Source organism: Haliotis cracherodii, unplaced genomic scaffold (assembly GCF_022045235.1).
Source record: "Haliotis cracherodii isolate W230 unplaced genomic scaffold, xgHalCrac1.p SCAF_2, whole genome shotgun sequence".
Lineage (NCBI taxonomy): Eukaryota > Metazoa > Mollusca > Gastropoda > Lepetellida > Haliotidae > Haliotis > Haliotis cracherodii.
This window is the reverse complement of record NW_027266275.1, coordinates 14,533,835-14,605,923: the sequence shown is the minus strand read 5'-3', so window position 1 is coordinate 14,605,923 and position 72,089 is coordinate 14,533,835. Positions and strand designations below refer to the sequence as shown.

General features: G+C 40.2%; 2 protein-coding genes across 2 annotated transcripts; both read right to left on the bottom strand.

The window, feature by feature from the left end:
- Positions 1-11,788: 11,788 nt before the first annotated feature.
- On the bottom strand, positions 11,789-41,679 carry LOC139469051 (transmembrane protein 26-like). Its single transcript, XM_071251180.1, has 3 exons — positions 41,439-41,679; positions 13,742-13,868; positions 11,789-12,781 (listed from the first exon to the last, which is right to left on the bottom strand). Exons 1-3 carry the CDS (start codon positions 41,630-41,632, stop codon positions 11,846-11,848), a joined length of 1,257 nt encoding a protein of 418 aa, XP_071107281.1. The 5' UTR covers positions 41,633-41,679; the 3' UTR covers positions 11,789-11,845.
- Positions 41,680-56,210: 14,531 nt separating this feature from the next.
- Positions 56,211-69,221, bottom strand: LOC139468735 (high affinity choline transporter 1-like). Its single transcript, XM_071250861.1, has 9 exons — positions 68,884-69,221; positions 64,785-64,977; positions 63,427-63,534; positions 62,903-63,058; positions 61,931-62,079; positions 61,184-61,357; positions 59,177-59,306; positions 58,059-58,294; positions 56,211-57,310 (listed from the first exon to the last, which is right to left on the bottom strand). Exons 2-9 carry the CDS (start codon positions 64,957-64,959, stop codon positions 56,636-56,638), a joined length of 1,803 nt encoding a protein of 600 aa, XP_071106962.1. The 5' UTR covers positions 64,960-64,977; positions 68,884-69,221; the 3' UTR covers positions 56,211-56,635.
- Between the last annotated feature and the right edge of the window lie 2,868 nt (positions 69,222-72,089).

The following is a 72,089-nucleotide window of genomic DNA, read 5'->3' as shown; positions in this document are numbered from 1 at the left end:
CTACACTTAATGGAATCTTAAGATTTTTTCTTGGCTGATGATAGTAAATAACATTTTAAACCTGTGAGCAAAGCCTGAATGCTATGAGTCAAGATTTCTAATTTTAAGAGATTTTCTACTATATTATTATTCATATCACCTTGACCAGAAATGGGATAACACCTAAAAGCGTGACAAGTAATGGAATCTTAAGATTTTCTTTTGGCTACTGATGGTAAATCACATTTCAAACTTGTGAGCAGAATCTGAATACTATGGGTTAATATTTCTTATTTTAAGAGATTTTTTACTATTTAATTACTCATATCCCCTCGACCAGAAATGGGAAAACGCCTTTAAAATCTACAATTTATGGAATCTTAAGATTTCATCATGACTACTCATAGTAAATAACATTTCAAACTTGTGAGCAGAATCTGTATGCAATGGGTCAATATTTCGAATTTTAAGTGATTTTTGACTATATTATTATTCATATCACCTTGACCAGAAGTGGGATAATGCCTTTAAAATCTACAATTAATGGAATCTTAAGATTTCTTCTTCACTGATGATAGTATATACCATTTCAAACTTGTGAGCAGAATCCGAATGCTATTGGTCAATATTTCTAATTTTAAGAGATTGGTGACTATATTATGACTCACATCCCCTGAACTAGAAGTGGCATAAATGTAATTCTTTCAAGAATGAAAGGAATCTTGAGAGTTTTGTTTACTGAACATTGTCATTCACATTTCCAACCTTTGAGAAACATGTACTTTGACAATAAGCTTTGCATATGAAACTACATAGTTTAAAAATATAACCTTTGTCCCCTTCACAACTGTAATCGGCTAACTGATCATCATGGATGGACTGACTGCACAATGTATGACATTGTGATAGATCTGTACCTGCCTTGAAAAAAATAAAAAGTAAAGGTATAATGACTTACCTTGATGTTCTCGTCTTTCAAAGAAATATTATCTTAGAAACTTCAGGCACTTGGCCTTCAACAGCAAGGACCAGACGACCATTTTGATCAAATTGTGAAGGGAAGATTTAGATTCCATATGGTCTCTCCAGAAATATGAGGACATTTTGGTGGCAAAACGGTTATGAAAGCTTCAACGTATATATGTCAAAAAACTACCAAGAATGGCTCAATGAGTTTCCAAGTTATGTTAATGCTGACCAGGAAGAAGATTTTGTCATACCGGGTATTACATATGGTATTTTTTCCTTTAAAACAATGAGAAAAGGGTGGTGGGTGAATCAAAGGAACATTAAAGAATCTTTTTCAACAAGAGAAATCTTTTTCAACAATTTCTACTTTAATATTTCTATATGTAATTAGTTTCTTTTATTTTTTAAGTTAGACTTCTAATATGAAGCACAAACTCTCTCACATCCTGCATCTGCTATGCCTGGAAGCAGTTACATGTACCTCCACCATTAATAAAACAAATAGTTGCTTTTATAATCATGTACACAATGACTTTGGGACTTGAGAATACAAACAAAAATACACGCACATGAATATTCTTTTCACAGCCAGACTCTAAACAGAAATTTGCGCAGTTGTTGTGATTGAGCACAGTGTAACAAACAGAGCTGCTCGTTATAACAATTTGTAAAATACTGCTTCTTGCAACTACTTGAATATGTTTTTGTTTTGGAAGCTGCATCATAGGCTTGCTACAATATTATCAACGAGAAAGGTCAGTGTTAGTGATACTCATAGGTTATCTGTAACTTTGGACATACGCTCCAGACAAGTGGACATTAAAAAAAGTTAAAATATAACCTTGCCATATACAATCATATCCAAATTTCACAGATTTACAAATTATTTCACAAAATAATATTAAATCTTCTTTTGTGTTCATACCCATAGGGAATTCAAATAAATCCGAAAGGAAAATTATTATTTTCTGCTACAACATTAACTATATGAGCTAATCACCTTGCTTATATTTACACTGAGGTTCTCACACCCTTCATAGAGCCAGTTCCTCCTTGGAATTCAAGTATCAACAATCTTCTGAGCAGCAAGAGATCTGAACAGACAACTAGTCAGTAGTAATTAGGGAATCATCTGGTGACATGTTTATGGCAAGTGTGTAGTGTCAGTGCTAGCAGTAGCTCGCCTGTATTCAGTTGTTTGAGCCCTCAAAAGACCAATGAACCCCTCAGTATAAACTATCAGTTTCCACTTTCCCCAGTTTGGCTTTAGCAAGTCTAGAAATAGACAAATACACACTTCCATGGAAGGTGGTGATACATCAATCTATACAGATGTTCACAGGTCATAATCAACCTATGACATTTTATACACAATATCACCATAAAATCTACACTTAATGGAATGTTAAGATTTCTTCTTGGCTGACATTTCAAACTTGTGAGCTGAATCTGAATGCTATGGGTCACTATTTCTAATTTTAAGAGAAAATACTCGTGAAAATATCTCCTCCCCCCCCGTCACTCGGTGAGAGAAACATGATATTTCACTCGACACAAGAAATATCCTCTATTTATTACTCATATCCCCTCGACCAGAAATGGGATAACGTCTATAAAATCTACAATTAATGGAATCTTAAGATTTCTTCATGACTACTCATAGTAAAACACATTTCAAACTCGTGAGCAGAATCTGAATGCAATGGGTCAATATTTCAAATTCTAAGAGATTTTTGACTATATTATTATTCATATCAGCCTGACCAGAAAATCTTTAAAATCTACAGTTAAAGGAATCTGAAGCTTTTCTTTTGGCTGCGGATAGTAAATCACATTTCTAGCTTGTGAGCAGAATCTTAATGTAATGGGTTAATATATCGGTAAGAGATTTTTGACTATATTATTCCTCATCTCCCCTCGACCAGAAATGGAATAAAGTCTATAAACTCGACAAATAATGGAATCTTAAGATTTCTTCTTGGCTGATGATAGTAAATAACATTTTTAGCCTCCGAGCAAAGCCTGAACACTATGAGTCAAGATTTCTAATTTTAAGAAATTTTCTACTACCGGTATATTAATATTCATATCTCCTTGACCAGAAATGGGATAACACCTATAAAATCTACACTTAATGGAATCTTAAGATTTTTTCTTGGCTGATGATAGTAAATAACATTTTAAACCTGTGAGCAAAGCCTGAATGCTATGAGTCAAGATTTCTAATTTTAAGAGATTTTCTACTATATTATTATTCATATCACCTTGACCAGAAATGGGATAACACCTAAAAGCGTGACAAGTAATGGAATCTTAAGATTTTCTTTTGGCTACTGATGGTAAATCACATTTCAAACTTGTGAGCAGAATCTGAATACTATGGGTTAATATTTCTTATTTTAAGAGATTTTTTACTATTTAATTACTCATATCCCCTCGACCAGAAATGGGAAAACGCCTTTAAAATCTACAATTTATGGAATCTTAAGATTTCATCATGACTACTCATAGTAAATAACATTTCAAACTTGTGAGCAGAATCTGTATGCAATGGGTCAATATTTCGAATTTTAAGTGATTTTTGACTATATTATTATTCATATCACCTTGACCAGAAGTGGGATAATGCCTTTAAAATCTACAATTAATGGAATCTTAAGATTTCTTCTTCACTGATGATAGTATATAACATTTCAAACTTGTGAGCAGAATCCGAATGCTATTGGTCAATATTTCTAATTTTAAGAGATTGGTGACTATATTATGACTCACATCCCCTGAACTAGAAGTGGCATAAATGTAATTCTTTCAAGAATGAAAGGAATCTTGAGAGTTTTGTTTACTGAACATTGTCATTCACATTTCCAACCTTTGAGAAACATGTACTTTGACAATAAGCTTTGCATATGAAACTACATAGTTTAAAAATATAACCTTTGTCCCCTTCACAACTGTAATCGGCTAACTGATCATCATGGATGGACTGACTGCACAATGTATGACATTGTGATAGATCTGTACCTGCCTTGAAAAAAATAAAAAGTAAAGGTATAATGACTTACCTTGATGTTCTCGTCTTTCAAAGAAATATTATCTTAGAAACTTCAGGCACTTGGCCTTCAACAGCAAGGACCAGACGACCATTTTGATCAATTTGTGAAGGGAAGATTTAGATTCCATATGGTCTCTCCAGAAATATGAGGACATTTTGGTGGCAAAACGGTTATGAAAGCTTCAACGTATATATGTCAAAAAACTACCAAGAATGGCTCAATGAGTTTCCAAGTTATGTTAATGCTGACCAGGAAGAAGATTTTGTCATACCGGGTATTACATATGGTATTTTTTCCTTTAAAACAATGAGAAAAGGGTGGTGGGTGAATCAAAGGAACATTAAAGAATCTTTTTCAACAAGAGAAATCTTTTTCAACAATTTCTACTTTAATATTTCTATATGTAATTAGTTTCTTTTATTTTTTAAGTTAGACTTCTAATATGAAGCACAAACTCTCTCACATCCTGCATCTGCTATGCCTGGAAGCAGTTACATGTACCTCCACCATTAATAAAACAAATAGTTGCTTTTATAATCATGTACACAATGACTTTGGGACTTGAGAATACAAACAGAAATACACGCATCAGTTGCCAGAGGGCTGTGAGGTATCGGGGCTTAGAAATCCCTTGAATAGTACACATGTAATTCTACCCCGTTTAACTCTGACATGTTGAGTATTCATTGTTTGATTTTTAATGACACACTTAGTTATATTCAAAATAATTAATATTATTACATTAATGTACATACCCTCCCACATATATAGTGTGAACATCATCGCCTATTGTACAATATCATGAGCATATACTCCTAGACATTTTCCTCCTGTGTTACTGTGTATGAGAAGAAATATGTCCAACTCTTGAAAAATAGCATTACACAAACATCCTTGGAACTTGAATAATTACACTTGTATCCCCACCAATGAGTGGCATAACATCTTTAAAATACATAAATTAGAGAATAATTTTATGCTCATTTGGCGGAAAACACTGTGTTCAGAAGTGGCCAAGACAGCTATTTTACAGAAAATATACTCTGTTAATAAACGTCACCACCCCACGAAGGTTATGATATGATAGACAATCAAATAATACATTTGGGATTTATATCATGGTTAGAAATTAAACATGGCAATGGGCAGTAATTACAGATAATAAGCAACACGACCATTTTTATAGGAATCTTTTCATGAGCGATCTGCATAAAAAGAAGAATTGTATTCCGCTTTAGTTCCGCATTACCACTTCTATACGCTGCTATATTTCGCTGCAAATGTCGGATGTCGAGTCAGTAGCATTGCCATTGGCGAACTTTGCAGAACGGAGGAAAAATACAAAACACAAGAAGTGCAGATGATTTTGCTCTTATTAAATGTTTGTCAAATAAACGCATAGTTGCATGCCACAGATATAATTCTCTATGGTGTTAATCCCAGTTCTTGTCGCTACACACGTGATAGGCATGTTCTCAACTGCAGTGAATTACCCAGAGCGTGGCCATTTGAATAAGCTAAGCTCTTACCAACTGCATTTCTCATAATATTACATGCATTTACTAGGTTAAAATAATATCATTGTATGCTTTAGTTTTCTGCATGATCCTAGAATGAGATTTGAATAACTTTAACATTTCTTGATAATGACTATATCCATAACATGCATTATTCCAAAGTGTAAACCTGATGATGTCGTTGTTAGTATTGGATGCTGGTGTTGATGCCAGTGCTTTGATGTTGGGATGGATGTTGATGTTATCGTGCTGATTATGAAAATGGCAAAGCTTCTGCTGATGGTTTTGGAGGTGAGGTGAAATGGAGTTTAGCGTCACGTCCAAGATTATTCCACGTGTGTGTGTGTGTGTGTGTGTGTGTGTGTGTGTGTGTGTGTGTAACGGATACCATGCCACAGTTAAACGTGATTATTGAGTGAGTATGGTTTTACACCGCTTTTAGCAACATTCCAGCAATATCATGGGCTTCACACCGTGTATCCATGTCGGGAATCAAACGCTTCAACGTACCACTAGGCTACCCGACCGCCCCTTTAACATGAATTTCCCACTCTCACTATACTGCTTCCGAGCCGACTAGTCCTTGTTTAAGCCCATTAATGCCGGCGCCAGACAGGGTAACAAAAAGTTTTTAGCGTCTTTTGAAATGACGCGGCTGGGGATCGAACCCCCGACCTTCCAATCTCCGGGCAGACGCTCTACCACTATCACGGAGTCGGTCTCATTTGGTAAGATAGCGATAGTCTTTTGGTATGATTCTTTCGTCATTGATGACGTCATGTACTTCCGTGACAACTGAACTCGCCTCGTAAGAGGAAGGGCATACAGCTAACTTGAAGCAATTCTGACAAATATATTTCATGTATAATTTAGGTGGAATCCAGTGTCCCAGGCGAATGACATGCTTACTCAAATTTGGAAGAAACATTGATACTAATACAAACGCAATCATGCGCAGTCCAGACGAATTTCGGGATCTCATTCCATTTGACGAACCTTTTCATTCATCCCGAAATGGGTGTAGAGGACTGAAGTCACAGTTCACGAAGCGATAGAGTAATACATTACCTAGGTTAATAAAATAGATCATCCTTTGAACGATAGTGGGAGAATTCGATATCCACTGGCGGAAGGCGGTACCTGACAATCAAAGGGTTTCCCGATGGTTCGATATCAAAACATCGTCAGACATTGCATACAGACAACTCCCTCTTACAGGAACGCATCTTACAACTGCACAGATAGGGTAGGTGTAGAGTACCCTTATACATGACATACAGACAACCTCCCCTTACGGGTACGCATTTTACAGCTGGACAGATCGGGTAGGTGTCGAGTACCCTTATACATGACATACAGCCAACTCCCCCTTACAGGTACGCATTTTACAGCTGCACAGATCGGGTAGGTGTAAAGTATGCTAAACATGACATACAGTCACCTTTCCTTACGGGTAGGCATTTTACAGCTGCACCTATCGGGTCGGTGTACATCACGTACACATGACATACAATCAAGTTCTCCTTTCAGGTACGCATTTTCCATCTGTGCTGATCTAGTAGGTGTAAAGTAGCTTTATACATGTGTCATTTGAGAATATAACGAAGTTGGATATAACGAACAATGAATGACATTATTTATACGAATGAAGAACGTCGTTTAGACGAATTGATTTCGATGGTCCCTGTGTGTTCGTGACACCAGGAGCTGACAGATTAATACGTTTTAGGTTAGTTTATGACCGTTTATGATCTGAAGTAAATTATTGGATGGTTATTATTTTTTTTGCATAATTATTGTGATAAAGCCTTCCTCTAACATATGTTGATCCGACGAAACAAAACTGAAATCAAAACGGCAAAAACAACAATGTTTTCACAGAACTCGACTGGATTCGCCGTCACTGCACTGAAATGTAGATCCCGGTATTGCGAACCCAGCTTAAAAGCACTTGTACCAATTTCGAAGCCGTTTCGGAAATTCAAATGCCCCTGAAGGAGCTACCCCCGTCGGGAGTCTTTGGCTTCGCTCTATTTATTACTGTAGATTTCTAATACTGTCCCACTTCAATGACAACATCAACACCAATCCCACTTAAAAGAACTGAGACTGAAACGCGAATATATTTTTTAATACGTTTGTATACACATTTCTGTTCTCCTGGTTACAAACATGTTTTATTTTGTTATTAGCACTATTCCAGCAGCTTCACCGTAAGGTTACAACATTCAAGGCCCTGGTACAGTTTTCAAAAAGATTAATAGTAGACATGTGGAGGACAGTCCGAATTTGACAAAAGTGTCTGATGTGTTTTCAGGTGAACAATTGACCTGCCTTCGCATGGTTTTTGACAGGGTGTTTTTGCTGAGTGACTGAGTGAGTTGGGTTTAACGCCGCTTTTAACAGTATTCCAGTTATATCACAGCGTGGCAGCTTAATATGGGAGGAAAGCCCGAAGTGATGCAGGTCTCAGACGTTTACTACTTCGGTGAAACCCACGAGCACTGGTATGGTGATGACAAAACTAGAAGCATAATCGGGGCGAACCGGAATTCGAACCCACAATCATAGGTTTCTGGTGTGCTCAAGGGACGCAGCTCTGCACACCGAATCGCGGCGCCTTGTCGACTGGGCCACCCGTGCCCCCTGTTTGTTGTGGGACAGGATATCATCACTAAGTGATAGTGTTCACAAGCACATGCTTATGATACAGTTGATTATGAGAGATCCTGAAAGGGCTGTGTCACTTTTATTCACGTCTAACTGAACTCAGACAAAAATTCTTCAGTGTTTAATTTACACCACACAGAGTGATCGACGGTCCTCCATAAATCCAAACACAGACAGATTGGTGGTATTTGGCCTTTACAACATCAAACGGCATGCTTAAACCATCACATGTTAACAAAATAGAAATCCATGCCTGTATTCTTGAAACAAAATAGAGAATTTTCTTCAATTTCACACTGACGATCAAAAGTATAAACAAGCTTGGGATTTATTGCTTGGATCTTTGTCGGTGCTAATTATCCATTTGTCCATTGTCATTTCCATTCTATTACCTTTCAGTTCTGAGGCGGTCGGGTAGCCTAGTGGTTAAAGCGTTCGCTCGTCACGCCGAAAACCCGGGTTCGATTCCCGACATGGGTACATTGTGTGAAGCTCATTTCTAGTGCCCCCCGCCGTGATATTGCTAGAATATTGCTAAAAGCGGCGTAAAACCATACTCACTAACTCACTCACTCAACCATCAGTGCCAGTTACGCCTGGCCTCCGGTTTGCCCATTACTTATAATAAGGATAATGCTATTTTTCAGGGTATTATCTACAACGGGCACGATAACATGCGGGCGGTTTATGATAATTCTATTCATTTTAGCTATAATAGGTAACAAACGTGAAGCCAAATAAAAAAATATCAAAAATGAGCGGGCCACTATAACTTGATAATGCCCTCGTATTGTTTGACGACGGGCCATTATCACGCCCATTGGTAGGTGACGTCATAGGATAGGGATAGGTGACGTCATGTTCAATAGTGACTGAATCTGGTTTGTTCTATGACGTTTCCATATTTGTAAAAGTTGGTCAGTGACATTGGTTTCGATTGTAGTAAATGTTTCAAAACCGATATTGTTGTTTATCATATAATGGGTGGCTGTCTCTGCAGAATAAAGCCAACGGATAAAAACGATATCCGTTGGGGTCATATGCGGATAGAGATGCAAATATCAAAGGTCAAGTAGGGACTACTTTCACTGTTTATAAACAAACATGGCGTCGCCCTTGTCATTCGGCAATCGAGTCAGACTTAACCATTGGGAATCTGGATAATCTACAAGGATAATTGCTATGATTATCAAAAGAACAGTCTAATATACGGAAAATCAGTGTCTATCTGTGACGTAGCTAAGGCATTTTATAAGTTTTGGCAACTTTGGAGACATAAATTTCGAAACAATTTTGCGAGGACACTAGGCCTAGCCAAGCGGGATCAGTAGCCATATCTGAGCTTGTTGACCTCTACGGCTTGAAACCTTTCCGACAAATTAAAATAGTTGGATTTGACCGAAATATGTTGGGAATTGTTACCTTGTTTCGTTTTGTCGTTGTGTGTACATGTGATTGCACTTCTTAACGTTATGGCAGGACAGGCCGACAGTCAAAACGTCTGAACGTGGCCGTGACGTCTCGAAGACTAGGGTTAGACCAGCTTCCCTTTGACAAACGGCAGTTACTCTAGCGGACAGACCGATGGATTGCCGCGAAATGCAAGTAAAACAATTGTTGTTTTGCGTATATGTTGCTTCCCCAAACACACTCGCTTGATAACCTCTTTTTCTTTTTATTTGATAACAAATTCCATCCATTTTAGCTATAATGACGGTAACGCTAATTTTCAGGGCATTATCATTTGTAGAAGCCCTCGGTCTTTTTAAATGCCCTCCTTCGTCGGGCAGTTAATGGAAGATCTAGGGCTTCTGCAAATGATATGCCCTGAAAAATAGCGTTACCCTCATATTAGTGTTAAGTTAAGCGTCGGCTTCCTTGTCTCCATTGCAAACCATCTATCAGCTCCAATCATCTGTTGGCTCCCCATTTGACGTTTCCCCTTCTGTTATGTTATTACTTTTGCTATTCTTAGCATTTATTCACCCGATGAAGGAGTGGGTATATACACCGCAACGTTGTGTTCCTCATAATAAAGAAGTTGACATCCTTAAATTCTCTTCCTCATGTGTATCACTTCTAAATGCCTTTCAAAGACTTGAAGTATACATTGATTGACAGATTTGTGACTTTAACTGTATACATATGTTGATCTACTGAAACAATGTGGGTAGGAATAATGTCGGACATGTATAACTCACACCAGATGTAAGGACGATAAACTGATTGTCATAAACAATATCACAACAATGTACAAGTAAGTGATCAATACCAGTTTGTTGATATATAGATATAATACTGGAAATAATGCTGAGTCCACAAATACAGTTAGATGATCGCATGACAACAAAGTAAAGCTGTTAATGGTTACATCCCGTAATAAAATCAAGCAGTGAGTAGAATCATCTGTAGAATACATGAAGGTAAAAACGCCGCGTTTAACAATATTCAAGTCATATCACGGCGTGCGAGCGATGTGGGAGGAAAGCCCGAAGTGATGCAAGTCTCAGACGTTTACCACTTCCCGGAAACCCACGAGCACGGGTATGGTGATGACAAACCTAGAAACATAATTGGGGCGAACCGAGATGAACAATTGACGTCCCTTTGCAAGGGTTTGTGACGGATGCCACCGTTGGGGCAGAATATGATCACTTTTTCGAGAAACTTGGTATCATTACTATTTGAAAGTGATTCATGTAGCATTCTAGGCACCCATCTGGCATAATTGTTTCTATTGACCTTTCTGATATCCCCTCGCAGCTAGCCCTGTCAAAATGAAGCATTTCCATCTGGACGAACCGTGGAATCTCGTTTACAAGAACTCTGCTGTAAGGATATATCTTTGATGGTTAGCTTTATCGTTTCGGCAAAATGCTTATAATAGGTTGTACGGTCATCGGTGCTGAAATAGGGTAACTCGACATTTATACCACTCAAAATAAGTAAAAGAACACATGATTTCATGACCATAACAGATTTGCTGAAGTCATATGAAAAAAACCCGGTACTGGACCGAGGCATTATTAACTTTAGTCACATGAAAACAAAACGGGTATTCTTTAACTTCTTTTGAGTAGTATACATTCGATGGTCAAGGGACTAACGAGGTTTTACATTATAATCATGTTTTGTTGCCTAAATGCATGGGTAATTTCATTACAGAAGGTACAAACTGCTTATTATTAATATTAAATACACGAAACTCAGGAAACGGTCATTGGGGATGGCGAAGGTGGGACCAAATTGGATCAGCTCACTCAACATTGACGTTAACTATCTAATTTGATGCAGCGATGATCTGTTAAAAGAGATAAAGTCTTATGTTCCAACAAGGTTCCAGAGCAGCGTCTGAAACAAAACTAGGAATGGGTACCAGGTCGCCTTGTTTCTTCATTGTCGGGGGATGAACGAGAAGAGCGTTTTCACCTGTCTCTCTATCCGGCCGCACCCGTTTTAAATCCTGTCTTCGCCTGATGATTCAGTTCAACGAAAAAAAACATCTTCGCGAATTTCACTTCGAACATAACAGATTAAAGCGTTTTTTCAGCTCTCTTCTCGAAGATTTCCAACAATCCTTTTTGAAAATGAAAACCACTTCGATTGGTGTTAGAATGATTTGACCAAAATGATAAATGTATACCTGACATTCTAATGTCACAAATGACAGGATTCCAGCGAATCTGCCTTTTTAAGAATTGTTTCCTCTCCTGATGATTGTTGCAATGGTTCCGGGAGACGGTCAACTTCCGCTCCTTCCGATCTAATTGAAACTGATTCTCCACTGCTAACCCGAAGACTCAATCTCTCTTTGTCGACATCCGTTTCTCCCTGATGACTCACTCGAATACCTAGAGTATTCAAACTATCAATACTGCTTGCTCCTTCAGACGTTGGCCTTGACCTTTGTCTCACAGCTCCACCATTATTCTTGTCTCCATGATAACCTTCATTGACGGCAACAAACGCTCTGTGATCCAGGGGATGTTTCCCGTTCTTCATCTCCAATTCATCATGCTCATCCAACTTATCACCCTTCTTTCCCCCTTTGCAATAGTTCTCAGAACACAGTATACTTAATCTGTACACCAACAGCAGAATCACAAGGAAGTTCTTGGCAGTGAAGAACACCACGCTATACGTGAATAGTTGAAACTGAAGCATACAGAACAATCGCAGGCAGAGGAAAGGGCCGTCCTGCATCAGCATGCTGATGAAGATGGCGATTATCTCCAACTTAACTCCCTCTTTATGTTCTATGAGAATTGACGTTGTTTTCTCGACGACTCTGGCTCTTCGTGGCCGGTTGTAGATTGTCAAGACTAAGGTAAACTGAAGGATGCTCCACGTCCACACGGACAGGAGCACGTAGGTGATGACGATGCTGCCTCTCACGACGTCTTCATCAAACAGAGAGAACAACTCCATGATATCCGAGGCGATGGCGAGGAAGCTGAAGAGAAGCTGAGAGAGTTGCTCCCGACTGACTTCACCCCGGGGAAGGAGCCATCGACCCAGGATCATCAGATACAGCAGGCTCTCCTCAATAATCAATACCCAGGTGTCAGGGGTTAATCGAATCGGGACTCGGACCTTGAAGGATAAAAAGAAACTTGTAATATGGATACACACTGACAGTTGTAAAGTGCATTGAAGTATATAAAAACTACGAATTGTCAAATATAGCAAGGAACCCGTTTTGAAGAGTATTTCACTGGTACCACGTCTTGACGGCTTGACGTACAGGGGGCGTCATTACCAACTAAGTCGAATACACAAGCACGGGTATTGTGCTGACGATTACGGATCCTGTTACGTGCAAGGGACGAAAGTCTTGACACGGTTGTGTTAGTCACACCTACGCTGTGGTATTTCTCTTACAGTTATGTTATTCCTATTTGTATGTCATTTCGGCGTATATATATATAATATTGTTACACGATGTTATTTATTTTGTTATTGGCATCCGCCATTCAGATTTGAGTCCCGTATTTGGATCTACAGATCGTGGGTTCAAATAACAAACCAGATTCGTATTAATAAAGATCACTGGATAAATTGTACACGCCCTGTGTCAATTCGAGCTTTCCTTTCACCGAAAGTTGGCCAGCCGTCTCACCGGCGCAACACCCTCACTATCACATCTCTATTGTGCTGATACATACTTGATGAAGTGGTCTCAACTTGAAAAAGGTGATTACGTTGCACCCATAACCGGCCCAGGCATGTATGTCCGTCATCTTAATGCTACGCTAACAATAATATCTGATATTAAAATTTATGTTATCCTCTATTTTTCATTCAATAACCTAAACATATTTCACAGTTGGGTGCAACACTTACGGTGTGTCATTTAAGGGTGAAGTTTTGAAAAGTTTAACTTCGTGAACTGACAGCTGTAACGTTGGTAGACTTGTTGAGTCAAGTTCATCAGATGTTAATGTTACAAAATGTTGTGACAAGGCTGTGCCAAAACGTTTAATTGTTAAGCTTGGTTGGGCCGGTATCCAGCAATAATGGCGTATCGGAATGTGCACAAGTAAGTGAACTGACCCCTGCAATGGCGATGTCGGTGACGGCGGTGATGTTGGTGGTGGCGAACGTTCCTTGGCGACTGATCTCCAGGAGCCATATAGCTGGCATCGTGCTCATCAGGAAGAAGAGGAAACACGGACAGAGCCTGAAACAGTAGGGAGGAGGATTACAAACACATCTGGTGCTGACTGCCATCAGTGAATTAGTAAGACTTGCGTGCTTCTGTGTATTGTGGTTAATACCACAGTTGGCAGTTTGTTTCGTGTGAATTCCAACCATATTACTGTGGCCTAAGATAATCTAATTTCGGCCAGACACTCCAGCGATTGATATTTTTGTAAATGTTTCACGCCTTCGGAGTACGATGACACACAATCAACCAAGTCTTGGTGAGTGAGTGAGTGAGTGAGTGAGTGAGTGAGTGAGTGAGTTGGGTTTTAACGCCGCGTTGAACAATATTCCAGTTACATCACAGTGTGTCAGTTTATATAATTAATGTGGGAGTCCGAAGTGATGTTGGTCTCAGACGTTTACCATTTCCGTGAAACCCACGAGCACCGGTGTGATGCTGACAAACCAATAAAACATAATCGGGGCGACCAGAATTCAGCAAAGCAAAGGTTACCATGGACCTATTCGACACTTCAAAGTACATTTCTGCACCACAACTGATATTATTACTCCCGCACCATGACTGTGAAATAAGTAGAGGATAGTTCATGTTTCGAATGAAATATGTGTCGAGTGAAATATCATGTTTCTCTCATCGAGTGACTGGGGAAAAGGAGATATTTTCACGAAACATGAAATATCCTATTTATTATATACTTTTGCGTAGTTGAAACGTAAATTCTCCCTACGTACGTAACACACTGGGATGGTTCACCACCTGTTGTATTTGCGACTTTAAAAGTAGTTTCGTGTTTGCGAAATCTTAAAAAATATATACAAAATTATACAAAAGTATTTAGGGTCACGATAATTCTTTATCGTACATTTCGATATGATTATATACAAAATCAACTTCAACAAAACATTTTCTTGAAAACTAGGAGACCGCTGTTGGAAGCGAAAGAATACACGCTGGTCAAGTAACAAAAAAAGGCGCTCTGAGAAACGAACCTTGAATCACGCTTGATGAGATAAATGAGAAATTTATAAAGAAACATTTTCGAGAGAATAACAAACGGCAAGAAGTGATCATATTAACTCCATAAATGACCATCTGTCATTATTTTGCCTTGACAATGTGGAACAAACGTAAAAAAGGACGTCAACAGTTTGTGTCCGGGCAAGACACTTACGATAAATGGAGACAATTTAAGGGGAGGTAACTCTTGTATGACAATAGTTCCGTAAAGGTGTTACGTTCACTGCAGTGAATATCAAGTGTTATGTTCACTGCAATGAAAATATCAGTTTTCTCAACTCCCTCAGTCTTCACACTGAAGTATATAATAAATGCATCTTACGGCGACCCTCGACCATCGCAAACATACTTTTCTCGTTATCGGCGGATGATCTAACATATGATACCCAACGCTGCTCGTTCGGTTTCAAATGAAACTAGCGCTCTCCAATTTACAGGTAACACACCTTTGCATTAAAAACATTACCCTTAATCTCCATGAACGTTGATTTATTATGGTATGAACAATGACAAATTCTTGCATACTAGCGAATGACACAAGGAACATTGTATTGTATCAGGAATGTGTTGTTCATAATGGAACATTCAGTAGGGAGCATAGCTTTCACCAGAGTATTAGAGTCCGCAGGTTTAAGTTGATTTGGTCAATGAATGAAAGATGGTTTTCAAAGAACAAGGAAACACCTTTATCGACAGAGAGAGAACAAATCACTTTGAATGAAACTGCAAAGTATCAACGATCACATTTGATAATGTCCATAGTCATATAAAGATATTTTTCCACTACAAAATTAATTTAATTTCTAAGGCATATCTTTTGAATTAAAATCCACTATGTCAACGCTTTTTACGTAACTCGTTTGTTTAAAGGCCGATGTCACCATGGATTTACAGTGATTCATTCATACAATTGTCACCCGTATTTTGCCTTTTACGCCCAGCAGATAGTCCAGACTGATTATTCTCTTGCGTTGGTGTGTTATATTTCAATTCCGCCCTTTAGAAACAGCATCCTGCTCATATGGATGTCGAAAAGAAAGTCACATGGGAAAACATCACACAGAGAAAAGTGTCAGACATATGACCAGTAAGAAAACAAAGGTCACATTTATATTTGCTAACACAGATCATGACCCGTGAATATCCGGGGTAGAATAGGTCTTCAGAAACCCATGCTTGCCGTAAAATGCGACTATGCTTGTCGTCAGAGGCGACTAACGGAATCGGGTGTTCAGGCTCGCTGACTTGGTTGATGCATGTCTTTGATCCCAATTTCGTGGATCGATGCTCATGATATTAATCAGTGGATTGTCTGGTCCAGACTATTTACAGACCGCATTCATATAGCTGGAATATTGCCGAGTGCGGCGGGAAACAACAAACCATCCATCCAACCATTCATTGTTAACTTTACATTAAATTATAAAATAAAGGTCTACCTACATCTATCCCAACCTATATTTTGATATTCTTCTCAATGACATCCTAGTTCATATTATCATGACCTTAATATATATGTCCCTTTCACTTTTTGCATGCAAAACGTGAGTTACGACAAAGATATACAGTACAAGTATCAACAATCGACAATCACATCAATTAATTGGACATTCCCTTTGCAACGTTTCAACAACGCCAAGACAAAGACGCTTTTTATACGATTGCTCATAGGACGTGCTCTGGAACTGGAGATATAGGTCATACTGATAGTCCAACGCGCCGAACATGATTTATTGCGGATGTCTCTGAATTGCCGACGTGACGAGCCCAGGGTCAGTAACTCCTATTCCAATAAGTATCACATTTCCCCATAAATAAACCCTCATATTGTCGCCGCAAACATCCATACGGCTTCAACATGGACAAGTAGCGTATAACTCACGTCTTGATGAAACGAGGGTGAATCGACGTTACATAAAGAATGGCCTCAACCCAAGGCGTGATCGAGGTTACAGTCTTTGCCGTGCGACTGTACTTAACATTGGCAAACTATAACTCGATAGATAAAGAGTGTTAACCGCGGGCCAAATGATAGTCACTGTTTCCTCAAGTCAATTAAATAAAAAGCGACAAAACCCTTTCCATATTCATAAGAAATCTCTGTCAGGGTCGATTTACGATTCCGACTATATCATGAACATGTGTTTATGAATCACTATAAAAAAATGATGATGCCATGTGCGAAAAGGTGAGCTAGTGACCCCCGTCACAAACACATGTAAAGACAAGTGTAAAAAATAATAAAAACACGGGAAAATAAAGAGGATATTTCATGTGTCGAGTGAAATATCATGTTCTCCCTCATCGAATGATGGGGGAAAAGGAGATATTTTGAAAATATCTCATTTTCATCGGTCACTCATGTATGACAATAATTCCGCCAAATATCAATTGTTATCTTCACTGCTATGAAAATATCACTTTTCTCAACTTCGGAAAATTCAGTCGTTCACACGTAAGAAATAATAAAAGGTACAAATCACAATAGGTAATTGCATCGGACATAATTTGGAAATGTTCTCCACTTCAAGGGCAGGAGCGGCAAGAATATTGCTCGACGTGTAGGGAAAGTTGATTCTTGTCATACAGCCTTGTGAAGAGTGTTTTGTCACTTTGAATCGTAATGAATAGATCTAAAGATGAAACAGATGAGGTGGTCTCACTGGACTCCTTTATTTCTAGTTCAACGGGTTAAACCAGTAGAAGGGAATTTCCTATTTGATGGTTATTGAACGATATCAGATCATCGATAAACCTGAAGCTTTAGTTACATTTCCTGACCCAATTACCTTGTTCTGACTTTGCCGAACCGAGCAGAAATTCCGATTCATATACCTAAAGACACAGATCAGCAAAGAGGGGAGCACAATTGCTGCCCATGGGGATGCCTACTTCTTGCCTAAATGTCTTAGACGTTATCAATGCGGAAGTCCACGATTACACAATCTTTTTCTCAGTAAACTTCAGATGGCATTTGTTTTAATTTTTGACAAATTGCCCTGAATCTCTGAAGAGAGAGATGTAACTGTATTTAAGGACGCCACATTTTACAACAAAAGCCCCATGGGCCAAGGAATGCGGTCTTTCCTTAAGTTTGCCATGTGGGATAGTGGTGTACAAATTTGAAAACTCAAAATGTTTTGATCTAATTGAGCTTGGCTCTTTTGGTTCTTGAGAATATACATGGTATTAATTCCACTTGTCTCAAATACTTTCTGTGAATATAACGAAAGTCCTTCCTTGTTTGGTTTAAGGAATATGGTTTATCTGTGAGACAGGGATATGGTGATACATTTGCTGCAATACATCTCTCATTGTACGGATTTGTACTAGGGAATCCAGTACAAAAAAAGGAATGGATATGTCTTCAGGTTTTAGAGACAAGTCAAAAGTTGATGCATGGTTTTGGTAGAGATCTTCCTCAATTAACATACTGGCCTTATATGTGGCATTATGTGATATGTCATTTTATACCAATTGTAAGTTCTTTGATCAAACACTTAATGTAGTGATGCTTACATATAATGGTTATGTTATTTGAGGCCTTGTCAGTGGGAACAACTTTTCATGTCCAGATCTGGATGTCAGCTGGCTGGGAGAGAATGGGTTTATTCCCATTCTTTTTCCGCTTTTTCAGTTTGTGCATTCTATCAACGACAACGTAACGCTCTGAAATAACCCACTCTGAAAGACATTCAACAGATTCCTCTTCTCTTTTGGCCTATTTTTTATGAATGCTTTCACAGTATCCATAATGATTTTAAAAATGTGATCCCACTTGATAGGAGGCTGCTCACGATATGTCACTCACCCCTCTGTCTTTATCTGTGAACACAACTCTCAAGAAGTGTATCAATGTAATAGTTACACTGGTTACACTGTCTACAACTTTCAGGGTCTGGACCTTCACAGAAAATGAACACCTTGTCGTGCAGTGAGCTTATTCATTATTGCAGTTACATCACGGCGTGTCAGCTTGATGGGGGATGAAAGCCTAAAGTGATGAGACCTATGCTCTGGCTTCCACCTCGCTGTCTGAGTGTCCGTTAGGGCTCACTAACCGTGAGTAGATTTGCTGGCTAACTCAACTGAGCGTAACAAGATAATGGGCTACCGTATGTAAGGGCCGCGTAAATAAAATTTCAGGGGAGATATCTGCGCATTTCTGTATACTGATGGTTACCCTTGATCTATGAAGATTTCAATATTACAAAGGGCGCAGGTAATAATTAATGGATACAACATAAGCAAAGCCGTGCCCGTTGGCTTCATCAAAGTCAAGTGGTAAACGTCTGAGACCTGCTTCACTTCGGGCTTTCACCCCTCACCACCTGACACGTCGTGATATAACTCGAATACTGTTAAAAGCGTCGTTAAACCTTAGTCATTCACTCAACACAAACAAATAGACAAAAATAACGGAGAAGCTGATCGGATGGTTATGGCTTGATATAAAAAATTCCCTTGCAGTGAAAACAATTTCTCTTTGTGTGCATGCTGAGATGGCCGATTTGGATCTTGTTTCTGTATATCTTAGCTTATTTACGTTCATCTGTCATGTCAATAGACCTATGTCAATAGACCTATAATATTAAACATAAAAAATTGAGTTACCCTTCTCTTTTAATCCATCTCTTTTTTTCTCGATTTTAAGCAAAGGCTCAAAGATAATTTACAGCAATTCTGGATTGCTTCTGTAAACTCTTCTACAAAATGTGATCTTTATAAGCATTTTTAATCCATGTTAAATGTTGAAAGGTACTTGTCATGTCCACTCCCTACTCATTTAAGAATTGTTTTTACTAAATTCAGATGTTCAAATTTTAAAAATGCTTTAGAAACTGGCAGATATAGTAAAACGGACCGTTCACTCAGATTCTGTAACTATTGTAGTAGGAAGGGAGTTAATGTCATTGAGGATGAATTCCATGTTCTCTTTAATTGTAATTTATATTCTGCCCTCAGACAAAAATACCTTGTTAATCTTGCCTACTCATTACAGTAATTCTCATGTAATAATAATTCTTAGTAATTATAATGAGCAAACATTATTCCTAGTTTGTAAATTCTTATATCATGCTCACAAAATAATTAATGATAAATTCTGTGCCCTGTAAATATCATGCTCACATGTCTGTATTTTGGGCCATTGTCCTTTTACTGAATAAACATGTCTGTCTGTCTGTCTGTAACCCATTGTAGTATGTGTGAGAACATACTCCGAAACGTCGTGTTCCTTATCATAAAAAAAGTTGACATCCATAAATTCTCTTCCCCAATTGACACTTGTCGTGCCATGACCAAGGTTTATCTCTGCTTCTGGTGGGTGTTTGTTCGGATGATGATGTCCAGAATATACATATATTGCAATTGGTGATTCCTATTTTGTCATTACTCGTGTAAAAAGTATTCAATTTGAGAGTGGATCTCATGTGGTGAATGTTTTCTTTGTTTGTTGTTTAACGCCGGATTAACGCAATATTCCAGCTATATGACGGCGGTCTGTAAATAATCGATTCTGAATAGAGACAATCCAGTGATTAACATTATGAGCATCGATCCACGCAATTGGGATACGATGACATGCATCAACCATGTCAGCGAGCCTGACAACCCGATCCCGTTAGTCGCCTCTTACAACAAGCATGGGTTGCTGAAGACCTATCTACCCGGATCTTCACGTGTCTGTGGTGTATGCATTAAATGTAGCCGTTGAGTTGCAAAACACCGTGATCAAAGGATTAACCGATGATTGATTATTCATTGCTGATCTAACACAGTGGGTTTAACAAAAGTAAAAGTTAATGTGTACAGTTTTACTTGAGCAAGCGGGATATACCAATCTCTGGGCGTGACGTGCCTATACATGTTGTGAAAACAGTTTGCAAAGGATTAGCTGCAAAAATTAGCCTGTCCCGCCACATAGTAATATACTAACAGCGTCACATACTAACGCGACAGCGCCTAACGACAATGGTTCCTCCACGTCCGAGTGCCGTTGAGCAAAGTCCTTCTCACATATATTATATAAATATAACAACATATGTCCACCATATTTCATTGACACTTAACTAGGATGAGTATTTCAGTCAGATCAAGTTTCTGTTGAATGCAATGCCATGAATGAGTGAGTGAGTGGGTGAGTGAGTGAGTGAGTGAGTATGGTTTTACGCCGTTTTTAGCAATATTCCAGCAATATCACGTCGGAGGTCACCAGAAATTGGCTTCACACATTGTACCCTTGTCGGGAATCGAACCCGGGTCTTCGGCGTGACGAGCGAACGCTTTAACCGCTAGGCTACCCGACCGACCCGCAATGCCATGATGACGATGCAAATATATGTGCTTCTAAACCAGTTACTTCACCAAGCCATATATTTTTTTTATTTCCGTTTACGAAATAAACATATATTAACACGCATGTGCTAACATATCTTGTGACCAATAGAAATCACATATAGCTTCATGTGTCAAGGATGTCAACGCCTTCGGCGTAGATCATATTATATTTTGGACGGTTCATAAATTTTACCTAGAGTCTACCCGGCAATCTTTTGTATCTTATCAATGGCAGCTAGAGGTTTAACACTGGATGGTTATCGCAAGAAGTCGAATAGGCCAACGGCCTGAAGGGAGTCTGGAGACTATTCTTTAAATGGCCTGGATAACAGGAATCTAGGTAAGGTGACGATAAAGACTCTTTTTACGAGCCAGTAGACCACGGAACTTCTGTTCTATATCTCGATGGGATATTTAATGAAGGATAACATGAGGTATTCATCTTCAACTGATGTTTCGAAATAACCGCGAAGACACATCAAGTCGCTGGAATGCGTCATGGTTGACGCTTTTCAAAGGTATTATTCTGGGTCAAAATTCAAGGGTTAACATTAGACTTCTGATCTAAGTAAAAGGTAGGATTCACAGATTGTGTGCGAGAATGTGTCACTGTATGAAATGAGTGGTTTCGAGTTTAGACGCTAAGGGCTTCATATTTACTGACATTGATATGACCATGATGTATTTGTATATAATTTACATTCATCGCATTGCATGTATTGTATGTTTGTAGCTTGACTGACTGTACACACAGAACTCGTGCTCATACAAAACACTTGTATGCTCGTCATGCAAAAAGTGTGACACGTAATAACCAGTGCTCTTATTTCTGCCACTGCGTGGGAGGCGAGGTAGGATAATAGATAACGTATTCGTTTTCCACGTCGAGGACACACGTTCAGTTCCCCACATTTACAATTCTAAAACTGCTTCTGTTTTTTCTCGCCGTCATACTGCTGGAATACTGTAACAGTACTCCATCATCCGAATTCCTTGGCTTTACCGTAAATACATGTTATTTCATTAAAAAAATTAACGGGCCAAGTTAACTGAAATGGTTACTTTTATAAATGTATCAGTTATTCTTAAATTAAAGAATAAACATTATTAAGGGGAAGTTCATACAATAACGCAAACTTTCGTTCACTTAATGGCGACAAAACAACTGAAATATTTACAGTTTAGGAAATATATAAGTCAATATTTGTTTTACAAGAATGTAACCTGATTATAAAAGCACCATTGGACACAATTGGTTCCAAATGTGTACAACATGCATTTGTCAATTCCAGGCCAATAAAAAGTCACTGCTCGCCACCCCCTACACCCTCCCCCCACCTCCTCCGACCCCAAGGAATAACATGTGTTTAGCAATTCGCCATTGCTACATCTAAACATCCTCATACTGGGAGCATAATGATGTCGATTACATCTACAACCATTACAACCACGACTGCGCCGACCGATTACACGCTCCGCAACATCCTCCTTGTCGTCGTGGTGGGGTCAACATATAAATCCCTCCTCTGCTTCTACACACAGCTGTTTCATGTCTCAGATGACTGCTGAGATATATACAATGACGTCGAGGTGAATGTGGTTTAAGTTTACATTTCACAGGTTGCTTATACAGGAATAAGTTTCCCACGTGTAATCTAGCATGTTATACAACTGCATATGTTCACCACGGAGTTATTTATATAATCAAATCAGGTTCCCAAAGACATACTACTCTAACACATATAACCTTTAAGTTTAAAAAGGACACATCCCGATCTCCTGTTATCTTGTTCAACGCATAACCCTTAAAGTAGGATTACGATCGAACGAAGTGGCAGTCCACCAAGTTTGACTGAAGTTATATAGAATACTTGTTTGTTTCCGTTAGCTCCGGATTTATTATGAAGATAAAACAAACATATACTGATAACTTTATGACAGGTCTCGCAGGTTGACAAAGGACACCACTTACAACGTCTAGACACAAGGCCATGGAGCAACAGTCATAGCGTATACAATCACCAATAAAGATGGTTACGGATTAACTGAATTGCTTTGGTAGGGTACTGTATTTTATTACTCATAGCACAATGTGGATTATTAAAACCTTTCTTAAGTCATAACCCTTGAAGAGACCCAGACCTCTACTTGACTCTTTCAATCAAACCTCGCACCTACCTTGGTTTTATATTCTTCAAGGTTCAGTGCAAACATTACTAGCTACTCAAGGTAAATACATGGAAATGGGAAACAATCTCATCAAAAGCGTAGACACTATAAGAAATAAAATATAGTTCATATATGTGGAGTGTAATAATAATTGAGTTTCGTCACTCACGTATGTATTATACTGACATTAAACCCACAGGCCCATGGTACATGTATTATAATGTATGTGAGCGTAGCTGTTCATACAGATTACTTTTTAACTGAGATGGCATGATAAATAAATATTGATAAGTATATGACAAAATCTGTATGGACTGATTTCATTAGGGCAAATTGATCTATATTTGGAAAGCAAAATAGTACGGTTTTAGAAATGTGTTTTGTCAAGTTATTATTTTAAGAACAAACTAAGAAAAAGTGATATTCATCCTCCAATGAATTTGAATAACATTGCATACACACCATCTGATTTATTACTGTATGCTAAAAGGTCTTGGTAATGACGTACATGTTAAGAAAGGAAAATAAACTTTTAATGTCGTGGAAATAACAAACCCGATGAACTTGACGAAACAGCATTTTATGACCCAAATGCCCTTTTGTGAATGTATCTGTACTTTGATTGTCGACACGGGGTGGCTCAGTCAAGCTTTCTAAGCCTCGCTCTACGGCTGATGCTGCACGTATCAGTCCCGCCCGTTTCAGGAACACCCGGAGGCGATACATTTATTGGTGATTTGTCAGTTTCTTTTCTTGCGTTTGTTGAAAATTTTATGTGCATACCTTTACTCGTAGATATCGCCAAAACTGTAAACGTACAACATCTGCATTTTATATCGAGCTTCCAGCAAACACACCGTGATGTCAATGACATACTGTTTATAGCGGCATAAAACACAACCCACTCACTATATTGTGTTTGTCTCTGTTGTCTTTTGAAGCATCCACAAGAGAATGCCACATATTGAAAGTCTCAAGGGTATCCTTCGTGGGATTATTAAAACAAATGATTAAAATATAGTCTTTAATACATTTTAACCTGCAGCCAGTTCATGGCAGCCATATTACAGATCTGTTGTCACAGTTGGTGTCCGGAATCAGATCAATGCAACCAGTTCATGACAGCCATGTTACAGATCTGTTGACACAGTTGGTGTCCTGGCTCCGATCAGTGCAACCAGTTTATGACAGCCTTGTTACAGATCTGTTGACACACTTGGTGTCCTGGCTCTGATCAACACAACCAGTTCATGACAGCCATGTTACGGATCTGTTGACACAGTTGGTGTCCTGGTTCCGATCAACACAACCAGTTCATGACAGCCATGTTACAGATCTGTTGACACAGTTGGTGTCCTGGCTCCGATCAATGCAACCAGTTCATGCCAGCCTTGTTACAGATCTGTTGACACAGTTGGTGTCCTGGCTCCGATCAATGCAACCAGTTCATGACAGCCTTGTTACAGATCTGTTGACACAGTTGGTGTCCTGGCTCCGATCAATGCAACCAGTTCATGACAGCCTTGTTACAGATCTGATGACACAGTTGGTGTCCTGGCTCTGATCAATGCAACCAGTTCATGACAGCCTTGTTACAGATCTGTTGACACAGTTGGTGACCGGAATCAACAAAAATGATCGAAGGTTCCGTAGAGTGGTTGTCCCCATGTGTGACACTAATTCCTTTCATAATGAATGTAACTACCATCAACCAGTGTCTTAAGCCAACTTGTTGCTCAGCATTTATTAAATATTGGATTGTATTCACTGTGAACAACCACCAGTAGCTAAGTGATGACGTAAATCCTGCTGGGGTATTCTGCAGGAAACTGAGGCACCGTAAGTTCACCATGACCCTCGTGTTTTAAACAGTTGTAAATGATATTGTTATGAGGAAATATGTTTGACAAATATGTTTTTAAATATAACTTTGTATTTATGGCTCAATTGTAAAAAGATCAACTTGTTCTCGTCGCTTTCTGGCTGGAATTATGCCGATGCGACGTTAAAGTTTAACTCACTCACATACCAACCCCTTTAAGAGCTGTTACTGTCAGAGTGTTTACCCCGGACCAACTCCACCACCCAACGCCACCTGTCACATTTACAACACACGAGATATAACAGTACCAAGGAGAAAGATCCCTGCAGAGCACACAAAGTAGACGAGATCATGTATGATACATTGTACACTCTCGACGTTCCAGAACACTGTTTGCAGAGTCTAAACAATAGATAAAAATCCGCCAGGTCGTGGCATTTCACACCAACGTCCAACATGGGACATACTCCAACTGCCGCATTCATGTTCTTTATGACATGAGTTTAATCTATAGTTGATGGATATGGTTCAGGATGCTTTGAAGTTCGGGGACAGAGCTGTTTGTAACTACGTGTTTACTTTCCCAAACATTAATGTTCTACTATGAGTCTAACAGTTTAATACCTCCTCAACAATGACAGATGACGTTCAGGTGCTCGCGGAGCACTCTTGAGGATATACAGTCAACTACGTTTGTAACGAACACGTTTATAACGAACCGACAGATATGACGAACTTACTTTTTTGGTCCCAAACATTTTCTGTATATATGCTGTACATATGCTTATAACGAACTACGGTTATAACGAACTAAAATCAGTGGCTCCTTTGAGTTCGTTATAACCACAGTTTACTGTATACGATAACACTTCGAATTATATCTTAATTTTTTCTGGGACAGACATAAACCCTGAACCCAGTCGCACCATATCCATCTCTCCGTCACTTAACACAGCATGTCTCAAGCTCACGGATGTCATTATGAAAAGGGGCGGTCGGGTAGCCTCGAGGTTAAAGCATTCGCGTGCCACGCCGGTGACCCGGGTTCGATTCCCGGCATGGGTACAATGCGTGAAGCCAATTTTTGGTGTCCCCCGCCGTGATGTTGCTGGAATATTGCTAATAGCGGCGTAAAACCATACCCACTCACTCATTATATTGACGTCTATATACAGCGTCTTGTCTTTCGAATCGGGATCAAACTGAAGCTGTGATGTCGAACGGCTCCAGGGTACTTATCTTAATATAATGGAGAGTTTATAATCGGGGATGAAGGATACTCTGTGCTGTAGATATAGTTATCTGCCCGCCTATAGTGACATTGGAACTTTGATATAAATAGTTGTGTATTTACTATAAAACGTGCAAGGTGGACATTAGGTCTTAACATTATTCAAGTTTTTCCATGTCCTGACAGGTGTAGCCTTTGAGAGATGAGACATGTTCGCGATTCAGCTACTGGATCCTTATTGCAACGCACCGTTCGCCTACTCTTGCTATCTTATATCTGCCTCTCATTTCCTATTGTACACTCGACTGTAGCTCAAGCTATAACTGCTTCATACGACAACATCACTATCTAACTGAAATAGTTCTTCCATTGACTCCACCTAATCTCGCCTCATCACTTCTAATCCCCCTACGTGAATCGTCGCCGGGGTCTTCTTTTTCGCCAACGCTATTTAACAAGTATGAGAGCAGTCACGCGTACTGATTATAGAGCGATAGAGGTGGCAGAGGGCAAATCAAGTTTGTCTAGGTTTTCAAGAAGAAGTCAATTGAAGTAGTAACCTACTTTTATTTCATACAAACATAAATACATTGCGTGTAATTGAATTTGTTAAAATGCTATACTTTCATATATTGCATGTTTTATTTCATAATACATGCATATTAATATTGATTACAGTACACATTTTGTGCAATAAGTATACATTTGCAGTACAATAAATCTATATTTATTCCAATCATAGATTGGCAGTTCACAAAATTCATAGTCCCACAAAGTATGATAGATCATTTGCATAAAGTGTGGGGGTCTTAAGTCCAGCTGGTAGCTCTCTCTTCTGGTCAAGTTGGTCATCTAGGGTCTTACATATCATCTTTTTCCATGGTTATCCCCCTCCAGATACTAACTCAAAACTCAGCCTCAGCCTCTTCCAGGGTATTCATCCATACAGCGTCGAAGTCTTTGGGACAAACAAGGGGTGAGACATAGGCTCGTCGAGCGAAACGATTTCCTGCTGGATATGTCACAAAACGGGTCTAAAGTCCAAATCGTTGACTTCTGTAAATGGCTAGGCGGAAATGAAACATGCTTCCAGTCAGACAACTACAGAATACGTCATTGGCAGGTGTCTTGGTGACAGTCTCAAAGTCGGTGATGACGAGTGTGGTATCAAGGTGGTAGTCACGCCACTCCCACCTTGTCCATTACAGCTCTCTATCACATCTGATAAAGTCCTTCATCTCACCATCTTAATCCCACCCATCCCTCATGTTACCACATCACACCTTAACTCGCCCCTCATCTCGTCACACATCTTAGTATATCATACCTCAGGTCGTCACACATATTAGTATATCACACCTCAGGTCGTCACACATCTCACTATATCAAACCTCAGGTCGTCACACATCTCACTATATCACACCTCAACTCGTTACACATCTCACTATATCACACCTCAACTCGTTACACATCTCACTACATCACACCTCAACTCGTTACACATCTCACTATATCACACCTCAACTCGTTACACATCTCACTACATCACACCTCAACTCGTTACACATCTCACTATATCACACCTCAACTCGTTACACATCTCACTATATCACACCTCAACTCGTTACACATCTCACTATATCACACCTCAACTCGTTACACATCTCACTATATCACAACTCAACTTGTCACCCATCTCACTACATCACACCTCAACTCGTTACACATCTCACTATATCACACCTCAACTCGTTACACGTCTCACTATATCACACTTCAACTTGTCACACATCTCACTACATCACACCTCAACTCGTTACACATCTCACTATATCACACCTCAACTCGTTACACATCTCACTATATCACATCTCAACTCGTTACACATCTCACTATATCACAACTCAACTTGCCACCCATCTCACTATATCACACCTCAAGTTGCACTTCATCACACCATGACAAAACTCACCTCGTGTTTCTTCTCAACATATCACATCTCAACTCCTCACTTATCTTATCGCATCACATCTCAACTCGTCACTTTTTACAACACGTCACACTTCAACTCATTCCTAATCTCACCATATCACATCACAACCCGTCCATTACCTATTTATGACAAGGCTCTTCTTGCCTTGTTCTGTACACAAAGCATATGCACCTCTTTGTGTCTTTTAAATATTTGTACTAACTTATTTTCTCAAGAAGCAGATGTACAAATGTAATATGACCAAGATAGCTGCACCAGCAGATATGGATCCAATACCTATTTCATAATACGTAAATATCCGGAGAATGGCGCATTACATAACTAATTTGAGACACAAAATTGCGGTTGGTGTGCTGCAAATGTAATGCCAACAGTTCGGCAATTCGAGCGAGGAACATGAGAGATGTACCTTACATGTTAGTGGGGTACATTGAAAATAATATTTCTTTTTATGCAGAAACAAGAGATACCCGTTCTTTATATTGTACACAACGAGTATTAACTCTATGTTACATCGACAAGGATAACACATGATAAAAAGCGTGTTTTTCTATCTCAGTTAGAAATCCTTAAATTGTTTGTTTTACCAACCAGGCTTGCTCGAAAGCACAAATAATCATGTTCCACAATAAAGCAATTGTTAATTCGTGGATAATATACCATTAGTCGCTGAGGCGCCCAAATCAGTTCCACCATGCCACGTTGAATCTGTTCAAGAGGCTGACTTAGGCTTGAAGGGGTTAACGGACATTACATGGTCAATGCATGGCCATGATCGACAAACAATCCACCCATTTATGATCATTACAGCACCTAATGGAGACCCAGCGTTTGAGGGGCAATACCTACTTGAATATGACTTTATGAAGAGTTTGTGTACATACAATTGATGTTTGAAATATGACGATATCTAGGGTAAATCGTGTAAACATATTTTGCATAGCCTAAGCCGCGCCTACAAAAGTGATATCACACAGTATCTCCGGGTCTGACTTACTGAAAGGTTTATTAGTTATTTGTGTAATTTCTCCTGACAAAATGATATATATTTACCTATTCAAATAATAAATGTCGAGGAGATATTAAACATGTAAACATGTTTTACGAACCCATTTTGTATTTCAAAAGGGTAGAGACATTGTCAATGCATAAAACATTGAACATGTCTACATTAAAATACCTTTATGTACATGGACGTGCACATAGGAGAGCTTTGTATTTTATATATGTTCTTGATATATTATCTAACTTATTGTACTGAATCTGAAGTATTAAGGGCAGAAGGACAAAGCGAAAATACAAAAAAATTAAACTCGTACGTTGTATTTTGACAAGAATTATCGTGAAATAACTAGTTAACTATGAAATGATTTTTTCGCTTCTTATTACATAAATATGTTTAATACATAAACACATTTTATACAAGTGACAAAACCCTTGATTGTAAACAAGTTAAGATCCCAAAACTAGTATATCCATGTACATAATAAACAACACGATAACAGCAATTGCAAACATAAACAGAGTGATAACAGAGTTTGAATGATAGAAATGTTGATGAATTTACTAATTCCCACAACGGTTTGTAAAAAGTAATTTGTGGCTGGGTAATTTTGTGTAAAACTAATTTGGTTCTATGAAGATTAGGGAAAGAAATTCAACTGAGAGGTATAGATTCATTTGTTCCTCTGTTTATGATAAAATTAACTGAGAGGTATCTGTTGCTGCTCAGTGTATGATAAAATATAGGGGAAGCCATAGTTTCTTTTGCTCCTAAGTTTGTATGTAAAGTATACAATTGTATTCATTTGATCCATTGCTCCTCCGTTAATGACATGATCAACTGAGAGGCCATAGTTTCTTTTCTTCCACAGTATATGATAAAATCAGCTGAGAGCTCGGTATAATAGTTTCTGTTGCTCCTGCGTTAATGACATGATCAACTGAGAGGCCATAGTTTCTCTTCTTCCACAGTTTATGATAAAATTAACTGAGAGGCCATAGTTTCTTTTCTTCCACAGTATATGATAAAATCAGCTGAGAGTTCGGTATAATAGTTTCTGTTGCTCCTCCGTTAATGACATGATCAACTGAGAGGCCATAGTTTCTTTTCTTCCACAGTATATGATAAAATCAGCTGAGAGCTCGGTATGATAGTTTGTGTTGCTCCTCCGTTAATGACATGATCAACTGAGAGGCCATAGTTTCTCTCCTTCCACAGTTTATGATAAAATTAACTGAGAGGCCATAGTTTCTCTTCTTCCACAGTTTATGATAAAATCAACTGAGAGGCCATAGTTTCTCTTCTTCCACAGTATATGATAAAATCAGCTGAGAGGCCATAGTTTCTTTTCTTCCACAGTTTATGATAAAATCAACTGAGAGGCCATAGTTTCTTTTCTTCCACAGTATATGATAAAATCAGCTGAGAGCTCGGTATAATAGTTTCTGTTGCTCCTCGGTATTATGTAAAGTACATAATTATATTCATTCCATCCATTCTGTTCACGGACCGTCGATACAAACCGTGGGCTAGGTAGACACACATTGATTAATACTATTTGTTCTATCAATAAGGAGGTGACACATAGACCAGACCCCTTAAGCTGATTTGAGGTGTTGATCTTGACATCATTTGAAAAGATCAGCTTGAAAACTAAAGACGAGATTGATGAATATGCCTTTTGCTGTTGTAAAAGTATTGCTAAGAAATAGTCCAGGTCTCAGTTGCATGCAACACAAATACAGTACATGCAGTGAAGAATTCATGATTGATTATCAAGATATATCGTGATCGTTAAACCTGTTTGTTGCCTCCTTGAACATGCATATGAATACAACAAACCAGATTCAGGGTTCACATGTGATCACTGCCAGGTACGACTCATTGCTTGTGCATACAGTGTGATACGTGAGTAACACCGAGAACCCAGATACTAACATAACCACGGGTGGTGGGGTTTTATTACACTTAGTCATACGTGGACTGGATACCGGATGCCACTGGGAAATAATAGTTCCCTCGGTATTCTAGCTTGACGTAGGCGACAATTAATATGAAATGGGGGCTGGGTGGGGACAGGATGAAGGAGATGGTTTCACTTGATATTAACCACTTGTTTGACATATTTGATATTATTACATGCATCCTTTCCCGATCTGTGTGTGTGTGTGTGTGTGTGTGTGTGTGTGTGTGTGTGTGTGTGTGTGTGTGTGTGTGTGTGTGAGTGTGTCGCTGACTGCGGTGGAAAACAAAATTCAATCCTTCAACGTGACAGAAGATTCCCAAAGTGTGAAAACCGTTCACAATGCGACACCGTAGCGAGGATTTGAAAAAAGATAACGTTTCTGCTAGGTTTCTAATATAAACCATACCCTAGGTTTTACCATTGACTCCAGGTATGTTTCCTTTTTTGCTGATCTGTTTCGTAATGCAAATGAGTTGGAATTTCTGCTCGGGTTGGCAAAACCAAAACAACATGATTTGACACCTGGTATCAACACTAATTGACAGTGATTCCTGTACACCTGCTTATTGTCGGAAACTTACAGTGGACTCTTTCAGCAGAGATTTCTTTACTTCGATTTACACTAAGGTCGTGAGCGAAAGGCCTCGTTGCAATGCTAACTGAAACATTTACTTAGCATAAAGTTTTAAGTGAAGGCGACAAAACCATTTCCATAATCATAAGAATTTTTTGTGAAATCTCCGAGTCTGTTGTAAGAGTAAAGCTGTATCATAAGCGCGGGAATTATTTTATGTCGCCTGGTGAAGGAGTAAGCATAGTCAATACTCCGAAAAGTTGTGTTCCTCATAAAAACATCCATAAAGTCTCTCTCCCATGTGTATCATTCAAATTCCAACGCCATCCAAAGACTTCATATCGTGAGCGTATGCTTTTGGAAATCCTTGTCAAATAGAGATAATACCAGGTGATCGCAAAAACACGTCATGTACACATGCAAAGGCAAGTCAAGTGTCTACCTGAACAAATACGGGACCATATGTTACACGTCATAATCGGAAATTACATCAGGCATTGGTCATTGATGCGTAAGCACAATGGGAAGTGTCCTCCACAAGTCTACTATAAAGAATCTGAAAGCTTTAGTAAGACCTTGAATGTTGTACTCCCGATGTAACATTTGTTTAGCCAGGGTCCTATTACGCTCTTTGGAATCGTCGTTTAAGGAGCATACCTAAACAAAAGGTAAAATGACCTGCTGGAATATTGCTCCACATAAAGTGAAAGTTCACTATTGGAATGATTACGTTATCCTTCTTGTCACACAATCTTGTAGATAGTTTGTTGTCACTCTCCTAAATCTGCATACACATATCAACATATGAAACAGAAGAAGCGGTTTCACTGGTCTCTTTTCTTTCTAGATCAGGTGGGTAAATCAGCGGAAGTAAATAGGCCAGTTTGACTGGTATTGAACTTATGAGGCCTTGTGAAACTTGAGTATTTCGTTGTATGTGTGCCGATTGTTTTACCAAGTTATAAATCGGCAAAGGAATATTTCTAAATATGACTGTCATTTATTACAATATTGGTTTTGTTTTGTTGGTTTTGTTGTTTAATGCAGCACTCAGCAATATTCCAGCTATATGGCGGCGGTCTGTAAATAATCCAGTCTGGACCAGACAATCCAGTGATTGATATCATGAGCATCGATCCACGCAATTGGGACCGATGGCATGCATCAACCAAGTCAGTCGCCTGACCACCCAATCCTATTAGTCGCCTTTTACGACAAGCATAGTCACTTTTTACGGCAAGCATGGGTTGCTGAAGACCTATTCTTCCCCGGTACAATATCTGACGCTGTTGCTCGATTCTATCACACTCCATCACAGGATCTATGTACTGCATGCCCTCGTGTTATTTGATATCCACGTGTATACAGTATAGAGAGTTATATTACATTAATGCCATGAAAATGCATACAGAGCAATACATTCTAGATAAACGAGAACCACTGAGGATGTTCCTCTGGAAATTGTGTTCACTTTCAGTTCCTGGATGAGGACACAGTTGAGGCGGCGCCGTGACATAGTTGAGACGTTCAATATAATTGAAACGTCAACGTGACTTAGATAACACGTGACCCTTACATAGCTCAAACGTAACCATTATATAGCTGAAATGTCAAAGTGAGACAGCTGAAATATCACCGTACCACAGCTGAAACGACGTTGTAACATGTCATCGTGTCCCAGCTGAAATGTCAACGTGGCAACCCTGAAATGTCAACGAAAAGGTGACTGTCAATGTCCCACATGCAATATGTCGACACAGCTGTAAAGCCCATGGTCAGCTTCTGTAAAGTCCATGGTCAACTTCTGCAATGACCATGCATAGATCTCGTTGTCTACGCTACAAATCCAACACGCTCACTCCCTCATGCCATTATAATTACTTATACCATGAATGCCTGTATTCTATTCTATAAAACAGCAAACATAAAATCTATACAAATAACCTGGGCCTTTGATGAACGATCAAGTCAAGATACATTACACATCATTTCTCGTCATCTCTTGAATAAATTGTAAATCAAATTTAACTTCGCCCCTTTCAGATGAACCTCAGACTTCACATATACAACGAAACACACCCGTGCCCTCACATTCACAGCATTCGTACTTCCTTCCCCCTTCCAGGAGCGACCCAGTTGCAAGCAGCATCTTCACCTTTGACATTACCGGTGATGCCAGAGATGCTGACACAGCTATCCTGGGAGCCCCGATGAACACAACCTGTCTATTGACCTGCTTCTGACATAGGTTGTGTATATCTGTTCTGGAAATCTGCTTTTAATACTCTCTGTATATTTAATCTATTTTCTGGGAAACATTCAGGGATCTGGTTCCTCAAAGGTTACAGCGTGCAGATAATGTATCTGTTCACTAAAGAAGACCTATGCTCCATTATGTCTCGTTCCAGACATGGTAATTGGGGTAAAGTGTGTAATAATAATCTGTACTAAACAGAGCTCGTTCAAGAAGTATACCTGTCATTTGATTGTATAATTGTTTTGATCAACAGCAACAACAAAAAGAATATTTTTTTCAAAATCAAACGTCAGTAATAAGATGTATAGAAACAGCTCATTTCACCTTTTTGGCGGTCGGGTATCCTAGTGGTCAAAGCGTTCGCTCGTCACGCCGAAGAACCGGGTTCGAATCCCAACATGGGTACAATATGCGAACCCATTTCTGGTGTCCCCTGCCGTGATATTGCTGGCATATCGCTAAATGCGGCGTAAAACCATACTCACTCACGCTCTCATTTCACCTTTGAGAATACACTGCTGAATGTTTCGTGGGGATTAAACTATCGACCGAGTCGACTAAAGTAACTGAGTGCTAAACAACAACGCCAGATAACAACCAACCCTGATCATCCCCTTCCGAGGAAACAGACCCAACTGGGCGCATATAAGGCAAAAACAGACGTGAAAAAACGTACGCATGAACGATCGAAAGTCAGTGATGGCACCAGCATAGCAAAATGCCATCCACCATCACATTGGACGCCTCAGCGTTTAGAATGAGTGAGTGAGTTGGGTTTTACGCTGCTTTTAGCAATATTCCAGCAATATCACGGCGGGGGACACCAGAAATGGGCTTCACACATTGTACCCATGTCGGGAATCGAACCCGGGTCTTCGGTGTGACGAGCGAACGCTTTAACCACCAGGCTACCCGACCGCCAATCGGCGTTCAGATGATATATTTTGTGTATCAGTTTGTTTGATTATATTATTTCATTCGCCTTGTGACTTCTTTCACTGGTTTGTCGTCGTCCTTATCCGCAGGCAAAGAGTTTGAACATATAATATCCATCCCCACCCTCATCACAAAACGTTAATACGCAATAGTTGCGTAAAGTGGGTTTCATCCCTGTTAAATGGTTTACTTTACATAACAATTGCCACTCTCTGCCTCTGAGTATTTATATACCGGCCTGGAAATTATCAGCATAATATAATAAAATTACCAGCATAATATAGTATCGCAATAAGTGGCCGTCATTTTAGATGGTATCGCAATAAACGCCCCCTTTGGCCTCTGGCTTTGTTAAACATCCGGACCACCAATAACAATTATAACAATTATAATAATAATGATTCATGTGACATATTGTAAGATACTTTTTCACAGTAATGAGTGAGTGAGCAATATTCCAGCAATATCAAGGCGGGCGGGCACCAGAAATGGGCTTCACACATTGTACCCATGTCGGGAATCGAACCCGGGTCTTCGGCGTGACGAGCGAACGCTTTAACCACTAGGCTACCCGACCAACCCTTCACTGTAATGAACAGTTTATTCTTGGTCAGGCGTGCTGAGAGACAATATACTTTGTAATGCAGTAATCCAATAGTACGATGGCACCATGGTACATAATGATATCAAAACAATCCACGTGTCATGAGGAATGTTCAATAGAGTACCCCTTATACAAAGTCACCGAACAAAGACACTCTACAGTACGTCCTCCATCACTTGGATGTCTTTCAGGTCGACAAAACCTCCATGTCACCTAATTCACCCGCCCCGACAAAGTAGGTCAACATTGCTCAAAAGAAATTGAAATAAGGACACACTATGTACACACTGCACAAAAAACAAGTCTTAAAAAGGTTTTCGTGGGTTGGTGTTATCAAACAGTTTAGCTGGTGGTTGGGTGGCTTTTAGCGGCCTGGACAAACAGGTAGAGTGCCTATAGGTCTCATGTCTGGTCAGCGTGTATTATACTCAGTGTACCAAGTTGACAGCGGAGGAAGATTTCGAAGTCACCATGCTCATGAGATCGTGAGAGCCAGATTTATCGTTTCGAGGGACGTCATGAAGATTTACAATGTTTGACACACTGATGTATTTATATGCTTGTTTTGACATATAATGACTTCTTCTTAACTCGAAGTATCCTGGACCATTGAAATATGTGTTTATCCGTAGTTCGAGACAAGCAGAATGCCGATATTAGACCATAGGGCCGAGTCTACATATTTACATCGTCTTAAGGAATGTATGTGGCGTGAAACCTGTTCGAGTGAACAGGGTTGTATCATATGTACATCATTGTTATGATGGTTCCCGAACAACTGGTATCATCATTATTTGATTGTGTTTTGATAGGGATTCATAAACACATGCTTATGATATTGTCGGAATCGTGCAATGAAATCTCCATTTTACAGCTATTTCTTATGATATTGGACATGTTTTTAGTTATTATTACCCGGAGGGGGCACGGGTGGCTAAGTCGTGTTAGGCGCCGCGATTCGCTGTGCAGAGTTGCGTCCCTTGGGCACGCCAGAAACCTATGATTGTGGGTTCGAATCCCGGTTCGCCCCGATTATGTTTGTAGGTTTGTCATCACCATACCAGTGCTCGTGGGTTTCACCGAAGTGGTAAACGTCTGAGACCTGCACCACTTCGGGCTTTCCTCCCACATTAAGCTGACACGCCGTGATATAACTGGAATACTGTTAAAAGCGGCGTTAAACCCTACTCACTCACTATTATTACCCAGTATCATTAATCATTATGCCACATAAAACAACGCTCTAAAACTATGGTGAGGTAATTCTTCAGTTGGTGCATGCGAACACGTTGAACGTGTTTGACCGTACAATAAGTGTACAGTTAGCGCATTTATTCATGTAAACATACAAGCTTTAGATGTAATAACAATTAAACAGTTTTCTATCAGCCCAAATACGTGGCGAACATAAACAAGGTACTATAATGAACACAGTGTATCACGGTAACGTTTCAACTGCATACATTGGTCAATAAACAACAACAAACAATTGCAACTCACTCGCTCTGTCGACATGGCAGTGTAGACAGAAAATATAATATTAAACTCGACACTATGTCTACTCATAGCATCGGATATTGTGACCCAGGCCGACGGATCAGTCAGCATGCGAATTGCATTATACCTTTTCTTCTGATACCGATTGTCATATCTGATCGTTCGGCCACTGCGTTTATCTGCGTAGACCAGCTACATATTTTTGTTAACAACTAACAAGACACTTCCCTCTCAAAAATAACGTCGTCAAATATATGAGCACATATTAGAATCTCCAGAAATGACTTCATGATAGAACAATGTTTTATCTTGAAATAAAACAGGCTTCGTTCTTCATTGTTCTTTGCGATTTATCGCATAGCTATCTTATATTATTGTATAATCAACACTGTACTGTATCAAGGATTCGAATTGCATCAGAATTTATGGATGTAGACCAGTCTCCTTGCTGAGTATCTTTGTTCGCATTACAGTCACGTTTGATTATAGACTGAAGTGGTCATCTTTCCGAGGCAAGACTAACTGACTATAAAAGTCCAGTTTCCACCCTTGCCGAACTAGGCTGGTATTATGGAGTTACATTTTGGTTGGACTAACGAGTCTATGCATAGTCCAATCAAAATCGGGCAACGAAATCGAAATCCGGTCGTAAACTCATGCAGATTTCGGTCGATTGCAGGACTTGCAAAGCATGTGCACCGCCAACTCGTTGTTAACAGATATTTTCCAAATATTTTTAGGTTTATAATCAAGGGGCTCACGTGATTTGGTGCACCGTTTTATCACAAATTGATTATCTATGAGATCGTCCTGACTGGGCGCCGCCATTTTATTTAAAACAAATGCAAGTGAGGCGAAAGGTGGAATCTGCTTGGTCCATAGAAGAGGCTTAGAAAGGACATAACTGGTAATAGCCATTGGTGGCGCCACGATTGAGCCCAATAATTCCAGCCTAGTTCGGCAAGGGTGGAAACTGGACTTTTATAGTCAGTTAACTCTCTTGCCTCGGGAAGATGGAAGTGGTAGAGTAGTCTTGTGATTGAAGCGTGGACTGGAACGATTCCCGAAACAATGTGTTCCTGTAATGTTTGTTTGTTTGTTTGTTGTTTAACACCGGACTCAGCAATATTCCAGCTATATGACGGCGGTCTGTAAATAGTCGAGTCTGGACCAGACAATCCAGTTATTGATATTATGAGCATCGATCCACGCAATTGGGAAAGGATGACATGCATCAACCAAGTCAGCAAGCCTTCCCACACGATCCCTTTCGTCGCCTCTCACGACAAGCATGGGTTGTTGAAGACCAATTCTAGTTCTACAACGCTACCAAGGTACTCCATATTTGCCACTGTGTCTTGTCAGACCTAATGCGTGTTTCCTCGTCATAAAAGATCCAACAATTTTGCATCTCTTCATATACCAGCGAAATAGTGGAAGTTAAGAACAAACGGTACACACACCCAAGCACATATGTAGATATCACACATTAACCGTCTGTAAGGAAGAATGACATTTGGGATACTTACTGTCCGACAAAATGACAAATAATTAGCAGCGAGTGAAGGTGTGTACAGTCTGGTAAATACATTTTAGTAATAATCTCGAAGAATGTCCAATTACATCCCTTCTTTGTCGTTAAAGAATCACCTTTTCCAAATTATTATAAATATATCAAAAATTCCTCACTATTGTCATCCTACAGACCATCTAATTTGTCCAGAAGGCGGAACAGTGTTGTCTTTGGTGGAACAGTGTTTAGGTGTTTAGGGCTGGGACACCTTCATTTGAATGTGGATTAAACCTGGTTTGATTGCACTTCAAATTTCAGTCCCTGAATAACTTACTGCAAGTTAAGCATTTACCAGATCGTGATGACCCTGAAATGGGCGTAAAGGCGTAAACGATGTTGTCCATTGAAATTGTCAGATGAAACAGGATATTGAATAACGCCAACTCACGGTTACGTGTAGTGCATGGTCCTCCCACGAATATAAAATTAAACAAGCCTTTGTTAAAATGCGTTAAAAGAGAATTGACATTGTCTGCTGACGGTTTTATTTGCAGACTAGAAATGATCTATCTTATAAGGCAATCTGCCTACCTATCGTGAGATGGCACGTTGCTTTTTAAACATATACCGTTTTAATGACAATATCTACTTCAGCGTGTTAAGGAAACGTGGAATTTAGTCCTATAAGATCAGCGTCTTCAGTAAAAGTTGAAGTGCTTAATCTCCTTTCAAAGTATACATTCAAACACTTTAACAGGATTTGAGCACATTGGTTAATTCGATAAGAGATACTTGAAAGCACATATCCTCTAGGCTGAGATGGGTTTACGAACGTTAATGACAATATGATATCGACATGAGTAAGAACACGCGGACATTCAGTTCCCATGTACTATGGTCTTCCCACCTGCAGGATATTAGACATTAGACATAGGTGAAGGCGAACTTATATCAGTGTACAGAAACAGCCGGAGGTCTACTTGGAAACTGAGATGTTTATCTTAATGGCCGTGAAAACCAGACCACAGCGATGTAACATCAAACACGAACATCCCCTAGGTAAGAATTTTAGAATAGCAGAGTACAATATTTATGTTTGATGAATCTTGAAATGATTAACAAGAGAGATAAGTTCCCGTTTTGTGCGTTCAAAACCACAACGGAATTTGGAAGATTGTGAAATTACACACTTCACTCTCTGACAAACGTGTGTACATGCTTCCCTCACAAGTCGGATTTGAATGTATGAAGTTTAAGATTCAATTACTCAACGACCTTGGGGGATATTGGCCTTCAAACTGAATCAGGCATTTAACCGTGGGCTAGGTAGACCCTCATACGGAATACATTGTAAACCGAATGTATAAAGTACATGTTTATGTCCTGTCAAGGAGCATCGCAGTGAATGGGGTAAAGGACATGGTATAAACTTTATGACAGGTAAATATAAAATACATACACACACATTCCGTAAATGATTATTCAAGGAGTTAGTCACATACTGAAGAGGCCACAGGCCTATAGTACAAGTTGAAGAATATACAGTTTTTATACAATTTATGTACATATCTCACCAGATCACCTCACGTCATTCCACCTCGCATCTCAACGCAGTCACATAATTTCACACATTCAGTACAATACCATGCCCTGTAATTTCATAATTTCTATATTACCATATCACATCTTGTTATATCATACAACATATTCTATAACATCATATCATATTGTATCATTATTATAAGATCATATTATATAGTATTATTTCATATAACATTATCATAACATACTATACATACCATCGTACCATATATCACAACTATATTGTTTCACATTTCAACATGTCATATCACACAACACATTAGCAATGAAGGAGTTAGTCATTCCATTCAAAGTCCGTGTACTGCTGTTTGAAGGCAGTAGCATTTAGATACAAACATATACACGCATCATCTGGTGAATGGTGAGAGGGTAGTTTCGGAACATGTCTTTCCTGTTTCTGACACGGACATGTCACGCTCACTGTTGCATCGTAAATAACTGAATGGTCAACCTACCAACAATTCAAAGACCTAATGCGTGTACCTGGCTTAGTATATTCATATTTGTTTTCATATATTTAATGATTTGCTACGAATATTGTTATGATAGTGATACTTAATATGATAGAAACGATTATATCACGGCGTGTCAGCTTAATGTGGGAGGAAAGCCCGAAGTGATGCCGGTCTCAGACATTTACCACTCCGGTGAAACCCACGAGCACGGGTATGGTGCTGACAAACTGAGAAACATAATCAGGGTGAACCGGGATTCGAACCCATAATATGATAGAAATGTAGTTATTATTCACTGATGGAATATCAATTATTTGGTTTCATTTGGTTATATACTATTACCACATATGGATAATATTTGACGAAACTAGACCGTTTTCATGTAATTGTGTTATCTTCAATTGAATTGTGATAACTATCAGAAAAATGTAAAATTATAATATTATAGTGTATCAGTTAACATAACATTTCATTGTATATATTCTGTTAAACAATGGGTGAGTGTTTAGAAACCGGTGTCGAATGGACAGTGCATGTTTAAAACACATTCAAATTAGAACACGTCCTTCGTCTAATATCGAGGGATAATCCTAACTGTACTTACCATTTCCACTCGATGCCCTCTTTCTTCACAACCACGTATATTCCTTCTATAATGAAAGGCACTGTGGCCAGTGTCAGCAGCCAGAACTGGTCATTCTGCCAGACATCGGTCACTCTCCAGATGGCCACTATATTGTGCAGAAACAATACCAATCTAACGGTCACTGCCTTGATTATATTCATCATGGCCATCATGCATTCGTAGGATTAAACCCAGGTGCCCAGTTTGTCTATACACACGTTCTACACGAGGACGACTAAGCGCGGCCGACCCGTTTCAGTGCTTTAAGCTACAAACTGAGGGACTGCTGTTGAATGTAGGTGAGCACCTTGTCTCACCCCTCGAGATCTAGTTCCGCATAGATTCGGTCTCCCGCCCCTGAAGTAAGGTATTGGGAGCCGGTACCCACTAGTCGGGTATTTATCCTAGTTTACCCATTGGCTTGTAACACGATGCTACATCTAGGCTCTTAGCCCCGCCTCGTCGCTACCCTCACACCGGGGCGCTCTTGTGGCTGTGTTTGGTGCATGCGAGGGCCAGTTGGGGCCATGTGATTATATATTGTGAAAGTATTGGATCTTTTATCTGTCCTATATGACATCCTCTATAGATCCTAGCATGCTCGTTGTCAATACACTTCATTGTGTGGAGGAAACGCTTGACATGGTCCTTGGCGATTGTCTGAAGCTTTTATCATCAAGCGACACTAGCCATTTTATTACTTTATATAGGTGGTAATGTCATGTTTTTGAAAGAACGGATGATATATTAATTGCACGTCATTTGAAAAGGCATGCACTAGCAGGTACGACCTACGGGATGTCATGGCAAATAGGGAATCTGCATTCCAGATGTGTGACTTTTTGTAACTGTGTCCCATATTCCACTTACATGGCGGTTTTATGTCGCAGGGACATTCAATGTAGTGTTTCACGTCAACAGGTTTCGTTTCCTTTTTCTCATAAAGCATTATACATTCACGATATAAAAGGGATCGTATATGTTTGTCTATGCAGTGAATACAAATATCCACTTGCATTCCCGTGCGGAATGTGATCCTGGAGCATTACACCCTACTCAGTCAATGTTAGTCTGCGTACCCAAACGATGCTGATCGCAACTTAAGTTATCAGCCATTGGTGTGTCTGGTCCATGATCGATTAATACGAAACCACTGATAAAAGAAATTTTGCACTGTGTGGCTGAAAAACCCGATTATCTGTTTCATGTGCTCTGAAAACAAAGTTTTACATTAGATGGCAGTGCTAATAAATAGATGGATGGAGGAACGGGTCTTAACAGAATCTGTTTGAGTGAGTGAGTGAGTGGGTTGTGTGTGAGTGAGTGAGTGCTGGAGTATGTTTTTATGCAGCTTTAGCATTATACCAATAATATCACTGCGGGGGGCATTATAAATGGGCTACACACATTGTACCCATGTGGGGAATCGAACCTAAGTCTGCGGGGTAATGAGCGAACGCTTTAACCACAAGACTACCCCACCGCCAAGGGTGTGTGTGATATTGGAGCCCAGTAACAAGTACATGGTTATCGAAACCGTATCATCGAATATTAGAGCTTACGCTTCAATCTCTAGACTACCCCCATATCTCTAAATGGTATTAAAACATATAAAAATTCGCTCATATATTACATTTTTGTATCGGGGACTGTGAGTAGCGTGACGAGATCAAATGATCTGCACGTACCTTTGGTCACGTATAATAACAGTACGTTCCATTTCCTCTAATGTATCCTGCTAAACTTAGCATCAATAGAGCAATGAGCAAAGCGTTTGATTATTTGGAAATGTAGGTCACATCCTGTTAGAACAGTTTGTCCCATGAGGTGGCTGTGTCTATGTACACAATGTGAATTATTACCCATAGGATGTAAAGACTGGAAATATTAATCATCCATAAATTTGTCACTGCAATTTGCAATATATATAATTATCGGATAGGAACACATTTTCTGATTGTTATATCAACATATCTTTCTTATATAGTGATTCATAAACACATTGTGATTCATAAACACATACTCATGATAAAGTCGGAATCGTACAATCGACTCTGCTTTATACAGGGATTTCTATTGGATACGGAAAGGGTTTTGTGGGTTTATTTAATTAATTATAAAACATGTTAAAAGCATACAATTACATTAATTCTGTTACATTCAGTACCCACGTTATGATAGATTACGTAAACCTCCACCATCAACAGGACAATTAAGAAAATCCGTTTCCTTACATTTAACATTTGTTTAAAAACCCCCATTTAAACATGAATTCTTTTGGTGATATTAGATAGGGAATTCCTTTTATTTTAACACAAAATATTCAAGCGATACATATATACGCGTTATTGGTATATATAGACACATTAATTAGGGGGCACGGGTGGCCCAGTCGTCTAAGGCGCGTCCCTGTGCAGAGGTGCGTCCCTTGGGCACGCCAGAAACCTATGATTGTGGGTTCGAATCCCGGTTTGCCCCGATTATGCTTCTAGGTTTGTCAGCACCATACCCGTGCTCGTAGGTTTCACCAAAGTGGTAAACGTCTGAGACCTGCATCACTTCGGGCTTTCCACCCACATTAAGCTGACATGCCGCGATATAACTGGAATACTGTTAAAAGCGGCGTTAAGCCCAACTCACTCACTCACTCATTAAATAGTTGTATTTGACGACATCAATTTAAGATTAATAAGAGTAATATAATTCCAATATTTCAGGCATACAATTGACACAGCATGATATATATCATCCCTTTTTCGAAAACATAATCATATTTCTCTTCAAGCTGTGCGTCGGGTAAACACGTTCATTTCGGTTGAACAAAGAAACGTGCTTCTTTTCGTTAATACGTTGACTCTTGACCCTGGACGGGAAACCATCTATTGTAGGCGAATACCGAAGATGGCGTATTACCTTGGCCATGAATTTAACCATTGTCAGTTGAGAGAAATAAGCCTTGAGTTTGAAATGAGTTTCTTTATTACATTTGAGCCTTGAACCCTGGTTTACACATACTGAATTGCAAACATTTCAACGTCAGTGTCGCTACAATATATCTACACCAATGGTTAATAAGTCTTGTTCATGCATCATTGCAGACTTCGTTAAGTTCATTCTTTCAGAGTCATCTAGGATGAAAATGTAATAAGGCACACCACACACTGGCATAGAGGTTTATTCTTCTTGGTGTACATTGGGAATCAAGGGTTGGTGGTTAACAGAAATGTGAAAATAAGAAACGATATAGCTGGCATAAATGATGTGATGGGCCGTTTTAGACCTGTTTCAATGACCAAGATACATGCTTTAATTCTAAACCTTGGGTGAGTGAGTCTAAACATCATTTCAATTACCTTGACGTGGGAGGAAGTCTTAGACGTTGACCAAAAATGTAGCGATATAAATGATATGAATGGATCACCAAAATCAGTGATGACACCAGGTGTTTGCGAAATGGGTTAACGTTATCCTGCTCTACCGGTAGCACCCGCTACTCACACATATTTTCATGAAAAAGTAATTGTTTATTTGTTGCCTAACGCCGTGCATCAGTTAACTGGATAATTAACAATCCAATGACACCGGTCCCCTTTAAAACTTCGACATAAGTGTACATATGTAGATATATTTTCTCTGATTTCAGGAACCATCCAATTACGTCCGCCGGACTGTGATTCCGACGTTAAGGAACATGCTGAAACGATCTCACAATGTTATAGTAAGCGTTTAGAGTAACATAATATATACGTTGCACCGATTGTCTTAATAATGGAATAAAGTTTAAATTTAGGCCGTGGGAACTTAAACTGTTAAACGAGCTTGTGAATTAATACCAGATGGGTTTTCAAGACGTTGTCCTAGCCATGTGCAACGTTTCTGTCTATTAATTAGAGGGCATCTATTTCATCACATCATCCAGAGACACATCTTCCGAGCTGGCTAGCGATAAACAACATTTCCACAAATAGTTCGCGAACACCCGGTGTCGAGTGAGAGTATAATCTCATTGATTAACAAATGGAAAACTATGGGAATTACGAGGTACATTATGTCCCTACGAATGCACATTAAATTTATATAATACTTACTTTCGTTCTTGGTGATCAGTATGGTTGTTCGAGTATGGCGTACGTATATCATTAACTGTCGCGGAAAGATTTATTCGTGCTGATTGAAAGCTAGTCTGTCTCACAGTCCCTGAACCATATCATTATCCCTTTCGCCCAGTCCTTTCTATTATACAAAAACCTAAATGGAGGAAGTCTAGATTTTCTTCAGGTTCATGAATCTACCATTTCACTGAAGCACCTTTACAATTTGTGTCTATTAAATCATAGTTTCAGAGCCTTAGCGTTAGTCTAACTGTAACCTGACAAGACGTGCATGGTTCAGGCGGAACAGTTGCTCACTTCTCTCTCATGCATGTCACCCAGCTTCCGCAACCCCCACTCCCTCCTCCCCCATCCTGTATCCGTTTCTGGTTTTGTTACTGTACATTTAAACCAGTGGGCGCACGTGATAGGCATGGTCTAAACTGCAGTGGATTACTCAGAGCGAGGCCATTTGAATAAGTTCAGCTATTACCAACTGCATTTATCATAAATATTACATGCATTTACTATGTTAAAATAATATCATTGTATGCTTTAGTCTTCTGCATGATCATAGAATGAATTTTGAATAACCTTGAAATGTCTTGATAATGACTATGTCGACGTCCATAGCATGCATTATTCTAAAGTGTAAATATGATGATGTCGATCTTAGTATATTAAGCTTGTGTTGATAGATACCATGCCGCAGTTAGACATGAATAGTTAGTGAGTATGGTTTTACAGCGCTTTTAGCAATATTCCAGCAATATCATTGGCTTCACACATTGTACCCATGTCGGGAATCGAACCCGGGTCTTCGAACGCTTTAACTACTAGGTTACCCGACCGCCGCTTTAACATGAATATCGAACCCCAGACCTTCGGCTCTCCCAGCGGACGCTCTACCACTAGACCACGGAGGCGGTCGGATGGTTTTGGACAATGATGATGATGATGATGATGATGATGATGATGGTGATGATGGTGATGATGATGATGGTGGCGTTGGTGTTTGAGGCGAAGTGACGGAGGACAGATGAAGGTAGTGCGGAGGCAGTCTGATGGTTTTGGACAATGACGGCGATGATGATGATGAATATGATGATGATGATAATGATGATGGCGATGATGATGATGATGATGATGATAATGATGGCGATGATGAAGATGATGATGATGATGATGATGATGATGATGATGATGATGATGATGATGATGATAGCGTTGGTGTTTGTGGCGAAGTGACGGAGAACTGATGAAGGTAGTGCTGACACAGGTTGGGAGTGGTTGTGTTGTGTTGTGTGTGTTATATGACATTCCGTTATATGTGCCGTGTCTTACACTATTACCAACCATTACCTAAATACCCATTGTATTACACAGCAATGTGTCACATTCCTTATGCTACTTTATCAATCAGATGCACAAACATGATATGGTTTACCTTTCGTCTTCCGAATTTCAATGTAAAATGGGTAATCCTAGGACGAAAACCAACAGGGCCATAAGGTGTGAGTGTTTTATTTCTTCAATTACACATGTCAGTCTTTGAGTTATGTAAAATCTACATGACTGGCTCCATTATAAGCTAAACTAGGGGACAAAATGAATAAGACGAAAAAGCCCTTGTCACTGTGATGTTGACACCAGATCCCACGGTTACTTAACATCAACAATGGTCAACCATCCGCGCCGCCTCTGAACACAACCAGCCACCAATCACACGCCATGAAGACAATATGCCTTAGTGATGAAGGCCGCTGAAGGTATAACGATGTCACGTTTTGCTAACAGCATACGAGTTTAAAGAAGATGCTTTGTGATATCATTCTTACGGTGACAGTATCTTTTGTTGCCAATGGAATATCATATCCTTCTAACATAACACCTCATATACATCTTCCTTGCCCCGTGGGACATAACGATGACAAATTAGAGGGCGTTGTTTAGGGGTAAATGATTTGTTTCTCAATTCTCAGGGTACATTACATCGCTATTGCAGTCCTGAGAGTATTAAATCATGAGATGAACATTGTGTTTTCATACTTACGAGTGTTGTTAAGAATTTGATGCCTGGAAATGCCCATATAATTATGACGGCGTTAGCTTGGGCTTTCAAAAGTTATTATTGTCATACATCTATAAACTAATAAACCTTAATGTTAAGTGACATTGTAACAATATAAAAACATTAATTTCTGTTGCACTCTCTCGTCACGTAAACGAGAGCATTATTAGACAGACATGACGTCAATCTGGAATGAAACGTCATATTCTTCCGTGACGACTGAACTCGCTTCGTAAGAGGAAGAACATGCAACTAACTTGAAGCAGTTATGACAAATATAATTCATGTATAGTTTAGGTGGAATCCATTGGCTGAGGCGAATGGCATGCTTATTTAGATTTGGAAGAAACATTGATACTAATAAAAACGTAATCATGCGCAGTCCAGACGAACCTCGGGATCTCGTTCCATTTGACGAACCTTTTCATTCATCCCGAAATGGGTGTAGAGGACTGAAGTCACAGTTCACGAAGCGATAGAGTAATACATTACCTAGGTTAATGAAACACATCATCCTTTGAACAATAGTGGGAGAATTCGATATCCACTGGCGGAAGGCGGTACCTGACAATCAAAGGGTTTCCCGATGGTTCAATATCAAAACATCATCACACATTACATACAGACAACTCCCCCTTGCGGGTACGCATTTTACAGCTGGACAGATCGGGTAGGTGTAGAGTACCCTTATACATGACATACAGACAACTCCCCCTTACTGGTACGCATTTTACAGCTTGACAGATCGGGTAGGTGTAAAGTACCCTTATACATGACATACAGACAACTCCTCCTTACGGGTACACATATCTTACAACTGGACAGATCGGGTAGGTGTGGAGTACCCTTATACATGACATACAGACAACTCCCCCTTACTGGTACGCATTTTACAGCTGGACAGATCGGGTAGGTGTGGAGTACCCTTATACATGACATACAGCCAACTCCCCCTTACGGGTACGCATTTTACAGCTGGACAGATCGGGTAGGTGTCGAGTACCCTTATACATGACATACAGACAACTCCCCCTTACGGCTACGCATCTTACAACTGGACAGATCGGGTAGGTGTAAAGTACCCTTATACATGACATACAGACAACTCCCCCTTACGGCTACGCATCTTACAACTGGACAGATCGGGTAGGTGTAAAGTACCCTTATACATGACATACAGCCAACTCCCCCTTACGGGTACGCATTTTACAGCTGGACAGATCGGGTAGGTGTAAAGTACCCTTATACATGACATACAGACAACTCCCCCTTACGGGTACGCATCTTACAACTGGACAGATCGGGTAGGTGTAAAGTACCCTTATACATGACATACAGACAACTCCCCCTTACGGGTACGCATCTTACAACTGGACAGATCGGGTAGGTGTCGAGTACCCTTATACATGACATACAGCCAACTCCCCCTTACGGGTACGCATTTTACAGCTGGACAGATCGGGTAGGTGTAAAGAACCCTTATACATGACATACAGACAACTCCTCCTTACGGGTACGCATCTTACAACTGGACAGATCGGGTAGGTGTAAAGTACCCTTATACATGACATACAGTCAACTTCCCCTTACGGGTACACATTTTACAGCTGGACAGATCGGGTAGGTATAGAGTATCCTTATACATGACATACAGTCAACTTCCCCTTACGGGTACACATTTTACAGCTGGACAGATCGGGTAGGTATAGAGTATCCTTATACATGACATACAGTCAACTTCCCCTTACGGGTACGCATTTTACAGCTGGACAGATCGGGTAGGTATAGAGTATCCTTATACATGACATACAGTCAACTTCCCCTTACGGGTACGCATTTTACAGCTGGACAGATCGGGTAGGTATAGAGTATCCTTATACATGACATACAGTCAACTTCCCCTTACGGGTACACATTTTACAGCTGCACAGATCGGGTAGGTATAGAGTATCCTTAAACATGACATACAGTCAACTTCCCCTTACAGGTACGCATTTTACAGCTGGACAGATCGGGTAGGTATAGAGTATCCTTAAACATGACATACAGTCAACTTCCCCTTACGGGTACGCATTTTACAGCTGGACAGATCGGGTAGGTATAGAGTATCCTTAAACATGACATACAGTCAACTTCCCCTTACAGGTACGCATTTTACAGCTGGACAGATCGGGTAGGTATAGAGTATCCTTAAACATGACATACAGTCAACTTCCCCTTACGGGTACGCATTTTACAGCTGGACAGATCGGGTAGGTGTAGAGTATCCTTATAAATGACATACAGCCAACTCCCCCTTACGGGTACGCATTTTACAACTGGACAGATCGGGTAGGTGTAGAGTATCCTTATACATGACATACAGTCAACTTCCCCTTACGGGTACACATTTTACAGCTGCACAGATCGGGTAGGTATAGAGTATCCTTAAACATGACATACAGTCAACTTCCCCTTACAGGTACGCATTTTACAGCTGGACAGATCGGGTAGGTATAGAGTATCCTTAAACATGACATACAGTCAACTTCCCCTTACAGGTACGCATTTTACAGCTGGACAGATCGGGTAGGTATAGAGTATCCTTAAACATGACATACAGTCAACTTCCCCTTACGGGTACACATTTTACAGCTGGACAGATCGGGTAGGTGTAGAGTATCCTTATAAATGACATACAGCCAACTCCCCCTTACGGGTACGCATTTTACAGCTGGACAGATCGGGTAGGTGTAGAGTATCCTTATACATGACATACAGACAACTCCCCCTTAAGGGTACGCATTTTACAGCTGGACAGATCGGGTAGGTATAGAGTACCCTTATACATGACATACAGTCAACTTCCCCTTACACAAACGCAATGTACAGCTGCACAGATCGGGTGGGAAAAGAATACCTTTATACATGACATATAGTCATCTCCTCTTTACGGGTACGCATTTTACAACTGTACAGATCGGTTAGGTGTAAAGTACGCTTCACATGACATACAGCCAACTCCCTCTTACAGGTACGCATTTTAAGCTGGAATGATTTGTGGGTGTAGTGTACGCTAAATATGACATACAATGAACTCATGTTTACGGGCACGCGTTTTCAAGCTGTGCAGATCGGGTAGGTGTCGAGTACCCTTATACATGACATACAGACAACCTCCCCTTACACAAACGCATTTTACAACTGTACAGATCGGTTAGGTGTAAAGTATGCTTCACATGACATACAGCCAACTCCAACTTACAGGTACGCATTTTAAGCTGGAATGATTTGTGGGTGTAGTGTACGCTAAATATGACATGCAATCAACTCATGTATACGGGTACACATTGTCAAGCTGTGCAGATCGGGTAGGTGTGAAGTATGCTAAACATGACATACCGTCACCATTCCTTACGGGTAGGCATTTTACAGCTGCACCTATCGGGTCGGTGTTCATCACGCAACACATGACATACAATCGAGTTCTCCTTTCGGGTACGCATTTTCCATCTGTGCAGATCGAGTAGGTGTAAAGTAACATTCTACATGTGTCATTTGAGAATATAACGAAGTTGGATATAACGAACAATGAATGGCATTATTAATACGAATGAAGAACGTCGTTTAGTCGAATTGATTTCGATAGTCCCTGTGTTCGTGACGCCAGGAGCTGACAGATTAATACTTTAGTGTATGACCGTTTATGATCTGAAGAAAATTATTGGATGGTTATTATTTTTTTGCATGATTATTGTGATTTCCCTTTTAGGTATTTCAGCGAGTCGAGGCTTTAACTTTTAACTTTAGTATGACCATCATTTTATGGCGCTTCTGCTTCCAACAAGATATAGCTCACACATGTCACTGACCTTACATCAGTGCATCAATGCGCTTGTTGTTAAGTAACCGTGGGAACTTTAGTATGAGCATCATTTTATGGCGCTTCTGCTTCCAACAAGATATAGCTCACACATGTCATTGACCTTACATCAGTGCATCAATGCACTTGTTGTATTTTGCTAGAAATACATATAATAATTCAGCTGTGTGACATTACCGTTATACACACATTATATAATCCGAAAAACGACGTTGTAATGTCCTTCACGTCAACGGTTAAAGGCGCGGGGGAATAATTTACGGGTGCTTCTAGAATACAACTTGGGGGGAAACAGCGATGAAGGCATGGGTTAATGTCAGGAATGTGTCTGCCGCTTCATTCAACTTTTACAGCAAATGCTCAGTACGACTCACACTAACAGCACATTTATCATGCAAACCGACATCTTCAACAAGAGAAACATAGGTAACGTAACAACGGCTATGACAACGCGGCATTTGATTGGCTGGTATGCGATGTTTAACCTTTCTTGTACTACTTTTCATAACTTTACAAGGGGCGGTCGGGTAGCCTAGTGGTTAAAGCGTTCGCTCGTCACGCCGAAGACCCGGGTTCGATTCCCGACATGGGTACAATGCGTGAAGCCCATTTCTGGTGTCCCCCGCCGTGATATTTCTGGAATATTGCTAAAAGCGGTGTAAAACCATACTCACTCACTCACTCATAACCTTACAAACGTATGTACGTAATCAGGAATGGCTGTGGGATTATTGTGCAAAACAAAACTGTATATATGTGGCATTTGCATTGGAACATACATGCATCAGCGGTTACATACACGTTCAATATAAACTGGCCTTTTCCAGGTCTAGATAGATGTTAATACAATTTCATTTAGAATCGCCTGGTTGAACGTGTGTGTGTGTGTGTGTGTGTGTGTGTGTGTGTGGCTGCTTGTACTAGTCCGGACTGATGCCGATTTATAGAGCTAGCCCACTGAGATACCATGCCGCAGTTTAACATGAATACCCCACTCAGACACAGTATGCTGACTCAGAGCCGACCAGTCCTTGTTTTAGCCCCTTAATACCGAGCGCCAGACAGGGTAACATCTTTTGACGTATTTTGGTATGACTCGGCCGGGGATCGAACACCGGACCTTCCGCTCTCCGGGCGGACGCTCTACCACTAGACCACGGAGGCGCTCTCCGGGCGGACGCTCTACCACTAGACCACGGAGGCGGTCCTGAACCACGGGAAACCAAATGGCCGAGAAAAGTGATTTCAATGGTGCATTTAAAATTTCCTGGACAAAAAATCAGTATAGACGAACACTGGCTTACAGTGTTTTAGATCGAATAAATGAGCAAATATGAGGAAATTAAACTCCGAAGAATTTCCCCTTGAAAAATGAACATATTTGTATACGTAAGCTATAATTAAGGTAACTCACAGATGCTAATGAGGTTGTCATGTCAACTGAATAATATGGTCTATCGTGTATGAACTACAGCCAAAATGTATATTTGAATCTCACACAGGCTGCACGCTGCAAATGTGGGCGTGTCACATGGTTCAGCTGGCTGATATGCAGTGTTAAAATTCGTCATCCATTTGAATGTTTGTAAACTCCTTGTCGATTGTAAAGAGTGTGTGTAGCATGACTATCATTTCTTGTTACACTGCCCTCTTTATAATGAAATTAGAGCGTCATTATTAAGAAGATGTACTCGAGCCTGTGATATTTTCAATGATTTTTCTGATGTTGAAATAGTGTTTTTTATACTGTCCAACCCAGATGTACTGTTCTTACCTGCCAAGACCTGCCAAACAATGTTACAACAACGCAAATCTATTTTATACCATGGCGTTTAAATTGTGGTTGCCTGTTTTAGAATATGTGTTGGTTTATGTAATGTTTCATGCGCTTTTACTAAAAAGTTATATGCAAGTCGCAATTGTATTTTAATAGTCCCTCATAAGTAAGGATAAGATTTATGGATGAACAATGTCTTTATTACAATCAAGAGCGACGTTTCGGTTGAGGTTCTCACACCGTTGTCATTTATCTTAATATGTAAACAGAGGTGCGACTGTAATAAATAATATGTCCGTCTGTCATGACATTTGAGGGGCGGTCGGGCAGCCAAGTGGTGAAAGCGTTAGCTCGTCACGCCGAAGACCCGTGTTCGATTCCCGACATGGGTGCTATGTGTGAAGCCCATTTCTGGTGTCCCCAGCCGTGATATTTCTGGAATATTGCTAAAAGCGGCTAAAAGCGGCGGGGGACACCAGAAATGGGCTTCACACATTGTACCCATGTCGGGAATCGAACCCGGGTTTTCGGCGTGACGAGCAACGCTTTAACCACAAGGCTACCCGACCGCCCCTCGAGCGAATGAACCCTCTCACACACCAGACACAGCCACATGTAATCAACCAAGCGCGAAAAAACAGTTTGGGAAGAGACGGGGCAAAAAACAACACAACATATCAAAGTCGTACCGGCAGGTCGTCGTCCTGCGAATGAAAATATTCGAGGGGTCGTCGTCCTGCGAATACACCCGACACAGCCACCTGTAATCAACCAAGCGCGAAAAAGCAGCTTGGGAAAAAAAGAGACGGGGCAATGTTGGGGAGGGTAACCTTAAACAAGCAAACGATAAAATAGATTATTCGAACAACAACTAACGTTTGTTAAAATATAATGAGTTGGTTTATATTTTAGTTGCAAACATGTCACCAATGATTTAGTTACATGGTATTAATACGTTAACATGATTTCTATACTTTGGGCTGCGCTTTACGGCACCCCCTCCTCTGAGGCCGCGTCTTTATTGACAAAGACAGGTTCAAGGCCAGTTGAACAGGGTCGATATAGACTTGTACATGTAGTTTGCCTGGTTGAGCAAAGGTTGTTGTGGTCTGGGGTACTAGACGGGGAAGTTTTAACGGTCAAGCTACATTAGTTTGGCAGTTCACTCGTGACTTGATGGCGGTGCTCGGGCCCCCGGCGGCCATTGATTAGTGAAGCTGCGGACTGTATCGTGTATTTTATATCTGAGTATATGGACGTCCTGGTTATGCTAACATGTAAATGTATTCATAGATATTATCTTTTCTGATGAATCAGATGCATATGCTGCCATGTGAAACTATACAGTCATATACATACAGTCGTATGAAACAGTTTGCTCCTCCCTCCATGTTTTGCCCTGAACTAGTATAGTAAAAGCACGATAACGCTTGCGTCCGAGTGCTTTGACGTTTTAATAGTTCAGGGCAAAACTATACTTTGACACTCTACACATGTGAGAAGAGCTAACTTTACTACTTTTCTAAGATGCCGAATTTAAGACTGACCTTGCGTTTTATTGGTGCTGGGTTTAAAATAGAATCTGCGACGTAAATTGAAAATCCTCAAACAGGGCTATCTGACGGGCTCTTCTACCTTATTGCATGCACCCATACCTTTAAAGATATTTACATCAAGTAATACAACACCACTGAAAAAGGTTTATTAAAAACACTAGTAGATCATATTTCGTTATCCGAAAGTTTTTTAAATTAATTTGCTTCAATTGAATCATGTGACTCGAAACATCCACAGGTGCATCGCGGGACGGGCTGGCATGTAAACATAGCCGAAGTGCAGTCACGTTTGTTTTAGTGAGTTGAGGTGTTTTCTGTCGTACAAGTTGCAACCAGAGACGTATATACGTCTTTGTTGCATCTTTGTGTCCGCCACTAATGTGAACAGACTGCAGCAACCGCAATCCATAAGACAGTGTGCTTATCAAGTTGGCGTTACATGATACCGTAACCGACGTAATCGACGGCGTAGGACGTGATATGGCGTCGCCGTGGGACGAACATCACAGGGGAAGAGTAACATCGGTCGTTTTGTTCGGCTGCTGTACATTGGTAAAAAATGAGTGACTGAGTGAGTTGGGTTTAACGCCGCTTTTAACAGTATTCAAGTAATATCACAGCGTGTCAGCTAAGTGATGCAGGTCTCAGACGAGTACCACTTCGGTGAAACCCACAAGCACGGGTATGGTGGTCACAAAGTAATATGCAATGTATTGCAAATATCATTCCACGTTTGTTGTGGGTACATGTTGCAAAGTTGATGAAGGTTAAAACAACCCATTCCCTACATTATTGGTACGTATTGCATTCATTATTGCAGTGAATTCCTCTCAATATCAATTTGAATGAACAAATATGAAATCATGTGTTTGTGTACAACACATATATCATGGTGTGTTGGTGTGATCAGATATATTACGTTGATATATATATATTAATTGTTTAAAGTTTCCAATATACAGCTGAAACATTTGCAGGTAATACATGTTAATACAAACCATATAGTGTGTATAATCTATATACATTAACCTCTAGACATCGAAGGTTATAGGAGAAGGTTATGTCCACAGTATGTGTTTGTTTTTTTGCAAATACCGGGCAAAAGAAAGTATACACTTGAAAATTGGATTTGACCACAAATTACAAACGTTGCCAAGCGTTACTAGGCTGAAAACAGTCGCCGACCTTCGCAAACTTCAGGTCCAAAACTATGGACAATATAAGGTCTTTGAAAGGTGATTCACGTAAGGAAGAGAATGTATGGATGTCAACTTCTTTATTATGAGGAACACAACGTTTCGGAGTATATGCTTACTCCTTCATCAAGTGAAAGAGTAAGCATTCACGTGATGAAGGAGTAAGCATATACTCCGAAACGTTGTGTTCCTCATAATAAAGAAGTTGACATCCATATATTCTCTTCCTTATGGACAATATATAAAATAACACGCAAGTAACTCGAAATAACGGATTATTTGTACATGGCGCGGCACTTTTAATATCAATTCACTCGGGCCAGATCATCCGTGATTTCTTGTAGCTCGTTGGTTGCATATGTATTAACATCCGTGTATGAATGACATAGTGTCTTGCTAACTACGCAGTGAGTAGGATATGCTCACCGAATCTTAAAGTGCCATTCGTGGTGTACTAATAAAAATTGAAAAAACCATAAAGTGTATGTAAAATATACGTACATGATTGTATCGTCTTGCAAAGACATAACTACTCAAGCGTATATAGTTGTCTTACGTAATGCCGAACTTGAGATAATTACAATCGGGATGAGTTGTGGTTATATGAACAATCAAGCGAGTGTCTACAGTCTGGTCACAGTCGACAGGGGTCTCTTAGCTACAAATTCCCCGTTATTTCCCAGCTTGTGTGATGGGGCCGGCTCTGGTTGGAAGACTGGGTTGTCGTGTCCCCTTTTACTCAAGTTGACCTTTCTCTCATGGAGGTCATCGGCGATGTACGGTTGGTAGTCAGCGGGCACGTCTGATGGCTGTTTGGCTACCTCAACTGGCGTTGTCGCATAAGTGGCCAGAATTGTCCTCGGTTTGTCTGAGAAACTGTTGAAGATGTCGTATTCAATCGGTATAAAACCATTCTTGAAGAGTACGTGGAACAGGTATGAACCTCCTATTACTGTCACAAGGCTGATCAGCATGGACAAAGCTCTGAAGGGAAAACGTTGACCGGCTTCCTCATCGTACCACGGGTAGATAATTGTTGGTGGCAAACCAAGCCCCGGTTCCCCACCCAGCAGTCGGAAGATCAGACCTATGAGGAAGCCGAGCAAGGACCCGTATGCGTTGGTGTCGCGAAGGTACACTGCGCATGTTAGTTGAGGGAAGAGGATGACGAACACGGGGTCTGAACACAGGTAGAAGAGATAGTAGATTGATTTTACTGTTATTGCCATGGCGCATGCGCAACATGCCATGGCAAACTGGGTAAATCGCATAACCCAAATTGTCATACGATCGGAAGTCTGAAAGATGAAAAAAATGCAACGTTATGTAAATTATTTAGAATTGACTTTCACTTGGTGTGAGTTCATTGGAGTATGAACGTTCATAGAGTGAGGGCCAAACTGTACGAGCGTCGCAGCTTGCAGGTTCACACTCCAATGAACTCATACAAATGAACTCGATGAACTCATACAAAGTTATTATGATAATCAATCACTATTGTTTACCTCGAAGGAGGTAGCGGTAGATCTATACACAGTTGTATTACAGTGGTGCGTGTGACTTCAAGCTACACTGACAGCCATACAACAAACAGCAGTGTCGCGGAATAAAATAGTTCCACAAAAGAGGGGTGACATTAGCGTACATATGGTCCACGGGTTCGTTCCCCGCATGAGTACAATGTGTGAAACGCATTTCCGGTGTTCCCCGCCGTTATATTGCTGGAATAATGCTGAAAGCAGCGTAAAACAATATTCACTCCTCACAATCGAAATACCATATGACCTAAATCTAGCTAAACTGATAGATTTTAATTATTCACGAAGTCTATACAAGTTATGTCGAAATGAAACCATGATATATAGTACGAACTGATGGCAAGACATGATAACATAATTTAGCATCATGTTACTTCGATTACCCTGACTATACTAAGGTTAGGCTCAGGGTCATAAATTAGGGACACTCGGTAATACAAAATATAAAACGGCTAAACATTAAGACTTAGTGTATGGCCACGAGCTAAATAATCTCCTATTACCGTACCTTCTTCTTGGTGCATCTGGCGTAGACAACGCCGAAGACGTTCCTGGCGAACATGGAGCTGGCGGAGAGGAGGGAAGAGTCAGTGGACGACATGACGGCGGCGGAGACAGCGCCCAGGCCAATAAACGAAACTGCGTCAGGTGTCAGATAGCGAAGGACTAGGGGCAGAGTTAGTCCCAACTCATCCGACGGAATTGAACCATTTATTTGCTTGTCATAAGCAGTTTGATTCCAGTCTGAAAATATATACAAAACGGATCATATTTATTTCACGGACGAAATAATTTATAACATCAGGAACAATAGATAAGGCGAGATTATTTTTTTATGACAGGGTAGAATATACATTTAATTGCTTCTGAGCTGAGTTGAGGCGTTCCGTCGCTCCACAGGCTCCTGTGTGGGATAATTCCCGAAGTGGAATGAAACTAACTGACCAAAGCTAAACAAAATTAAATTGTAATAGAGATACAATGAAAATACTGTAAGTGGCTAGTGATACCGGTAGAATAGAACACGTTTACCCTTTTCGGAAATACCTTGCGTCATCACTAATGTTCAGTAATCCATTCATAATAATTTCCATTACTACTTTGCCTTTTAGGCCCGATGGTGAGTGAGTGAGTGAGTATGGTTTTACGCCGTTTTTAGCAATATTCCAGCAATATCACGGCGGGGGACACCAGAAATGGGCTTAACCACAGGAGTCCGTATCTAAAAAATAGACGCCCTCATGCATATTCATGACCATCTCCACACGCGAGCCCGAAGGGAGTCCGTATCTAAAAATAGACGCCCTCATGACCATCGAATGAATATGCATGAGGGCGTCTATTTTTAGATACGGACTCCTGTGGCTTAACACCTTGTACCCATGTCGGGATTCGAACCCGGGTCTTCGGCGTGACGAGCGAACGCCTTAACCACGAGGCTACCCGACCGCCCCTTAGGCCCTATGGAATTTGTATTGGCAAATATTCAAGCCTGGTCATTCTCTGGCGTTGACTTTTTGAAATAAAAATAAGGCCAAGGAATCTAACAAATTCATTGACATTCGGCCAAATTTAAGAATATTTTTTAAATAACATTATATATCATTTTATTGCTCTTACACCTACCTGTGTTGGCTGCGATGGCTCCGATCAACACTGCTGGTACAGCCATGAACATGCATCCGAACCCTCCCACGAAGGACAGAATACGGGCCACCTTCACCGTTCTCGCGGACAGCACACGTTGGAAATATACCTGATATATGAAATATACATCAATAAATAAATTGCAAGTAATGCCATGGCATTTGATTGGCTAACCAAGCAATTCCTTTTCCGTTTCCATAAACCGAAAAAGAAACTAGGCCATCCCAACTAACGGGCTACTGTTTCTTGATTATAATATAACGTTCAATTGTTTATTTTGTAATTATTGACTTAAATATTTTTTTGAGTGTATGGAGTTATATATGTAAAAAGACTTATGTGCACACTTTGCGTTACACAGTGCCCACCCAGGTTTTTTACGTTTACTCTTCCATAAACGCAAAACAATATTGAAGTAATTTTTTAAAATGAACACAACCTTATCTCTCAAAGGTTTGTTTTAATATAACATTGTAAAATAAATAAAATAAATACAAATTTGATAGAGAACAGCTGTTCGATTGAGCTGAGGTGAACTTGTGCTATGTCACGTGACTTCCATTTACCATGAAAAAGCGTCCGTCGTTTTGCTTCGAAGCGGGGTATAAGGGATTTATTCTGCCTCTCAGAAATCCGCGTGAAGCTTGCCTTGTTCGTGGCGGGGTATAAGGGATTTATTTTGTCCTGCTGAGACATTAATTTCCCAACGTGGGATACATAGTATTTTCCCAAGATCACTTGGACCAATCTGATCATTCTGACATGGAGGTATGAGAAAGGCGTTTTGCCCAATGCTTCTTGAGATTATGGAAAGGGTTTAGTTTTACGCAAAACGGTAAGACAACAGAGCGACTTCAAAACAAATTTCGGTATTGCAATATCGGTATTGCTGTTTAAACGAAGTTGGGCATGGTACAATAGATCCACTGAGCTTATATATTATAATCTCACGGATCATGTGTGCAAACACGTTTTGAACTATTTATCAAAACATTTGTGAAAACACATTCTTGTATGCTCTGATCTGATGATGGTCACTATTTATCTGGAGAAATGGTATAATAAGTATATTGAATGGTATGAGGGATGGTGAATCAGGTGAAATGGTGTTAAATGGATGTAATTGGAAATCAAGGATTTTACCAATTTTTTATTTCATTTGTTTTGCTCAAGCTTCATTACGTCGGCCTGTATAAGATCGAGTATGTGAGTTTGTGAATGGATGAATATTGGTGTTCGCCGCATTTAGTAATATTCAAATAATTTCACGGCCGGTGACACCAGCGAAAGGCTTCACACATTGCACCCATGTTGGGAAACGAACCTGGGTCTTCGGCGTGAAAAGCAAATGGTTTAACCATTAGGCTACCTAACGCCCAATTATGGACCAGACGAACCAGTGACTGATATGAGCATATAGTTGAACGCCATCAGTGTACAATGACACGCAACAAATCAAGCCAACGCTCTTCACAATCTGATACTTTCATTCGCTTCTTACGATAGACATATAACGTATTGTAGACCAACCCTAGCCGGTCGGGTAGCCTAGTGGTTAAAGCGTTCGCTCGTCTCGCCGAAGACCCAGTTTCGATTCCCGACATGGGTACAAAGTCTGAAGCCCATTTCTGGTGTCCCCCGCCGTGATATTGCTGGAATATTGCTAAAACGGCTTAAAACCATACTCACTCACTCACTGACCCTCGAACCCTAGCCCGGAATCTCCACTTGATGTTTCTACATAGATTATCACAAGCACAGCAATGTTCTTCGTTGGAAGAGGGCGGTCGGGTAGCCTAGTGGTTAAAGCGTTGGCTCGTCATGCCGAAGACCCGGGTTCGATTCCCGACATGGGTACAATGTGTGAAGCCCATTTCTGGTGTCCCCCGCCGTGATATTGCTTGAATATTGCTAAAAGCGGCGTAAAACCATACTCACTCACTCACTCGTTGGAAGAAGCGTTAGTTCGGTGATGGTCATACCTACCTGCCAAGGAATACCCCCGAAAATGAGCAGTAAAAAGGTGTCCATGTAGATCCCTATATCAGTCGTAGCGACCTCTCCGATCCACGACGACGACGACGACGATGAAGACGACGAGGAGTCGACGATGATGGATCTTGAAGCCGGGTTGGTCATAGCAAAGGGTACGCTCACCCACTGGACCACAAAGCAAACGTATTTACAAGCAGACAAATTTGCCGAGTGTGCTTCCCTTGGTAATATTATCGTTAATATCTATATATGGAATGTGAGCCTATGGTGAAATACAAAATACATACTTTTTATTCCTAATGTGGGATATCTACGTTATGGAAACAAACAAGGGTGATAATAACTTTATCATTCAATGTCAATCTTAAAATCATAGATGGTTTTAGATAAGACTTGTTAATAAGCTACCATCAACCTCTAGGCTAGTTTATCGTGATACAGTTATTTGCAGTGTAGTTATTTGCGTATCCACTTCTAGGTTTGTTTATTGTTATAATAAACGTATCAACTCTTGGTAAATGTGAATATATTCGACATGTGCCTCACCAAATTACAATCTTAAGCGTTCATTCCATGTATCAGCTAGAGAATATATTTTCTGTCATTTTCATGATAAGGAAATATTATGACTGAAATATGTTTTTCCAATCTTTTATTCCGAATATGTGCAGAATGGCCGCTATTGAAAAACTACATCACATTTTACTTGATATATCTTCTTTTACTTCTTTTACTTACGAGCCCCACAAAAATGCAGATGAGTTGAACTACATCGGTGTAAGCCACGGAATACAATCCCCCGACCAGCGTGTACATCAGAGATATGCCAGCCGAGATGATGATGGAGATGGTCGTGTCAATGTCAAGGATAACGGCAAGTGTTGCCCCTTAAAAGGCAAGGTCGTATCGGCTAGAGAGGACATTCTTAAGTGACATGAATACAAATATATGCTGACTGAGATTTTTTTGTATTTGTTTCCAAGGCGCAGTGGACGGTAACTACCAGACTCACATCTAGTCTCTGAAATGAACATGTCTTACAGAAAAAAAACAGTTGTGAAATTATCTTAATAAAAATATAATACAAAGGGGCACAGAGACTCTCTGCATTTTCAGATACTGCAGTAATCTGTACTTGCCAAACATTTAAGTGAGTGATTTTACGCCGCTTTTAGCAATATTCCAGCAATATAAAGACGTCGTGTCCATAGGAATATTGGATGTAACATATGTTTATCAGTGTCGTGTCATTGTCCGGATAACGTGGAAGTAAATATTATCAAACGCTTAAGCAATGAACAGGAAGAATTCGGAATTCACTTGGTAAGAGGTGAGTTGAAATGGGGTTGAACGTCGCGTTCAAGATTATTGCACTTTTAAAGCGACTTTCGTGCGTATGGCTGCTTGTATTTGTCCGGTCCGATTTGTTTAGTGTGATACCATGCCGCAGTTTAACACGAATTCCTCACTCAGACACAGTATACTGATTCCGAGATGGCCAGTCCTTATTTTAGCCCCTTAATGCCGAGCGCCAGGCAGGGTAACAAGTATCATCTTTTAGCGTCTTTTGAAATGACGCGGATGGGGATCGAACCCCGGACCTTCCAATCTCCGGGCAGACGCTCTACCACGGAGTCGGTCTCATTTGGTAAGATAGGGAATATTATTTGGTTGGAGTTGATCTATGTTAAAGTACGCCATGTTACGAACCTAAGGCAGACAATATAGCAGCTGACCAGAACATCTCTCCCAACAAGGCGGGTATGTACAACAGAGCCCCCATCAAGTCGCCGTACTTCCGGTTGAAGGGATCCAGCATAGTGTTGTACCTGCTTCGTCTCATTTTGTCGGCAAAGAAAACCCCTCCTGTCAGATAAACAAGTGCGTGAGTGTGTTCAACAGCATTTCGCATATTTCACGGCGAGTCGGCTAGCTTAATGTGGGCGAAAATCGTAAGTATTTACCACTTTGAAGAAAGCCATGAATATGGATGTGAAGCTGATAAACAAAGGATCATTATGATGTCAAATCAGTAGAACCCACCACGATCGGATCCTAACATAGCGAGGGGGTGGAACTCTAGACAGCCAATAGAGCCCCCTTAGTTTGAATCCAAGAAATTAGAATATTCTTTTTATCAAAATGATATATTTCATTTGCTTAGCAGTCTCATATTAACATCATACACAATTACGTGGATTTTGATATCTGTATAGATGCATGACCAGACTTACCAAATGCCAGGGAGAGCCCATACCCCACCGGTGCCTGGCACCACACGAGGCCGCTCAGCACGATGATCTCCGAGGAGCCGTTGATGAATCCTCCCCCGACCCATGTAGCTGGAGCCAGATCGATTGCAATGCAGACATGATAAACATCACGAACAACACAAACATATAAAATCTTGTATAATCACATTACCTTGTACCTTCCATGTATTCTCCAATAACAAAGGTCACGTCACTTGTCTGATAACAGTGTAAGTGTCGACACTGAAACATCGCTCCTAATTGTAATAAAGAAGTTGTTCATCCATCTTATCCTTACTCAGTACTCCAACTTCTAAATTCGTCTTAAAGACTTTAAAGGTCATATCCATCAATACCGTCTTAATTGTATGACGACAGTCATGTCACAACAGGTTTCTAAATATGATAATTTGTATCAAACACTGGCTTCATTTGTCAAGGTAGACATCTTGTCATCCGTCAACTTCTAAGTAATGCCTATCAAACAACTGGCGTCATTTGTGTCTATATACATATGTGTGTCATGTTCTCCCATCCAATCATTCATCATATGTTTCTAGGTTTGTCAGCTCCATACCCGTGCTCGTGGGTTTCACCGAAGTGGTAAACGTCTGACACCTGCATCACTTCGGGCTTTCCTCCCACATTAATCTGACACGCCGTGATATAACTGGAATAATGTTAAAAGCGGCGTTAAACCTAACTCACACACACACACACACAATCATTCACCTGAAGAAAGGGCAAGAAGTAACCCTGAGAAGTTGTTTTCCCTAATGATATTCCTGGTCATGAACATAAAGATCATTGGTAAGACACAGACAACATATACATGACAAGCACCACAATCATCACTCACATAGCAAAAGACGTCATAGACACAGAGACACCACACTGGTCAATGATCACATATGTACAAAGAGAATAATGACATAAGTATGGAATACTGTAAGGGACATTCTCGCGATCTCGCATTCTCGCGATCTCGACCTTGGGAAACGAGCTAAATATGCCAAAAAACACCAGAATGCGAGATTCTAGTGTTTTTGGCATATTTAGCTCGTTTCCAAAGGTCGAGATCGCGAGAATGTCCCTGACAGTATTCCATACATAAGGCAGTTCACCAGCATTTGTGTCAACACACATTCCGACATTATTTGTCAGTGATGGAAGACAAAATGCTCCCCATCACCCAGTCTGAATTTCTTTTGAACATATTCTACCCATAACAGTTATTAATTATTTTCCAGAATAGTTGATTCTGATGGTGCTGTTACTAAGACTTGGAGGGCGCCCTTGTCCCAACAGTTTGTATGATCCGTCATTAAGATGCCACTGACCTGTGATAGTGAAGCAGCCAACAAGTAGCCCGATGTCCCTCCCGGCCAGCATGACCTCTTCAGAGTTGGACTGACCCTTCTTCAGGCCAGTCTTGCGGGCTGCCCACAAACCCACACCCAGAATGAGAAGGTAGAAGACTATGATTGCAATCAGCCCGGGAATGTGGATCGCCATGTTGAATGTGCATGAAACCTGTAACACACACGTATGACGGATACAAATGAAACAAGCACAGCATTCAACATTGAAGGTGATGACTCATTTGAAGCATTTGTTTTGTCACGATCCTCACGTGATACCCCAAGGCTTATCAGGTCGACTGGTCAGTGAAACAAATTGTCCAGTTGTCCACCATTATGTAGGTCGTGTCTTCAAATGTGATTTGTCATTTGAGAGTGAGTGAGTGAGTGAGTTTGGTTTTGACGTCGCTTTTAACAGTATTCCAGGCATATCACGGCGTGTCAGCTTAATGTGGGAGGAAAGCCCGAAGTGATGCAGGTCTCAGACGTTTACCACTTTGGTGAAACCCACGAGCACGGGTATGGTGCTGACAAACCTAGACACATAATCGTGGCGAACCGGGATTCGAACCCACAATCATAGGTTTCTGCCGTGCCCAAGGGACGCAACCCTGCACAGGGAATCGCAAGGGACGCAACCCTGCACAGGGAATCGCGGCGCCCTAGACGACTGGGTCACCCGTGCCCCCCATAAAAACAAGAGTAAGATCAAGTCCGTGTTAGTGTAGATACTGAATTACTGTAGTAGGCTAGCACTATCAAATCGGCATTATTCCGGACAAGTACACGTAGCCACACACACGTACGTGCATGCACGTTGCTATATGAGTGCAATAATGTTGAACGCGACGTTAAACCCCATTTCACCTGACCTCACCTGTACCGAACACTATAAATAGTCACTCTAGCCACATGATGCACAACACATTGATGTCCTGTGTAAAGAAATAGGATAAATGACACGTATATAACCGACTGTCCCTGTGGAAAGAACCTGAAAACTATATACTTAATATAAGACGGACTGGGCCTGTAAATACTAGTAGGTCAACGTTAATGCTCCTCATAAGGGATGAAACGTTTAATATTGACTGTATGCAGTGTGTGTGGTGTGTGGATGCGTATGGGTTAAGATGTGGTGGGGTGGGTATGTGAGGTAGAAGAAGGGGAGGGGGAGGGGGGTTACCGGACACTTCTCAATCGTTCAGGTATCTCCTGTACTGCCCTCAACCTCATCCCTATAGCCAGACTATTACCGCATTCATACAAAGGTTTGTACATATTAACCTGCACGTCTCGATGCTTTATGGGGAGGCAATACACCATATGCATACGTATGAATGTTAGACATGTTTAATTCAAAAAAGTTTTAGGATAGTGTTTAAGTCCTAAGCGCAACATTTAAAAGTGTTTTATGTCGAAACATGTTAGTAATCTAAACGTGTTCACCGAATAACTGTACCAGGCAAAATTATCATTATGTCTCCAGATGTCTTATTTTGGCAACGTTTGATTCAGAAATAGTGATGTTTAATGTGTTAATGTCTCTTACTGAAAACCTGCAAAGGAGAACCTGTAAAATAAACGTTGAATAACCACCAGCACAATATGTGTGGTGAGTGAAGGAGTTTGGTTTAACGCCGCTTTGAACAGTATCCAGTTACAACACAGCGTATCAACGTGATGCAGGAGGAGTGAGCGAGTAAGTGAGTATGGTTTTACGTCGCTTTTAGCCATATTTCAGTAATATCACGGCGAGTGACACCAGAAATAAGCTTCACACATTGTACCCATGTCGGGAGTCGAACCCGGGTTTTCGGCGTGACGAGCAAACGCTTTAACCACTAGGCTACCCGACTGCCCTGATGTGGGAGGAAAGATCGAAGTGATGCCGGTCTCAGACGTTTACCAAATTGTTAACAATGTAAGTAGAACAATGGATAAACGTATTCTGTACGAAGTTAATTTGGGTATATTAAAAACCATATGTTTTATATTTATAATGTAGTACATGTCATACCTCAGATATGATATTTAGTCATTCTCCTCTTTAAAAATGTCTTTATTTGAAAATATGAAAAGTAATATATGAAAAGTATATATATGACTCAAGATGTTCAGAGCTTATAACATACATTGTACTTGTTTATTTACATAATGTACTATTTCGTGCACCACACCGGGGTTCCCACTCGTTTGGTCGTTGCTCATAGTATCAACCACTGGTTTGTTCTGGCCAGACTAGTTTATTTATTTACATTATGACGTGATACAACTGGAATGTATTGTCAACTGCGGCAAACAACGCACAAACACAAAACAAACGTGTTCTAACAGAAATAAAGTTTAACATCATACTAATATATTGACTGAACGCTTGATCGGATTTCTAAACCTTAATGCATTGTTTGGTTTTGTGGGAAATATGAGAAGAAATAACTTAGCATGAATTGTTTCAGTGCCGAGCATCAGTTAGTGTCTGTGATATCTTATCCTCACTGTAACCTCAATTCATAATGTCAATGAAACAAATATATTAACTGCCCTTCAAAGACTGAATTTGGACTAAATCTGTTTCTTTTTTATAAAATGATTATATTTCTAAAGAACCGATCATTGGATATAGTAGATAAGGGGCAAGGAATTTTTAACCAAATAATAATTTGCAGTCAGGTTTGTCTCCCAGCATGTCAGCATTGATTGAAGTAAAAGCCTGTCTTTGACATACATCCTTGTATACGTCCACATAAAGGAACGGGATTGTAACAATTCTATTCACTGGCTCACTGCGAAACAGATACTATATATTCACGTAAGCTATGCCTGTGATCCATACAGGTCATGACGCACGCGTTTTCGTAACTAGCGGCGGCTGAACCACATGAATATGAGTTATTGTAGACATTTTATACTAGTCCATTGACAAGGGCGTGGCTTTCCAAAAATCTGGCAAATAAAACGCAGAGAAAGGAGGACATCTACTCAATTTCGTTACCGAACTCAGCGTGAAGTATATCTGCGTAAACAGACGCGGAGCAGTGCAAAAAATACCATCGCCGTAGGCAATATCAACCGCATATAGGTGTTGAATACTGAATGTCCGATGTACTTGTACGGGTAAAAACATGGAAACGACTTGAATACATTGATTTCTCATGGCGCAAAACACTAGACGTTCACATGGTATATCTTTGCAAGAGCGTAGATGCATTTTCGGATTATTGAGACAAATGTCAACTTAACAAAACTAAATTGGACTGTGATGGCCAGACTTGAGTAAAACTGTCCACAGCCAGATGCAGCTCTTGCCTGGACCCTCTCACAGGATTAACTGAAATCCCACCTGATATTAACGTGTTCTTTCTAACTACACCGTGATTGTTATTCGTCCACTCTGTGACCTAACCTGGCTCAATGTACCTACCTCTCTATAGGGGTTATCAGGCAAGTGTGTTGGGATAATATCTATCCTGTATTATGAATAAACACTATGTCAACACGCTAAGGATCGTTATATGCAATGCTTATTACCCAAACAGGATACGTACCATCCCAAAACACACATTAGAAAAAAACATTGTATCAGCCGTGCGAGCTAAATACATAGACTATGGGCTAAGTGTGTATTCCTAATACAGGATACTTACATCCACAAACACACAAGCGTAATGATGTCGTTATCATATGATGTTATTCTTAAGTTCAACAATTGCATTAGATGTCATTCAAATGATGAATTGGCAAGGTGTGTCAACGAAACGTTGTGCATGTACAAAGAATATACAAGTTGAAAGCCATGTTGAAATCACATATATATATAGACCTGAGGGCCATCAACACGTACATGCCGACCTGGGGCCTATTGATACAGGTCATATCCACATACAACGCATATAACATACATTTACACGGAGGAGTCTCCATAAGGTGGCCCGGTGGACATTAGCGTAAGACATGCCGCTTCAAAATGTAAAAGACACGAAACGAAACATCGTATACATAAAACATATAGTGTTAGTAGGTATGTAAGAAATACTGAAGAAGTTTACTGCTTAGTTTTCGGAGTAAGACAACTTACCTGTTTCCGTGAATTGTGTTTAAAGGAGCGTATAAAGCTTCAATGTGCAGTGTCGTTGTCTCTCGAAAGACTGGTCCCAGGTAAGAGGTGCTCAAGGAGTGGTTGTGCCGTACGGCTGTTGTATTTTGGCGTCGACATGTTTGTCCCAATGACATACAAAGACAGGCTCACGGGCTACAATGTTTTGCTGCATGTGAATGCCCTTACAACGTGAATTGACAGGGTATGGAGGCACAGAAGTGTGAGCTGGTCTGGTATTGAGGTCACTTTGAGTTTTGAAAGCAGCATCCGCATGTCCAGTGAACCGTGTCGAGACTTCACTAGCAACCCAGTGGTGACAACGGATGACTGGGCGAGATGACGACTTAGTGTGAAGGTGGTCATTGAAATGATTGCGCAGGAATATATAATGACAATTGCAAAGATTCTAAAGACGTATATCACTCCCTGTCGCTCCGTTCGCTGTACCCTTTGTGTACAATATCTTAATAAGGGGGTCGTTAGTCAGTAAGGTTGTGGGTTTCAATGGATGGGCAGTGAAACATATTGCGGGGATGCAGCACAACTAGCACACAGGCACGCACGCACGCACGCACGCACGCACGCACGCACGCACGCACGCAACTTGTATGCGGGGATGCATTCTCAACTCGTACCATACTCTCCTACTGGTTGATATTGAGGTACGACAGTTGAAATATTATAAACTCCCTCTATGTACGCCGGGGATGCATTGTCAGCACGTACACTGGTGTACAATGCTATCCTACCGGTTGTAACTGAAGTACGATACTCTCCTTGCAGTGTTTTATCGTACGATAAACAACGCCCACGAGTCGTTTGTTTCTTACATTAGTTCCCTCTGTGTGCGTGGGGATGCATTGTCAGCTCGTATCATACTATTCTACTGGTTGTAACTAAGGTACGACATTACTGGCGTTATAAACTCCCCCTATGTAAGTGGGGATGCATTGTCAGCTCGTATCATACTATTCTACTGGTTGTAACTAAGGTACGACGTTACTGGTGTTAAAAAATTCCCCCTATGTAAGTGGGGATGCATTGTCAGCTCGTATCATACTATTCTACTGGTTGTAACTAAGGTACGACGTTACTGGTGTTAAAAAATTCCCCCTATGTAAGTGGGGATGCATTGTCAGCTCGTATCATACTATTCTACTGGTTGTAACTAAGGTACGACATTACTGGTGTTATGAACTCCCCCTATTTAACTTGGGATGCATTGACAGCTCGTATCATACTTTTCTACTGGTTGTAACTAAGGTACGACATTAATGACGTTATAAACTCCCCCCTATGTAAGTAGGGATGCATTGTGAGCTCGTATGATACTTTTCTACTGATTGTAACTAAGGTACGACATTAATGACGTTATAAACTCCCCCTATGTAAGTGAGGATGCATTGACAGCTCGCATCATACTTTTCTACTGGTTGTAACTAAGGTACCATATTAATGACGTTATAAACTCCCCCTATGTAAGTGAGGATGCATTGTCAGCTCGTATGATACTTTTCTACTGGTTGTAACTAAGGTACGACGTTACTGGTGTTATAAACTCCCCCTATGTAAGTGGGGATGCATTGTCAGCTCGTATCATACTATTCTACTGGTTGTAACTAAGGTACGACGTTACTGGTGTTATAAACTCCCCCTATGTAAGTGGGGATGCATTGTCAGCTCGTATCATACTATTATACTGGTTGTAACTAAGGTACGACGTTACTGGTGTTATAAACTCCCCCTATGTAAGTGGGGATGCATTGTCAGCTCGTATCACAGGTTGTACATGCGGTGCGACAGTTGTAGCGTTATAACCGTTATTCCATCCTACTGGTTGTAACTGAGGTAAGACATGTACATTTGTTGTGGGGGACAGGGATAAGATCATTGAAACTCGTCAAGCAATTATTTAAAGTTCATTTGTAGAGTTCTTAACTCTAGGGGATATATACATATACTCATCTTCGTGTTCAAATGCTCCACAGTGGGAAAACATAGCTGGCAAAGTATTAGTTGAAAGACATTGCTAAATTTATGTTTAACCGGTTGCTACATGTATGTAAATTAGAAGATCGTTTCATCTCAGAGGCATTGCTTCGTTTCTTACACCTATCCTTGAAACACAGAACGTACATATACCACTTTTGTCATGGAAACGGTCGTGAGGAAGTTCAACACAATTTTTATTTTCCGAAATGATGACGCATCCCTTTGGTAAAAGCCGTGTACTTGGTTTGATTCTGGCAAGCCAAGGACCCTAATCGGGGCTAAACTGGGACTCGATACTCATGACTGAGAAACCAAAGCCGTTAAAACTCCAACACCAACAGCATTATAAGTAGCCGTTGGATGGCGTGTGTGTCGCTCTTTTTGTAGTTGTTAGGGACAGGATATGCTTTTAGTCACAACCTCAAAGGAACCGGAATATTTTCTTCACAACCTATATCCAGGCCCGTCTCCTTCTAATATCAAAAGGTTGACATATCGAACCCCTTCTCCTACCGCAAGGGTCGAACATAGTTTACATATGAGCTGGGTACATAGGCGAATGTTTGTGTGGTGCTGAGCTGAAGTAAAAATATGCAAATACACATATTACATGTAGTACTACTGATTTCAAGTTGTTTTGTATTGGAACACTGCTCCTGGAAACATGTAGGGTCGCATTTAAACAAATTGTCATTATTTCTTTCAAGCAACGCCCAAAACCGAGTTGCAACAGCAATACAGGGATAAAACAATGCTTAAAACATGTCTGACTTTGACAGCCATCATATTCATGTGAATATGGTCAATGACAATATGATATGACTGGGTACATAGACGACTGTTTGTCAACTAGTGCTGAGCTGAAGAACAAACTGTTTTATTTAAGTGTATTGTAGCCAGACCAATGTTTCATGCAGCCTTGTTGATGTCTGTGCGTTTTTTGTGACGGCTCTTTTTCTAAAATATATAAACATTAATCTTGCGTATTACCTTTACGCACCGACGTTATTGTAACACAGTGATGTAAATGTACGAGACTTACATGCTTTCAGCATCTTGTTTCATAATGCGGTCTCTTCAACATGCAGGGGGGCGGTCGGGTAGCCTAGTGGTTAAAGCGTTCGCTCGTCACGCCGAAGACCCGGGTTCGATTCCCGACATGGGTACAATGTGTGAAGCCCATTTCTGGTGTC

Excerpts from the sequence above, each read along its gene's own strand:
- LOC139469051 (XM_071251180.1), bottom strand. The coding sequence starts at position 41,632 with ATGATGGCCATGATGAATATAATCAAGGCAGTGACCGTTAGATTGGTA. Across the intron at positions 13,869-41,438 it reads GAGGGCATCGAGTGGAAATG|GCTCTGTCCGTGTTTCCTCT; the intron begins GTAAGTACAGTT and ends CTACTGTTTCAG. Across the intron at positions 12,782-13,741 it reads CCGACATCGCCATTGCAGGG|GTCCGAGTCCCGATTCGATT; the intron begins GTCAGTTCACTT and ends TTATCCTTCAAG.
- LOC139468735 (XM_071250861.1), bottom strand. The coding sequence starts at position 64,959 with ATGGCGATCCACATTCCCGGGCTGATTGCAATCATAGTCTTCTACCTT. Across the intron at positions 63,535-64,784 it reads TGGCTGCTTCACTATCACAG|CTACATGGGTCGGGGGAGGA; the intron begins GTCAGTGGCATC and ends ATCTGGCTCCAG. Across the intron at positions 61,358-61,930 it reads TCTGCATTTTTGTGGGGCTC|TGGGTGAGCGTACCCTTTGC; the intron begins GTAAGTAAAAGA and ends TTTGTGGTCCAG.